The 72,089-nt window shown below is 45.1% G+C and overlaps 1 protein-coding gene across 1 annotated transcript; it reads left to right on the top strand.

The window, feature by feature from the left end:
- The first annotated feature begins 29,961 nt into the window (after positions 1-29,961).
- On the top strand, positions 29,962-50,039 carry LOC138287427 (coiled-coil domain-containing protein 86-like). Its single transcript, XM_069227848.1, has 4 exons — positions 29,962-30,521; positions 32,285-32,414; positions 34,410-34,484; positions 49,674-50,039. The coding sequence occupies exons 1-4, from the start codon at positions 30,082-30,084 to the stop codon at positions 49,848-49,850; spliced, it is 822 nt and encodes a 273-aa protein (XP_069083949.1). The 5' UTR covers positions 29,962-30,081; the 3' UTR covers positions 49,851-50,039.
- Positions 50,040-72,089: the final 22,050 nt, after the last annotated feature.

Below are 72,089 nucleotides of genomic sequence, written 5' to 3'. Positions count from 1 at the left end.
ACCGTCGGAACAGACATCTCTAATCGCCCTTTGGGGCGCGCATGCCCAACTCGAGCTTGGTCGGGCCGACCGCGTGGAAGCCTCATGGATTGGACTCCATTCCGATTCTGTCCTCGGTGCCACGCCAAATTCCCTTATACAGACCAACACCTCGTCTGTAATCTTTGCCTTTCCCCAGATCATCGGGAAGAAAATTGCAAGGCCTGCCGATCCTTCCTATAAAAAAAGACACTTCGGGACAGAAGAGCACGAAGGCTCGAGATGGCGTCAAAAAGCTCTGAACATCTCGACGTCGAGGAGGAAGAGGAGGAAGAGATCATGCAGACCGCAGTCTCCGTTCGAGGGTCCAACTCCGACCAGGAATCCGAGGAAGACAGACCGGTCACGGCACGACAGCACGTGAGTACGCCTGTCCCTGTACCATCTAAACCGAAATATAAGGCCTTGGGAACGCCACTGCCGCAAATCCATGGCTCGACCCGAAAGAAAACACCCGGTGACCAAACCCCCGGTTCGGCACCGAAGAAGGCCACTCCTCCGAAGCCATCGGAGTCGACCAAAAGCTCTGTCTCCAACTCGAGCGAACACCACTCTTCTGAGTCGAAATTTTTGAAATCCCTTTCGGAGCCGAGACCATCCACAACGCCATCTTTTTCGATACCGAAAAAGCCAGCTTTGGAGCCGAAAAGAGCAGGTTACACCGAGGAGCATGGACATTCTAAAAAACACTCAAAGAAAGCCATAAGACTTCTGAGGAGGACTCCCAAATACAGCCAATAGTGGAAGTAAAGTACAAAAGGAAAGCCAGGATTCATATCCATAAAGAAACTGGCAGAATCTTAACAGCACCTCCTCTAAAACCTAAGACGAAATTAGCCTTTCAGGAGGAATTGGACACTGCACAGCCTCCAGCTAAAGTGCCAAAGACAATGGAGAGACCACCACCTCCTTAATTTTCTCCTCCTCATTCTCCTCCTCACTCTCCACACCTGCATATCTCTCCTCCTACCAGTCCTACACCAATGCAGTCACCATCACATTCCTTTGACTTGCAACAAGATAATGTGGACCCATGGGATCTTTATGATCCAGATCTCATTCCAGATAGCGACCCAGACTGCTATCCCTCTAAGCCTTCACCACCTGAGGATAGTACAGGGTACAATCAAGTACTAGCTAGGGCTGCAGCATACCATTGTGTCACCATGCACACTGAACCATTGGAGGACGATTTTTTGTTTAATACACTCTCCTCCACGCACACAACATACCAGTCGCTCCCTATGCTCCCGGGCATGCTAAAACATGCTGATCAAATATTTAGCTAGCCTGTCAAAGCAAGAATAATAACTCCCAGGGTAGAGAAAAAATACAAGCCAGCTCCCTCTGATCCTGTCTATATAACTCTGCAACTCCCTCCAGACTCAGTAGTGGTAAGCGCTGCCAGGAAGAGGGCAAACTCACAGTCGTCAGGTGATGCACCCCCACCAGACAAAGACAGTAGAAAATTTGATGCTGCAGGGAAGAGAGTGACATCCCAGGCTGCTAACCAATGGAAAATAGCCAACTCACAGGCGTTGTTGGCTAGATACGACAGGGCACATTGGGATGAGATGAAAGAAATAATTCAGCATCTCCCCAAGGAAAACCAAAAGAGGGCACAGCAGATAGTGGAGGAAGGGCAAGCCATCACCAATAACCAAATTAGGTCTGCCCTAGACTCAGCAGACACAGCTGCCAGGAGCGTCAACACTGCTGTAACAATCGGGAGGCATGCATGGCTCAGGTCCTCCGGGTTCAAACCCAAAATCCAACAAGCGGTGTTGAATATGCCGTTCAACAAAAAACAGCTTTTCGGCCCAGAGGTGGACACTGCAATTGAAAAATTGCGTAAGGATTCAGACACCGCAAAGGCGATGGGCGCACTATACACCACACAATACAGGGGATCCTTTCGGAAACCCCATTTTAGAGGTGGATTTAGGGTGCAAACTGCAGAGGCATCCACGTCACAGCCAAAACCGGCCTACCAACCTCAATACCAATGAGGTGGTTTTAAGAGCACATATAGAGGCCAGTACCCCAGAGGTAGAGGGAAATATCAAACACCTAAACAAGCCTCACAACACAGTAAACAGTGACTTGTTTCATTCCCTTCCACTCCACACCTCCCCTGTGGGAGGGAGGGAGACTGCAAAGGTTCCACACCAATTGGCAAAACATTACCACAGACAATTGGGTATTATCAATTATCCACAATGGCTATTGCCTAGAATTGATACAAACTCCACCAAAACCACACAAACTATCCACAAACAAGCAATAGAACCCGTGCCACAAAATCAAGTAGGGACAGGAGTTGGCTCACTGTATTTCCTCATTCCCAGAAAGGATGGCACCCTAAGGCCAATATTAGATCTCAGGACCCTCAATCTTTACATCCTGTCAGAACACTTTCACATGGTAACTCTCCAGGATGTTATCCCACTACCACAAAAACACGATTTCATGGCAACATTAGACCTCAAGGATGCGTATTTTCATATACCCGGCTCACAGAAAATATCTCAGGTTTGTCATTCAAGGAAAGCACTATCAGTTCACAGTGTTACCCTTTGGAATAACAACAGCTCCAAGGGTATTCACAAAGTGCCTAGCGGTAGTCGCAGCCTACTTAAGAAGACAACATATACATGTCTTTCCATATCTAGACGATGGGCTGATAAAATCAAACAGTCATACGCAGTGTCAAAACCACGCGCATTACGTAATACAAACCCTGCACATGCTAGGGTTCTCAATAAATTACCAAAAGTCACAACTACAACCTGCGCAAATACAACAGTATTTAGGGGCAATACTAAATACTCAAAAAGTGCTAGCAAGTCCAAATACGCACAGAATACAAGCATTCCAAAATATAATTGCACAGATACAGACAGGTCAACAGTACACTGTCAGATTTGTCATGAAAATGTTAGGAATGATGGCATCATGTATTGCAATTGTTCCACATGCAAGACTAAACATGCAGCCCTTACAACAGTGCCTTGCACAACAATGGTCACAGGCACAGGGCAACTTCAAAATTTAGTGTTGATAGACCGCCAAACATCTGCTTATGAATACACGGGACTAAAGGGGTGTATATCAAAATCTCCTAAGGTGACCTACCGTAGAGGCATGACATTAAGGGACCAGCTGTGCCCAAGTTATATTACTGTGACTAACAATGAAATGTGGCTTCCCATTAAACCAAGAGAGTTCTATGTTTGTCATGAATGTAATATTTGTATGTTGGGCCTAGACAAATCAAAAGATTTTTGCTATAATACTACAAGCAAATATACAGTCAGACATTTTATGAACTGCAAGACAAAATATGTGATTTACATTTTGGGCTGTACGTGTAATAAGATCTATGTGGGGAGCACTGTAAGGCCCCTGAAATTAAGAATACAGGAACATGTACGTGCCATAAAAAATAAAGATACCAGCTATCCATTAACACTTCACATGATGCTATCTCACTCTAAGGATGCGCGCATCTGGTTTCAGGGGGTGGATAATGTACCCCCTCACCAGAGAGGAGGAAACAGAGAGTTAACTTTACGCCAGAAAGAGGTGGCATGGATTTGTCGCCTGCGAGCGGTTGAAATGGGCCACAATACAGATAATTAATTTCATTATTTCTTATAATTTGTGTATTCTTGAAGCAATAAGTGATAGAAGCTTTAATGAATCGGATGAATATTATGCCCTTTGGCCCGTGTAATTATCTGCCAGGTGGTTTCAATATAGTTGAATGTTCAATTTTGTTAAAAATTTACACAATTAATTTGATATATATTGTTTTAACATTACAGTCATATTTATATTGGACTTTCTAAATAATTTGATATGAATTTCCCATTCTAGCTGGATTGACATTTAGGATTGAACATGGGCAGTTTTCTGCAGTGACTTATTCTGGATAACTTCAATGCATTGGAACTTCGGGTTATTAACCTTGCTAGTACGTTGTGGTGCTTATGGGTTAATTTGATTTGTATAAATGTTACTAGTTCATTCTGACACCAATCTTTTATTGTGAATGGGACTAAAGGCTGGGTACACCAATATTAATATGTTTGATATTATAGGCTATTAGTGCTTAATATCTTAAATAATAAAAGCTTAGGACTGTCTGTCGGTGGGAAAATATTATAAAACAATACAATTCTGGATGGCTGCCTTGACCAGTGTTGCCGTGGAGGAACGATACTTTAGAAAATAGGTACTCTCTGTTCCTTGATTTAATGTACAAAGTTATAAATACTCAGTGGGAACATGTGTGTATTTATTGTAAGGAACATGTGGACTTTTGGGAATCATCATATTGTACGACCTTGGCGATGAATGATTTTTAATTTGTCCGTACATTGAGTAATACTCATTTTCCTATACACTCTAAGATGGCCGCCGTGATTACAATCGATCCCTTGGTTTAGTGTACAAAGTTACTAATATTCAGTGGGCACACTTATGTATTTATTGTAAGGAACATGTGGACTTGTGGGAATCATCATATGGTATGACCTTGGCGATAAACGATTTTTAATTCGTCCGTATATTGAGTGATACTCATTTTTTTATACACTCTAAGATGGCCGCCGCGATTATTACCACTCCCGATGCGGCACATCCTTCGACCTACAAGGCTTTGTTTCCGGGTCGAGATGGCTTGCGTAGTTATTGCTTGCACCTGAATACGACAAAACTGGCAGTATATTTAAATTCTGGCTGCCCCTGTGGGATTTGGTTTGTTTGATCACTGTGCCAATCCACAAATGGGGGCAACCACGAGACTTCGTCCATGACGGTACACAACTTTGGGAAATTACAGGAGGTACTCTTGTAACCTCTATGTGTGAGTGCCATGTAGTGTAGTGTATGGACTTAAGAAAAATTGTTTTGCAATAGGGTTTAAAGTTGGTATAGGTTGATGTTGATGATTAAGTCAGGTTTGCATAATCAAGACTTTCTATTAATATGGAGAACGAGAGTGTAATTTTGACTAAGCGTTTTTAAATTGGATGAACTCAAATAGTTCAAACTATAGATACAGTATATACTTTCTTTCATAGATGAAATGAAGAATCAGTTTAATTTGGTGATTTCATCGTGGAATATTGTCTACTGTTGAGATATAATATGGAGGATGTGGTACTTACTGAGTTTACTAAAAGAAATTTTGTGATTTCAGCACTTTTTCCAAGCAAATATTCTAAAAGTCGTTAAGTGGTGCTGTTTTCTTTTTACACTAGATGTGCTACTGGTGACTCCAAGGGTATGAGAGATGACAAACCAGTCAGAAATTGATTAGGTATGTCTAAAATGGCATATATGGGATTTAAACAAATTGTTTTTATATAGGTCACTTTCTATGTAGATGAGGTAACTTATTAGCTGGTCAAGCTGGGTAACCTTTTGTGATTATATAATATTGGTTATAATATTGGTTATTATTTTAGAGATTATCTGATGAATTCCCTTGCCAGTCTTTCTTCTTGTTATGTTTTTATCTGACCGTTTGTATAAATGTATATAGCTATCTATATTCATGTTTGTCCATATGTGTAGATAAGTTATACTTTTTGAATGTGTAATATGTGGGTACTTGTCTATTGTTGTTTGTGCTTTTAATGTGCACTATATGTGTTATGTTACAGCCCTGAAGAAGTCCTATGTTGGAGGACGAAACGCGCTGGCTGTTGTTACCATAATTTTATACATTATTGAGAAAAAGAGGAAGAAAATAAAGAGAAGACTTATCACAATCTCACTTCAAAAGGATTGGACTTTCTAATACAGAATTTGTTTACATGGAAAGTGGTGCACTACCATAATTCTTTATGAGACCGCCAAACATACATGTCCCTTCAGTGGTGGGATTCCACAAATCTAAAAAAAGGGCGGCCATTTCAAGACCCTGTGCCTCAGACCATAATTACAACAGGTGCATCAATGATTGGCTGGGGAGCTCACCTCAACACTCACAACATCCAAGGACAATGGGATGCCCAACACAAACAGCTACGGAGAACCACCCCGCAAACGGTCCCTGAGATCCAGGAACAAGACAGAGCACAATGCCAAGACCCCCGCCAAGAAATGAGACCACCCTGATTGTCATCCCACTGTCCCACTTTGTCACCCTGTCCATATTTAAACTGCCCCAGCTCCACTTCCTATGCCCATATGGGCAATGCATCTGTGAGACTAATAGACTGTACTCTGCCATGGACACTCCTCCGTCATCACCCCTCACCATTTAACTTCCCCCTCCAATATTTTGTATTTAAATAAACACACCTAAAGCACCAAAAGATCTGGAGTCTGTCTGTGATTTCGAAATAGTGTATTTGCAATTACAGTGACCAAATGTTCTTGAAATAGTAATGTCAACATACCTATGTCACACAGCTCTAGTCCATGAGGAATCTAAGCAGATGACACACGTTGGGACCCACACCTGTGAAACCGTAAGGGAAGGTGACAACTCAGTGACCATACACTGGGTGAAAACGACAGACAGGATAGAGGTAGTAGTGTAACAGTACATGTAGTAGGCAGAAATGTATTCTCACCTGTGTTTCACTGGAAATATTGCTGGATCACTGAGTCCCTGTTCTGCATGTCTTCTTCCTCTGCTTCATCCTCATCACTGTCCACAGGCTCCACAGCTGCCACAACACCGCCATCTGGACCATCCTACTGCAGAAAAGGCACCTGGCATCGCAAAGCCAAGTTGTGAAGCATACAGCAGGCCACAATGATCTGGCACACCTTCTTTGGTGAGTAGAATAGGGATCCACCTGTCATATGCAGACACCTGAACCTGGCCTTCAGGAGGCCGAAGGTCCGCTCGATCACCCTCCTAGTTCACCCATGGCCTCATTGTAGCGTTCATCTGCCCTGGTCCTGGGATTCCTCACTGGGGTCAGTAGCCATGACAGGTTGGGGTACCCAGAGTCACCTGCAAATGGCGAGGGACAACTGTTAGACACACACTAACCTGGGGGGATATCCGCAGACCCAGACAACCATTCCCACTGACTTGCTTCCAGGGGCTCACCTAATAGCCACACACGGTGCCTCTGGAGTTGACCCATCACATAAGGGATGCTGCTATTCCACAGGATGTAGGCGTCATGCACTGAGCCAGGGAACATGGCATTCACATGGGAGATGTACTGGTCGGCCAAACATACCATCTGTACATTCATGGAATGATAACTCTTCCGGTTTCTGTACACCTGTTCACTCCTGTGGGCGGGGACCAAAGCCACATGGGTCCCATCAATGGCACCTATGATGTTGGGGATATGTCCAAGGGCATAGAAGTCACCTTTCACTGTAGGCAAATCCTCCACCTGAGGGAAAACAGTGAAGCTCTGCATGTGTTTCAGCAGGGCAGACAACACTCTGGACAATACGTTGGAAAACATAGGCTGGGACATCCCTGATGCCATGGCCACAGTTGTTTGAAAAGACCTACTTGCTAGGAAATGGAGCACTGATAGCACCTGCACTTGAGGGGGGATTCCTGTGGGATGGCGGATTGCTGACATCAGGTCAGGCTCCAACTGGGTACACAGTTCCTGGATTGTGGCACGGTCAAACCTGTAGGTGATTATCAAATTTCTTTCCTCCATTGTCGACAGGCCCCCCGCGGTCGGTACACTGGAGGATTCCGCCATCTCCTCACATGTCCCAGCGGACGGTGCCTATGAAGGACAACAGCGAGCACAGAGTCAAGCAACTCAGAGGTATGTACCCACAGTCTACACAGAACACCAATCATAGAAAAAATGTGGCCTGTATGTGTGTTGAGACTAGGCCTAGGTATGTGTGACGCATTTGGAAATTAGGCCATGTGGGCCCCTGAAATGGCGGCTGCCTGACCTCTAAAGTGGGACAATGGGATGTGAGGTAACTGCACTGGCGTTGTACACCGTTGCGGTTGAAGACCGCGGCGCAATGCTGCATTGGTTAACATTGGACCCTATGGGTCCCAGGAGCCAATGACGATGTACGCCGGCAGTGATGGTACGCACCGCCGCGGATGTGACCGCCATTTTCTATCTGTATAATCACTCGATACCTGATCTTCTACAGGAGCGGACCTACTCTGCAAGTGCTGCTGTGACCTCGGTCTGGAAGAGACAATGGCTCGTGCGTCTGGGGAAAGGGCCCCTGCCTTCACATCGGAGGAGTTGGAGAAGCTCGTCGATGGGGTCCTCCCCCAGTACACGCTACTCTACGGTCCTCCAGACCAACAGGTAAGTACACAGGGAGCATGTTGTATGGGCTATGACTGTGTGGAGAGGGCTGGTTGTAAGAAGGAAGGGGGCAGAGTTCTGCGTGCATGAAAGACGGTGGGTGCATGTGCCACATGGCAAGGGTAGGGATAGGGGCCACTCACTTTGACGGCGCAGTTGGTAATGACTTCTCTTCTTCCCCTGTACATTTCATGTAGGTCAGCGCCCACCAGAAGAAAGATATTTGGCGTGCCATCGCCAAGGACGTCCGGACCCTGGGGGTCTACCACAGACGGAGCACCAACTGCCGGAAAAGATTGGAGGACATTCGCCGCTGAAGCAAGAAGACGGCGGAAGCTCAGGTGGGGATGGCCTCCCAACGTGGGAGGGGTGCCCATCGAACCATGACCCTCCTTATGTTCAGGATCCTGGCAGTGGCCTACCCGGAGTTGGATGGGCGCTTGAGGGCATCACAGCAGACACAAGGGGGTGAGTACACTCTCATTCAGCTGACTTTGCGCGCAGTGGAGGTGTCTGGGTGGGGGAGGAGGGCTGTGGGTTTCCCTAGGCCAGGGCGAGTTCCGTAGGCTAGGCCCCTCCGTAAGGCATGGCCATGTGGCCCCCCACCCTACCTCTGTAGAGTGGCAAGTACAGCTATTCATGTACCTGTGTCATCTATGTGTGCAGATGTCGTCCATAGCCTTGTAGGCCATTTCCCATGAATTGCACTGTAGAGCCCAAGAGCGCGGTGTAGTGCAGGGGGCTTCTGTGTCTGTCTTGTCCGCCAACGGTAGCGGTAATCCATGCACTCAACATGTTTTTCTTCTGTAACCCCCCCCCCCTTTTGTTGTGGTCTCCTTGTTCTTGTGTGCATTAGCATCGTCAGGCGGAGGAGCAGTGGGACCGGAGCACGAGGGAGCTGCATCCCACATGGCCATGGAGGGCCACACTACGGACTCAGAATTCACCAGTGGGAAGGAGGGCCCAGCCAGCCACAGCCCAGCTGCCCAGGAGGCCACCGCCAGCCCCATCCTCGCTGCCCAGGAGGCCACCGCCAGCCCCATCCTCGCTGCCCAGGAGGCCACAGCCAGCCCCATCCTCGCTGCCCAGGAGGGCCCCACCAGCCACAGCCCAGCTGCCCAGGAGGGCCCCGCCAGCCACAGCCCAGCTGCCCAGGAGGGCCCCGCCAGCCCCATCCTCGCTGCCCAGGAGGCCACCGCCAGCCCCATCCTCGCTGCCCAGGAGGCCACCGCCAGCCCCATCCTCGCTGCCCAGGAGGGCCCCGCCAGCCCCATCCTCGCTGCCCAGGAGGGCCCCGCCAGCCCCATCCTCGCTGCCCAGGAGGGCCCCGCCAGCCACAGCCCAGCTGCCCAGGAGGGCCCGCCAGCCACAGCCCAACTGCCCAATGAAGGACCGCCAGCCCTAGCCCAGCTGGGCAATGAAGGACCGCCAACTCAAGCACAGCTGAACAGGGCACCGCCAACTCAAGCACCGCTGAACAGGCACCGCCAACTCAAGCACCGCTGAACAGGGCACCGCCAACTCAAGCACCGCTGAACAGGGCACCGCCAAATCAAGCACCGCTGAACAGGGCACCGCCAAATCAAGCACCGCTGAACAGGGCACCGCCAACTCAAGCACCGCTGAACAGGCACCGCCAACTCAAGCACCGCTGAACAGGGCACCGCCAACTCAAGCACCGCTGAACAGGGCACCGCCAAATCAAGCACCGCTGAACAGGGCACCGCCAAATCAAGCACCGCTGAACAGGGCACCGCCAACTCAAGCACCGCTGAACAGGGCACCGCCAAATCAAGCACCGCTAGCCCATGAGCGGCAGGGGCACTGATGCAACTGGGACCGTCACGGGGTGCGTGATGCACTCTGGGCACCAGTCCCCCTCCAGAACCAGTGGAGAGTTACATCCACTACCTCTGTCCTTCACAGGATGAAGCACTCTGGGCACCAGTCCCCCTCCAGAACCAGTGGAGACATGCATCCACTCCGTCTGTCCTTCACAGGATGAAGCACTCTGGGCACCAGTCCCCCTCCAGAACCAGTGGAGACATGCATCCACTCCGTCTGCCCTTCACAGGATGAAGCACTCTGGGCACCAGTCCCCCTCCAGAACCACTGGAGACATGCATCCACTCCGTCTGGTCTATCCTTCACAGGATGAAGCACTCTGGGCACCAGTCCCCCTCCAGAACCATTGGAGACTGTTATCCACTTGAGAGACTGTGGCTTTGCACTCCCCAGGATAATCCAGTGGGCAAACCACCCACTGGAGGGACTTGAGAGACTGTGGCTTTGCACTCCCCAGGATTGAACAGTGGGCAAACCACCCACTGTATAGACTTGAGAGACTGTGGCTTTGCTCTCCCCAGGATAATGCAGTGGGCAAACCACCCACTGGAGGGACTTGAGAGGCTGTGACTTTGCACTCCCCAGGATAATGCAGTGGGCAAACCACCCACTGTATAGACTTGAGAGACTGTGACTTTGCACTCCCCAGGATTGAACAGTGGGCAAACCACCCACTGTATAGACTTGAGAGACTGTGGCTTTGCACTCCCCAGGATACATCAATGGGCATGGAGCCCCCTCGTGGATCTGGCGTCGTGCACTCATCCGGCTGAGGTGCCCCCCTTCCCTTCCCCCTGAGGTGCCTGTTGTATTTCTATCTGATGCCCCTGCAGTGTTCTCTCTGTTTTGATCTGGTATCGAGAGTGGGCCTCGCCCATGCATTTTGGGCCCAGTGGTCCTGGACCTGGACTACTATTCTTGGTGTATATTTTGTTAATAGTGTATATATGTATATTTTTGCGTACTGCATTTTTATATATTACAATGGTTACACTAATTTCCTTTTGTCTTTGCATTCTTCCGGGGGGGTGTTACTATAATGTATAGATATGTATTAGTGTGTGTGTTGTAGTGGGTGAGGGTGGGGGTGTTGCGTGTGTGTGTCCCTGTTTTTTGCCTCCCCCCTCCCCTGTGTCGTAGGTGCAGTACTCACCGTGGTCTTCGCCGCCGGCGTTGGTGCTCCTGGTACAGGAGCAGGAAGACTATTGCAGGTAGGATTTGGAGTTCCGGGTCCATGGTGTCCTCGTTGAGTGTGTAGAGGTGAGCGTTTTCCCTTTGAAATTCCTGCTTCCGCCGTGTTTTTATCCGCGGTGAATCCGCCCCGGAAAAGGTGGCGGATTGGCCTGTCATAATAGTGTGGGCGGTATATTGTCCTCCGCCTGTCTGTTGGCGGTGACCGCTGCGCTGTTTGTTTGTACCGCCCTGGCGGTCGGAGTGTTAAAGTGGCTGTCTTTGTTGGCGGTTTCCGCCACGGTCGTAATTCCAATTTTTTTACCGCCGGCCTGTTGGCGGTCTTACCGCCGCTTTAACACCGTCCGCCAGGGTTGTAATGACCACCTATATCTGAAACCTCGGTACCGAAGCGGCTTTGGAGCTGAAAAGAAGCTCTTATACAGAAGAGCAAGGACTTTCCAGCCAAATGGAGGAAAGACATAGATTTGAGCAGGAATTAAGTATGGAAGAACCGGACCATACACAAAGGAGGTTACATATCCAGAAAGAGACTGGAAAAATACAAACTTTACCTCCACTCAAATATAAAAGGAAACTTGCATTTCAGGAGACAGAAATGCAACCTAAGGCAAAGGTGGTTAGAGACAAATCCCCACCACCAAGGGTATCACCACAACCGTCCCCACCGCACTCACCACAACTGTCACCAGTGGGAACACCTACAATGCAGTCACCCACACATACTGGGATGACACAAGATGATGCTGATGCATGGGACTTATATGATGCACCAGTATCCGATAACAGTCCGGATTGTTATCCAACAAAGCCATCACCTCCTGAAGACAGTACTGCATATACGCAGGTACTATCCAGAGCAGCTACGTTCCACACCGTAGCAATGCACACGGAGCCAGTGGAGGATGATTTCCTGTTTAACACCTTGGCATCCACCCACGCTTCCTATCAGAGTCTGCCAATGCTCCCGGGCATGCTCAAACACGAAAAACAGGTCTTCCAGGAGCCTGGGAAGGGCTATCACGCCGAGAGTTGAGAAGAAATACAAACCTCCCTCAACAGATCCGGTGTTCATAACACAACAACTTACACCGGACTCAGTGGTTGTAGGAGCAGCAAGAAAGAGAGCAAACGCTCAATCGTCAGGAGGCACTCCACCGCCTGACAAAGAAAGCAAAAAGTTTGACGCAGCGGGCAAACGAGTGGCAGCCAATCAATGGCGGATTGCAAACTTGCAAGCCCTACTTGCTCGCTACGACAGGGCACACTGGGACGAGATGCAACACATCATACAGCACTTGCCAAGGAACACTAGAAACGTGCCCAACAGGTTGTGGAGGAAGGAAAGGCCATATCTAACAACCAGATAAGGTCCGCACTAGACTCGGCAGACACAGCAACACGAACAGTCAACACGGCGGTAACCATTCGCAGGCATGCATGGTTAAGAAATTCTGGATTCAAGCCAGAGATTCAACAAGCGGTGTTGAACATGCCGTTTAATCAAGAACAGTTGTTTGGGCCGGAAGTTGACACAGCAATTGAGAAGTTTAAAAAAGACACGGACACGGCCAAAGCCATGGGCGCGCTCTATTACCCACAAGTCAGAGGCACCTTTAGGAAACCACAATTCAGAGGGGGTTTTCGGCAACAAACATCAGAGCCTTCCACCTCTCAAACCAGACCCACCTATCAGGCACAATACCAAAGGGGAGGGTTTTGTGGTTCCTATAGAGGACAATTCCCAAGAGGAAAGGGAAAGTTCCAAGCAACCAAGCCAGACCAGTGACTTCAATGTCACAAAACCCCAACACTTGTCACCAGTGGGGGGGAGGTTAACCGCATATTATCAGGACTGGACACATATTACCACAGACGCATGGGTCCTATCAATTATCCAACATGGTTATTGCATAGAATTGACAACATTCCCACCAGATGTGCCACCAAGAACGCACAATCTGTCCCAAAAACACTTAGACCTATTACAAATAGAGGTCCAAGCACTACTACAAAAACAAGCAATAGAGCTCGTACCCAAACATCAGAAAGGAACAGGAGTATACTCACTATATTTCGTAATTCCAAAAAAGGACAAAACGTTAAGACCTATCTTAGATCTCAGAACACTGAATCTCTTCATCAAATCAGACCACTTCCACATGGTAACACTTCAAGACGTGGTTCAATTATTAAAAAAGGAAGAATACATTACAACACTGGATCTCAAGGATGCGTATTTCCACATACCCATCCATCCTTCTCAGAGAAGATACTTAAGGTTTGTAATGCACGGCGTACACTATCAATTCAAAGTGCTACAGTTCGGAATAACAACAGCACCAAGGGTATTTACGAAATGCCTAGCAGTAGTAGCCGCTCACATAAGGAGACAGCACATGCACGTATTCCCATATTTAGACGACTGTCTAATAAAAACCAACACTCAACAACAGTGTCTTCTTCACACACAGTACGTCATAGAAACTCTACAAAAGCTGGGGCTCTCTATCAATTACCAGAAATCACACCTGCAACCATCCCAAATACAACAGTATTTGGGAGCAACACTCAACACACAAAAGGCAATTGCCACTCCAAGTCCACAAAGGGTCCAAGCGTTCCAAAATGTTACATCAAGCATACAGCCAAACCAACACTACCCAGTAAGGTTTGTAATGAAACTTCTAGGCATGATGTCTTCATGCATAGCCATTGTCCCAAATGCAAGATTACACATGTGGCCCTTACAACAGTGCCTAGCAAAACAATGGACACAAGCACAGGGTCAACTTCAAGATCTAGTGTTGATAGACCGCCAAACACACTCCTCGTTTCAAAGGTGGAACACAATAAATTTAAACAAAGGGCGGCCATTCCAAGCCCCTGTGCCTCAAGCTGTTATCACAACAGATGCTTCCATGATGGGGTGGGGAGCACACCTCAACAAGCACAGCATACAGGGTCAATGGGACAATCAACAAAAATAACTTCACATAAATCATTTGGAACTGCTAGCGTTTTTTCTAGCATTAAAAGCATTTCAACCACTGGTAGCCCACAAACACATCCTTGTCAAAACCGACAACATGACAGCAATGTATTATCTCAACAAACAAGGGGGACACACTCGTCACAACTGTCTCTTAGCACAAAAGATTTGGCATTGGGCAAATTCACAATCGCATTCGCCTAATAGAACAATACATACCAGGCATTCAGAATCAGTTAGCCGACAATCTCAGTCGGGATCACCAGCAAACTCACGAATGGGAAATACATCCCCAGATCCTACAGGATCACTTCCTCTGCTGGGGAACACCGAACATAGACCTATTTGCAACAAAAGAAAACGCAAAATGCCAAAACTTCGCGTCCAGGTACCCGCACCCTCAATCCAAGGGCAATGCACTATGGATCAGTTGGTCAGGGATATTTGCTTACGCTTTTCCCCCTCTCCCACTCATTTCTTATCTGGTCAACAAACTAAGTCAAAACAAACTCAAACTAATACTCATAGCACCAATCTGGGCTCGCCAACTATGGTACACAACACTGTTGGACTTATCAGTAGTACCCCACATCAAATTACCAAACATACCAGATCTGTTAACACAACACAAACAACAGATCAGACACCCGAATCCAGCATCGCTCAATCTAGCAATCTGGCTCCTGAAGTCTTAGAATTCGGACATTTAAATCTTACACAAGATTGTATGGAAGTCATTAAGCAAGCAAGAAAACCTACAAGACATTGTTACGCAAACAAATGGAAAAGATTTGTTTGCTATTGCCACACTAATCAAATTCAACCACTACATGCCTCCACAAAGGACATTGTAAGCTTCTTATTACACTTACAAAAGTCTAATCTAGCATTCTCTTCCATTAAAATCCATCTCACTGCAATATCTGCCTATCTGCAGATTACACATACAGCATCACTTTTTAGAATCCCAGTCATCAAAACATTTATGCAGGGACTAAAAAGAATCATACCCCCAAGGACACCACCAGTACCTTCGTGGAACCTTAATATTGTATTAACACGACTCATGGGCCCCCCATTCGAACCCATGCATTCTTGTGAAATGCAGTATCTAACTTGGAAAGTAACCTTTCTAATACCTATCACATCACTTAGAAGAGTAAGTGAAATACAAGCATTTACTATTCAAGAACCCTTTATACAAATACATAAACATAAAGTGGTTCTCCGTACAAATCCAAAATTCTTACCAAAGGTCATATCACCATTCCACCGAAACCAAACTGTGGAACTCCCAGTCTTCTTTCCGCAACCAGACTCAGTAGCCGAAAGAGTCTTGCATACATTAGACATAAAAAGAGCACTAATGTATTACATTGACAGAACGAAGCAATTTCGGAAAACAAAACAATTGTTTGTAGCCTTCCAAAAACCTCATGCAGGTAATCCTATATCCAAACAAGGCATCGCCAGATGGATAGTTAAATGTATTCAAACTTGCTATATTAAGGCAAAAAGAGAATTACCTATTACACCAAGAGCACATTCCAGTAGGAAAAAAGGCGCCACAATGGCTTTTCTTGGGAATATACCTATGACAGAAATTTGTAAGGCAGCCACCTGGTCTACGCCTCATACGTTTACTAAGCACTACTGTGTAGATGTGTTAGCAACGCAACAAGCCACAGTAGGACAGGCTGTATTAAGAACATTATCTCAGACACCTTCAACTTCTACAGGCTGAACCACCGCTTTTTGGGGAGATTACTGCTTGATAGTCTATGCCCAGCAAGTGTATCTGCAGCTACACATGCCACCGAACGGATAATGTCACTTACCCAGTGTACATCTGTTCGTGGCATGAGACGCTGCAGATTCACATGCGCCCTCCCACCTCCCCGGTAGCCTGTAGCCGTTTTTTAGTTGAATGAAAATTGTAAATATGTAAATAAATATTCTTTTAATACAAATTAAGTACATACCTAACTACTCCATTGCATGGGCACATCTACTATACTCACAACTCCTACCTCACCCTCTGCGGGGAAAACAATCTAAGATGGAGTCGACGCCCATGCACAATGGAGCCGAAAGGGAGGAGTCACTCGGTCTCGTCTAGTGTTACAAGTTGTTTTTCTTCAAAGAAGTGTTTTCGAGTCACGGGATCAAGTGACTCCTCCTCTTCGGCTCCATTGCGCATGGGCATCGACTCCATGTTAGATTGTTTTCTTTCCGCCATCGGGTTCGGACTTGTTTCCTTTCGATCCGATAGTTCGATTCGGAAAACTTGTATTGATCGCGTTACATCTTCTATCGACACTTCGGTACCGTCGGAACAGACATCTCTAATCGCCCTTTGGGGCGCGCATGCCCAACTCGAGCTTGGTCGGGCCGACCGCGTGGAAGCCTCATGGATTGGACTCCATTCCGATTCTGTCCTCGGTGCCACGCCAAATTCCCTTATACAGACCAACACCTCGTCTGTAATCTTTGCCTTTCCCCAGATCATCGGGAAGAAAATTGCAAGGCCTGCCGATCCTTCCTATAAAAAAAGACACTTCGGGACAGAAGAGCACGAAGGCTCGAGATGGCGTCAAAAAGCTCTGAACATCTCGACGTCGAGGAGGAAGAGGAGGAAGAGATCATGCAGACCGCAGTCTCCGTTCGAGGGTCCAACTCCGACCAGGAATCCGAGGAAGACAGACCGGTCACGGCACGACAGCACGTGAGTACGCCTGTCCCTGTACCATCTAAACCGAAATATAAGGCCTTGGGAACGCCACTGCCGCAAATCCATGGCTCGACCCGAAAGAAAACACCCGGTGACCAAACCCCCGGTTCGGCACCGAAGAAGGCCACTCCTCCGAAGCCATCGGAGTCGACCAAAAGCTCTGTCTCCAACTCGAGCGAACACCACTCTTCTGAGTCGAAATTTTTGAAATCCCTTTCGGAGCCGAGACCATCCACAACGCCATCTTTTTCGATACCGAAAAAGCCAGCTTTGGAGCCGAAAAGAGCAGGTTACACCGAGGAGCATGGACATTCTAAAAAACACTCAAAGAAAGCCATAAGACTTCTGAGGAGGACTCCCAAATACAGCCAATAGTGGAAGTAAAGTACAAAAGGAAAGCCAGGATTCATATCCATAAAGAAACTGGCAGAATCTTAACAGCACCTCCTCTAAAACCTAAGACGAAATTAGCCTTTCAGGAGGAATTGGACACTGCACAGCCTCCAGCTAAAGTGCCAAAGACAATGGAGAGACCACCACCTCCTTAATTTTCTCCTCCTCATTCTCCTCCTCACTCTCCACACCTGCATATCTCTCCTCCTACCAGTCCTACACCAATGCAGTCACCATCACATTCCTTTGACTTGCAACAAGATAATGTGGACCCATGGGATCTTTATGATCCAGATCTCATTCCAGATAGCGACCCAGACTGCTATCCCTCTAAGCCTTCACCACCTGAGGATAGTACAGGGTACAATCAAGTACTAGCTAGGGCTGCAGCATACCATTGTGTCACCATGCACACTGAACCATTGGAGGACGATTTTTTGTTTAATACACTCTCCTCCACGCACACAACATACCAGTCGCTCCCTATGCTCCCGGGCATGCTAAAACATGCTGATCAAATATTTAGCTAGCCTGTCAAAGCAAGAATAATAACTCCCAGGGTAGAGAAAAAATACAAGCCAGCTCCCTCTGATCCTGTCTATATAACTCTGCAACTCCCTCCAGACTCAGTAGTGGTAAGCGCTGCCAGGAAGAGGGCAAACTCACAGTCGTCAGGTGATGCACCCCCACCAGACAAAGACAGTAGAAAATTTGATGCTGCAGGGAAGAGAGTGACATCCCAGGCTGCTAACCAATGGAAAATAGCCAACTCACAGGCGTTGTTGGCTAGATACGACAGGGCACATTGGGATGAGATGAAAGAAATAATTCAGCATCTCCCCAAGGAAAACCAAAAGAGGGCACAGCAGATAGTGGAGGAAGGGCAAGCCATCACCAATAACCAAATTAGGTCTGCCCTAGACTCAGCAGACACAGCTGCCAGGAGCGTCAACACTGCTGTAACAATCGGGAGGCATGCATGGCTCAGGTCCTCCGGGTTCAAACCCAAAATCCAACAAGCGGTGTTGAATATGCCGTTCAACAAAAAACAGCTTTTCGGCCCAGAGGTGGACACTGCAATTGAAAAATTGCGTAAGGATTCAGACACCGCAAAGGCGATGGGCGCACTATACACCACACAATACAGGGGATCCTTTCGGAAACCCCATTTTAGAGGTGGATTTAGGGTGCAAACTGCAGAGGCATCCACGTCACAGCCAAAACCGGCCTACCAACCTCAATACCAATGAGGTGGTTTTAAGAGCACATATAGAGGCCAGTACCCCAGAGGTAGAGGGAAATATCAAACACCTAAACAAGCCTCACAACACAGTAAACAGTGACTTGTTTCATTCCCTTCCACTCCACACCTCCCCTGTGGGAGGGAGGGAGACTGCAAAGGTTCCACACCAATTGGCAAAACATTACCACAGACAATTGGGTATTATCAATTATCCACAATGGCTATTGCCTAGAATTGATACAAACTCCACCAAAACCACACAAACTATCCACAAACAAGCAATAGAACCCGTGCCACAAAATCAAGTAGGGACAGGAGTTGGCTCACTGTATTTCCTCATTCCCAGAAAGGATGGCACCCTAAGGCCAATATTAGATCTCAGGACCCTCAATCTTTACATCCTGTCAGAACACTTTCGCATGGTAACTCTCCAGGATGTTATCCCACTACCACAAAAACACGATTTCATGGCAACATTAGACCTCAAGGATGCGTATTTTCATATACCCGGCTCACAGAAAATATCTCAGGTTTGTCATTCAAGGAAAGCACTATCAGTTCACAGTGTTACCCTTTGGAATAACAACAGCTCCAAGGGTATTCACAAAGTGCCTAGCGGTAGTCGCAGCCTACTTAAGAAGACAACATATACATGTCTTTCCATATCTAGACGATGGGCTGATAAAATCAAACAGTCATACGCAGTGTCAAAACCACGCGCATTACGTAATACAAACCCTGCACATGCTAGGGTTCTCAATAAATTACCAAAAGTCACAACTACAACCTGCGCAAATACAACAGTATTTAGGGGCAATACTAAATACTCAAAAAGTGCTAGCAAGTCCAAATACGCACAGAATACAAGCATTCCAAAATATAATTGCACAGATACAGACAGGTCAACAGTACACTGTCAGATTTGTCATGAAAATGTTAGGAATGATGGCATCATGTATTGCAATTGTTCCACATGCAAGACTAAACATGCAGCCCTTACAACAGTGCCTTGCACAACAATGGTCACAGGCACAGGGCAACTTCAAAATTTAGTGTTGATAGACCGCCAAACATCTGCTTATGAATACACGGGACTAAAGGGGTGTATATCAAAATCTCCTAAGGTGACCTACCGTAGAGGCATGACATTAAGGGACCAGCTGTGCCCAAGTTATATTACTGTGACTAACAATGAAATGTGGCTTCCCATTAAACCAAGAGAGTTCTATGTTTGTCATGAATGTAATATTTGTATGTTGGGCCTAGACAAATCAAAAGATTTTTGCTATAATACTACAAGCAAATATACAGTCAGACATTTTATGAACTGCAAGACAAAATATGTGATTTACATTTTGGGCTGTACGTGTAATAAGATCTATGTGGGGAGCACTGTAAGGCCCCTGAAATTAAGAATACAGGAACATGTACGTGCCATAAAAAATAAAGATACCAGCTATCCATTAACACTTCACATGATGCTATCTCACTCTAAGGATGCGCGCATCTGGTTTCAGGGGGTGGATAATGTACCCCCTCACCAGAGAGGAGGAAACAGAGAGTTAACTTTACGCCAGAAAGAGGTGGCATGGATTTGTCGCCTGCGAGCGGTTGAAATGGGCCACAATACAGATAATTAATTTCATTATTTCTTATAATTTGTGTATTCTTGAAGCAATAAGTGATAGAAGCTTTAATGAATCGGATGAATATTATGCCCTTTGGCCCGTGTAATTATCTGCCAGGTGGTTTCAATATAGTTGAATGTTCAATTTTGTTAAAAATTTACACAATTAATTTGATATATATTGTTTTAACATTACAGTCATATTTATATTGGACTTTCTAAATAATTTGATATGAATTTCCCATTCTAGCTGGATTGACATTTAGGATTGAACATGGGCAGTTTTCTGCAGTGACTTATTCTGGATAACTTCAATGCATTGGAACTTCGGGTTATTAACCTTGCTAGTACGTTGTGGTGCTTATGGGTTAATTTGATTTGTATAAATGTTACTAGTTCATTCTGACACCAATCTTTTATTGTGAATGGGACTAAAGGCTGGGTACACCAATATTAATATGTTTGATATTATAGGCTATTAGTGCTTAATATCTTAAATAATAAAAGCTTAGGACTGTCTGTCGGTGGGAAAATATTATAAAACAATACAATTCTGGATGGCTGCCTTGACCAGTGTTGCCGTGGAGGAACGATACTTTAGAAAATAGGTACTCTCTGTTCCTTGATTTAATGTACAAAGTTATAAATACTCAGTGGGAACATGTGTGTATTTATTGTAAGGAACATGTGGACTTTTGGGAATCATCATATTGTACGACCTTGGCGATGAATGATTTTTAATTTGTCCGTACATTGAGTAATACTCATTTTCCTATACACTCTAAGATGGCCGCCGTGATTACAATCGATCCCTTGGTTTAGTGTACAAAGTTACTAATATTCAGTGGGCACACTTATGTATTTATTGTAAGGAACATGTGGACTTGTGGGAATCATCATATGGTATGACCTTGGCGATAAACGATTTTTAATTCGTCCGTATATTGAGTGATACTAATTTTTTTATACACTCTAAGATGGCCGCCGTGATTATTACCACTCCCGATGCGGCACATCCTTCGACCTACAAGGCTTTGTTTCCGGGTCGAGATGGCTTGCGTAGTTATTGCTTGCACCTGAATACGACAAAACTGGCAGTATATTTAAATTCTGGCTGCCCCTGTGGGATTTGGTTTGTTTGATCACTGTGCCAATCCACAAATGGGGGCAACCACGAGACTTCGTCCATGACGGTACACAACTTTGGGAAATTACAGGAGGTACTCTTGTAACCTCTATGTGTGAGTGCCATGTAGTGTAGTGTATGGACTTAAGAAAAATTGTTTTGCAATAGGGTTTAAAGTTGGTATAGGTTGATGTTGATGATTAAGTCAGGTTTGCATAATCAAGACTTTCTATTAATATGGAGAACGAGAGTGTAATTTTGACTAAGCGTTTTTAAATTGGATGAACTCAAATAGTTCAAACTATAGATACAGTATATACTTTCTTTCATAGATGAAATGAAGAATCAGTTTAATTTGGTGATTTCATCGTGGAATATTGTCTACTGTTGAGATATAATATGGAGGATGTGGTACTTACTGAGTTTACTAAAAGAAATTTTGTGATTTCAGCACTTTTTCCAAGCAAATATTCTAAAAGTCGTTAAGTGGTGCTGTTTTCTTTTTACACTAGATGTGCTACTGGTGACTCCAAGGGTATGAGGGAAAAATAAGAGATGACAAACCAGTCAGAAATTGATTAGGTATGTCTAAAATGGCATATATGGGATTTAAACAAATTGTTTTTATATAGGTCACTTTCTATGTAGATGAGGTAACTTATTAGCTGGTCAAGCTGGGTAACCTTTTGTGATTATATAATATTGGTTATTATTTTAGAGATTATCTGATGAATTCCCTTGCCAGTCTTTCTTCTTGTTATGTTTTTATCTGACCGTTTGTATAAATGTATATAGCTATCTATATTCATGTTTGTCCATATGTGTAGATAAGTTATACTTTTTGAATGTGTAATATGTGGGTACTTGTCTATTGTTGTTTGTGCTTTTAATGTGCACTATATGTGTTATGTTACAGCCCTGAAGAAGTCCTATGTTGGAGGACGAAACGCGCTGGCTGTTGTTACCATAATTTTATACATTATTGAGAAAAAGAGGAAGAAAATAAAGAGAAGACTTATCACAATCTCACTTCAAAAGGATTGGACTTTCTAATACAGAATTTGTTTACATGGAAAGTGGTGCACTACCATAATTCTTTATGAGACCGCCAAACATACATGTCCCTTCAGTGGTGGGATTCCACAAATCTAAAAAAAGGGCGGCCATTTCAAGACCCTGTGCCTCAGACCATAATTACAACAGGTGCATCAATGATTGGCTGGGGAGCTCACCTCAACACTCACAACATCCAAGGACAATGGGATGCCCAACACAAACAGCTACACATAAATCACTTAGAGTTGTTAGCTGTTTTCCTACTTTTAAGCCTCTTCTTACTCACAAGAATGTCCTGATCAGAACAGACAACATGACCACCATGTATTACTTAAACAAGCAGGGAGGGACACATTAGTCCCAAGTCTCCCTCGTAGCTCAGAAAATTTAGAAATGGGCAATACACAACCAAATTCACCTGGTAGAACAATACATTCCAGGGATACACAACCAATTTGCAGATGTTCTCACCAGAAATCATCAACAAACACACGAGTGGGAGATTCACCCTCAAGTACTTCAAAAATACTTTCAACAATGGGGAACACCAAACATAGATCTGTTCGCCACAAGCGAAAACGGAAAATGCCAAAACTTCACATCGAGACACCCACATCCCCTATCCAAGGGCAATGCTCTATGGATCAATTGGTCAGGGATATTTGCTTACGCTTTTCCCCCTCGCCCACTCATTCCATTTTTAGTCAACAAATTGTGTCAAAACACACTCAATATGATACTCATAGCGCCAACGTGGGCACGTCAACGGTGATACACAACATTGTTAGACCTGTCAGTAGTACCACACTCCAAGCTCCCAAACAGACCAGACCTGTTGACACAAAAACAAAGGGCAGATCAGGCACCCAAGTCCCAACACACTCAATCTGGCGATTTGGCTCCTGAAGTCATAGAATTTGGGTATTTACAACTCCCATCAGAATGTATGGAAGTGATTAAGCAAGCAAGAAAACCCACTACTAGACAGTGCTATGCTAACAAATGGAAATTATTTGTATCTTACTGTCAATCTAAACAGATTGCCCTTCTTACAGCATCAATACTGTATGCTATTTACTTAATTTACAAAAATCAAATTTAGCATTCTCGTCCATAAAAATACATCTTACTGCAATTTCAGTATATTTGCAAAATGTACAGCACAGCTCTTTATTTAGAGTTCCTGTTATCAAAGCCTTCATGGAAGGCTTAAAACGAATCATTCCACCCAGGACACCTCCAGTTCCTTCTTGGAATTTAAACATAGTGCTTACGCGACTTATGGGCCCACCATTTGAACCTATGCACTCATGTCAAATGCAATTCTTAACATGGAAGGTTGCCTTCCTAGTCGCAATTACATCATTGCCAAGAGTCGGTGAAATTCAAGCTTTCACTATTGAAGAACCGTTCATACAAGTACACAAACATAAAGTTGTACTACGAACTAACCCTAAATTTCTACCAAAAGTGGTATCACCTTTTCATATTAATCAAACAGTGGAACTACCAGTTATCTTCCCACAGCCAGATTCTGTGGCAGAAAGAGCTCTACATACATTAGACATTAAAAGAACACTAATTTACTATATATATAAAACGAAACCATTCAGGAAAACTAAACAGCTGTATGTAGCCTTTCAAAAACCTCATACTGGTAACCCCATTTCAAAACAAGGATTAGCAAGATGGATAGTAAGATGCATCCAAACATGCTACGTTAAAGCCAAAAGACAACTCTTAGTTACTCCTAAAGCACATTCCACAAGGAAAAAAGGGGCTACAAATGGCTTTTTGGGGAAACATACCAATGGCTGAAATATGTAAAGCAGCTACTTGGTCAACACCACTTACATTTACTAAACACTATTGTATAGATGTTTTAGCAACACAGCAAGCCACAGTAGGTCAAGCTGTACTCAGAACATTATTTCAAACAACTTCAACTCCTACACGTTAACCACCGCTTTTATGGGAGGACAAACTGCTTTGTAGTCTATGCACAGCATGTGTATCTGCAGCTACACATGCCATTGAACTGAAAATGTCACTTACCCAGTGTACATCTGTTTGTGGCATGTTCCGCTGCAGATTCACATGCACCCTCCCACCTCCCCGGCAGCCTGTAGTCATCTAAGTTAACAACATTTGTACATATGTACATATATATATATATATGTTCGATGGCATGTGTAGCTGCAGATACACATGCTGTGCACTGTTCCTGCCATCTAGTGTTGGGCTCGGAGTGTTACAAGTTGTTTTTCTTCGAAGAAGTCTTTTCCAGTCACGGGACCGAGTGACTCCTCCCTTTCGGCTCCATTGCGCATGGGCATCGACTCCATCTTACATTGTTTTCTTTCCACCATCGGGTTCGGACGTGTTCCTCTTCGCTCCATGATTCGAATCAGGAAAGTATTAAAATCATCGAAAATCTGTCAGTATTGTTGTGTTCGGGAACGATCTATCGATACATTGGCACCGACGAGACAACCGCTTCGGCGGCCCTTCGGGGCTTCCGCGCCAAGCCGAGGCCTGGTCGGCCCGACCACACCCGTCGTCGAAGCCTCATGGACCAGGCCCCCTTCCGTTTCTGCCCGATGTGCCTGCCAAGTATCCTTATACAGACCAGCATCGGGTCTGTAATCTGTGTCTGTCACCGGAGCACAGGGAGGATACCTGCGAGGCCTGCAAGGCCTTTCGGTCGAAAAAGACCTTGAGACATCGGAGGGCGAGGCGTTTACAGATGGCGTCGAAATCGTTGCAACACCTCGACGTCGAAGAGGAGGAGATGGCTATCTCCATCCAGGGATCCGAATCGGACGACTCCGACGGAGACCGACCGCCGACAGTGGGCCAAAAAGTGAGTACGCCTGCCCTGACCCAACCCCAAATTCAGCCAAAAAAGCAAAAGGCCACGGGGACGCCACTGCCTGAGGGCCATGGCTCGACCCACAAAAAAAGCGGTGACCAAGTAACATCTTCGGCACCGAAGAAGGCCAAAATCGTGCCGAAGTCTTCCGACTCGAGTCGAGAAACCGGCATCGAAAAAAGTCGACATCGACTGGTCGAAACCGCTAAGCCTCTGAGCCGAGGCCAACCATTACCATGGGTATTTTGGTACCGGGAAAGCCGGTTTCGGAGCCGAAAAAGAATTCTTACACAGAAGAACATGGGCTCTCCAAACAACTTAAAGAGAGGCACAGGTTTGAAGAGGAGTTGGATGTTGAGGAGTTTCGATCAAAGTCAACCAAGATTACAGACCAGAAGGATACTGGAAAAATTCAAACTATCCCTCCTCTCAAATTTAAGAGAAAATTGGCTTTTCAAACACAAGCAGAGTCTGAAACTGATCAGCCAAGAGCAAAAGTGGCTAGAGAAAAGTCACCAACTCCACATTTCTCACCAGAAATATCGGCACCACATTCACCACAAAGGACAAGGTCGCCATTTGGCACAACAACTGCACAGTCACCCACACAACGATGCAGATCACTGGGACCTCTACCACCCACCAGTTTCAGACAACAGCCCTGAGTGCTACCCCTCAAAGCCATCTCCTTCAGAGGATAGCACCTCCTATACACAAGTACTGGCCAGGGCTGCAACATTCCATAATGTCACTATGCACACGGAACCAGTAGAGGATGACTTTCTTTTCAATACCCTGGCATCCACGCATGCGTCATACCAAAGCCTACCTTTGCTACCAGGCATGCTTAAGCATGCACAACAAGACTTTCAGGAGCCAGTAAAAGGAAGAGCCATCACAGTGCAGGTGGAAAAAAAATACAAACCACCCCCGTTTGACCCTGTGTTCTTTACACAGCAGCTCCCTCCGGACTCTGTAGTGGTAAGGGCTGCAAGGAAATGTGCAAACTAGCAGTCATCAGGGGATACACCACCTCCTGATAAAGAAAGCCGCAAGTTTGATGCAGCAGGGAAGAGAGTGGCGTTGCAAGCTGCCAACCAGTGGCATATTGCGAATTCACAGTCCCTCCTCGCCCGTTACGACTTAGCCCACTGGGACGAAATGAATGATATCATTCAGCATCTACCAAAAAAATATCAAAAACGGGCTCAACAGGTGGTTGAGGAAGGTCAAGCCATCTCCAACAACCAGATCCGTTCGACACTGGACTCTGCTGACACTGCCGCAAGAACTGTAAACACGGCAGTCACAATCAGGAGACATGCTTGGCTACGAAATTCAGGATTCAAACCTGAAATACAGCAGGCAGTATTAAACCTGCCGTTTAATGAGCAGCAACTATTTGGGCCGGAGGTGGACACCGCCATTGAAAAAATGAAGAAGGACACGGCCAAAGCCATGGGCGCGCTCTACTCTTCCCAGTATAGGGGGACATTTAGGAAGTAACAATTTAGGGGAGGTTTTAGACAGCAACCCTCAGAGGCATCCACCTCTCAAGCAAAACCCACCTACCAGTCACAATACCAGAGAGAGGGGTTTTGTTGTTCATTCAGGGGACAATTCCCAAGAGCAAGGGGAAAGTTTCAGCCTACCAAACAGACCCCTGGTAACAAACAGTGACTTCAATGTCACACTTCCCCAACACACATCACCAGTAGGGGGAAGATTAACACACTACCACAAACATTGGTCAGACATAACCACGGACACATGGGTTCTATCAATTATCCAACATGGTTACTGCATAGAATTCACACATTTCCTTCCAGATGTTCCCCCAAGAGCGCACAAACTGTTGGCACAACATCTAGAACTGCTACAAATAGAGGTACAAGCACTATTAACAAAACAAGCCATAGAACTAGAACCTCACCACCAAAAAGGAACAGGGGTTTACTCCCTATATTTCCTTATTCCCAAAAAAGACAAAACACTAAGACCAATTTTAGATCTCAGGACATTAAACCTCTTCATCAAATCAGAACATTTCCACATGCTTTACGCATTGCCCCTGGGATAAGACTGACTGCTCGTGCCAAGCTACCAAGGGGTGAGCTGGGGGTTAGCTTGGATGTGTAACTCTCTTGTCCTGACTAGAGTGGCGGTCCCTTCTTGAGATGCCTACCCTAGCCAACCAAGAATCCCATTTCTAACATTCCTAGTTTCTGTATGAAAACGAACTAACTTGGAAACTGCTGCACAGTTTACTAAGAGGAATCAACTGCAAAGCATATCTTTGTGTGAAATCCCTGAAGACAAAAAGGAGGAGTAACCTTAGGAGCACTATGGACATTATTATTAAAGACAAACTCGGCAAAGAGAAGTAATGACAACCAGTTGTCCCCAGTAACACTAGAAGAACGCGCCTAGCATATTGTTCAATTGGTATTCTCTGTAAGTTTATTAGTTTGAGGATGAAAACCTGAAGACAAAGCTCTGATTATACGCATAGCAGAACAAAAAGATTTCCAAAAAAGGGAAATAAATTGAGGCCCTCTGTCCGTAACAGTTTTGTCCAAGGAGTCAAGAAAACGGTTATATCTAGAATAAAACATGCTACTGTTTATTTAGAACCCTGCATGCCGCAAAGAGGAGAACATGCTGAAACGGCAAACATGAGGTGTGGAGCTGCCAACACTATGAGCTCGATTTCATTAACCCTTGACATGGTTTGGGCATAAAGACTGGGCACTTTGAACCTTAATGTCCCTTTAAGAGTATGTCTGTGTGAGTTATCTGATTTACCACTGCCTCATATAAAGACAACCTCATCACTGGTAGAGGTCCTTTGCGAGATAACACTGGTGATTTAACTGTCTATGTACCAGGATATAGAAATATGTTAACAGACTTGACAGTGGAATAAATTCCACAAAGGGCTACTGCCTAAAGATGGACATTATATATTGGGCACGTAACATAGATTAATACCACAGAAAAGTAGGCAGCAGGCTGTTGAAATGTAAGTGTACAACCACATATAAGAACTGTCAACATTCCTGAACTACTTGCGCATTTGTGTTACCATCCAGGCGTACAGGTGTTTTATTTATTTATATAGATATATATATTTATATATCTATATCTATATATATATACATATATATATATAGATATAGTCAACTAATGTAATAAAACAATGAGCCAGAGTAGAACTATGAGGTGGTAGTTTATCTAATGAGAGTGTCTTTTTTTAAAGTAGGTAATTATAGGGGAAGTGTCCCTCCATCCGGCCCTAATTGTATGGCTTGAATGCACATTAAGTCGGGGTAACTTTAGGAAAAAGTGTCAGTGATCTATCCACTGGCATGCTACGATAACTTGATAATTAATTTTGATCTACTTGGCGTGAGTAGACTGAATGTGTGCTGTTTGGATTGCAGTGTCCACGAGTGTGTGGTCTTTACCACATACAGTCATAAAACGGAGGGGGCTATGTGTTTCCTGTAAAAAAAATGAAACCATGTCACAAGTTTACTTAATAACATTTTCTGACTTTTTGTCCTTCTAATGTCTTCAAGCAGACATTTCCAAGGAATCAAATAGATATAACAGCATTGGACGTCATGGTTTGTGTGGCACGTATATTTGAACAAGTTAGAGCGTAGTAGCTCTGAAAAGGCTGTCGACCTGTTTGGGCATCTTAAATTGTCGGAAACCTGTGGCTGTGAATTACCTGGCTAGATAAACCATTGTACAACTAAATCCCAAATCTATTGTGTTTTTAGCTATATCTTGGGTACACAATAAAGATAATCCCTATGGGTTTACTCAAGATATATTTATTTCTACCCTGTAGCCCTGTTTTAATCCAGTACTAATTTACCTTAACACTTGCATCAGTGTTTTGAGTCTACAGGGGTGGTATTTACCCAAACATGCCAACTTTTTGGAAGAGCAAAATGGGAGATTTTAAGAAAATAATTGAGAATGTATTTCCCCCCACTGACTTCTGTAAAAGCAGAGGCAATTTCAAACGGGAAACAGCTAAAATAAAGCCATTTTTGGCTTCAAAAATCGGGAGCCACCCACCTAAATTGGGTATATTGGTAGAAATGTTTTCCATACCCTGGTGTACGTAGGCTGCCTATAACGAAGCATGTCACGAAAAGCTGTGGGTGAGGCGACCTATCCAAAAATCTTAAGATCTGTTGGAAAAATACTTGAACAGGACTCTATAGGACAACTAAAAAACCCTTTTGGACCTAGGGTTTTGGTGTGCGACGGGGATATGAGTGGGAAGATCGGCGTACGTTTCTCTTCTGTCTCCATATGAGAATCAGTATTTTAGAAAGTAGCCAGTTTGTTCCCAATTACGACAGTGTTTTCATCACTTGAGCACAGAAAGCACGGTAACCCACCGCTCTTCTCGAGCCCAGTACGCATCCCTCCCCGTGCCTCACAGACTAGGGCCTTGTAAGCAGACTGGACCCCAATCACGAGCGGCGCCGCGCCCGGCTAACGATGTCACCAGGACGCGCCGCACGTCGTGACGCACTTCTGCGCGCGCCAGGGGTGCGTCATAGCTGAGCGCGCCCGTGCGCTCCACGTGAACGTCAGGAAGTTGGTGGTGTCGGAAACAGACCTCCGAGGGTGCGCGGAAACCGCGGGTTCAGTGAGCATGGCCGAACACCCCGAGGGAGCGGGGACTCTCCTCCGCAGGAGCCGACGCCTGGGCGGCCGAGCCCCGCGGGACGTTACAGCGGAAGACGGCTCTGTGGCCGACGCGCACAGCGAGGGTGGAGATGGGGCAATTCGGGTTCTGGCTACCGTGGAGGAAGCGGCGGACGCCCAGGGCGGAGGGGATGCGAGGGGCCCTACGGGGGAGACTCCTTTAGTCTCCGAGTCTCCGATGCCACAGGCGCCCAGCAACGAGGGAGGCGGACACCCGGCCGGGGAGAAGAGGGCACCGCCGGAGACAGCCCCGCTCCCCAGCCAGAGACCGCGGCCTGAGAGGAAGGTGCTCCAGGATCCGACGAACATCCCCTCCCACAAGGTGGATGCGACAGTCCCAAAGGGGAAGCCCAAGTCTGGGAGGGTCTGGAAAGATCCAAAGAAAAGGTAACCGCACGGGTTGGCTGCTCTATGTTGTTTTGGGGTAATGTGACGTTTTACTGTTCCTCGTAGGACATCAGAGACATCCGTAGCTCTTCGTCGGTTCAGCCCGGGTCCCAAATTGCACACAGTGCTTAAATTGTTTTGTAAAAAAACAAAAAAATCGCCAGGCCTCTGGCCACGAGACCACTCCAGTAATAGTAACAGCACAGGTGTCACAGTTCGTGCTATTTAAATCCCGTAGAGCTAAACGAATGACTTTAGCGGTAGATAATTCATTTTTATTGCATATATAATTACTCAATTTGCCAGACAGTGCTGCCTTCTGCCAGGCTGTCACGAGCGTCGTCGTTGACAATTAACAGGAGCAGTGGAAAGTGTGCGCTTTCTGATGGCTTGTACCGGGGAGAGTTGGCCTGCTTGTGCTAGAGACCGTAGAATTAATACCCCCTTCCCCGTCTGTAGTTATTTTTAAAACTTAATTTTGCAACATTGGCGCTTCCGTGTAAACTTGTTTTTTCATGAATTGTGCGTAAATCGTAGCTTTTGTGTTCCTGCATAATAACTCAGACTTGAAGTTCTCAATTGACACTTCTTTCGGATTGCATATTTATTTAAATAGAATATGCGACATGGATGACTAAATTGTGTGCCAAGAAAACACAAGTTATGTGGAGTAATGCAGGTGTAATGCACCACATTTTGTGATAGTGTTTCTTCATTAGCTTGTCATTTTGTCACGTTTTAACACTGGGCAAAGTTGCACCTCGTTAGTACTTAGTTAAGCGCTCAAATACAGCAATACAGGTGACCAGTTACCCTTTTATGAAGGGCCTTCCATTGCACGGCATACACGTAGTTGGGTTTTAATAACCTCACCCGTTTTTGGGTTAAAATTGTCAGTTTGTTATGCAGCCGCTAGATGACTTCCTTCTATCGCTTAAAAAAAAAAAGTGATACCTCACCAGCAAAGTGTCTTAGCCCAGAGCGTGACACTGAGTAAAAACACATATTACACCTGCCCGGTGTTCCTCCGCCCCTCCTTCCTACTCTTCAAGCAGTCCCAATCGGTCAGTGCTTATGATGGGCAGAGGATATATTGCCCATGTGTAATATTAGGATTGGCTTCTTCAGGAGTTTTTTTCCTAGGGAGGCCCTCCCACCACTTAAGAAGGCTCATCTATCCTAAAGTCCACTCTTTACTCGCTCTAGTGACTCCTATTGACCTGGCATATTTCTTGTAGATCTAGGGAGTACACTGTTAAAAGACCTACTTTTACACCTCCTTCACTCAGTTTTTAATATTTTTCCCAGGTCAGCTCACGGACACTTCCCTTCAGACACTACGTACATTTGCATTCCAAATTCCGCATTCTATTCCATTTAGGTGAATTGGTTCCTGCAGGGGGTGTTAGTTTGTTCGACAAACATGTTCATTCCTATTTCCAGACTTAATGTCTTTTAACAGAGCCGTGTCCTTGGACCCCCTGGTGAAGAACGCGGGTCCAACTCCAAAAGATCTCCACTTTGCATACTGGCTCCTCGACATAAAATTTGCATTAATATTCACACCTACGTTAAGTACTCATAGTGAGGGACTAGTACGTGTATACTGCTATAAAGGAATCAACATGGTTAAAGTACGCTTTAATGTTCTGATGCTCCTATGATGCACACTAATCAGACTCGCCTAGTGTCAGTTTCCTGTTTCCCCATATGTGTGTCATACCCGTATTTGATTTCCATCCTTGAATGCTTCTTATTCTTAGGTTTTCGGTCATGGTCAAGGACCGCCCTCTCCACACATCATGGGACAAGAAGATGAAGGCCCGTCAGGAGATGCGCCTGGTCAAGGACTTTGCCCGGCAACTTCGGGACGACAAACAGAAAGCTAAAGAGGTTAGCCCATATGTGGTTAGGGGCTGGACACCAGCAGCAGGAATGTCTTGTAAAGATAAAAATATCCAGTTGGATTGTGCATTTGTATCCTGTAATCGTTCCACTTAAGGACTCTATCCCATCAGTTGACCACGAATATAAAGACAGGTACATTTCCTAGGAGACTTAGTGAGCCTGCTACATCCTTCTCTGCTCCCATTAAACAAAGTGTATTTAAATGCAAAATTCCGACTAAAATACATGTGTGTGCTTATCACACAGGAGGAACATGCTAAAATTGTCCTCCTGTGGAGTTACTATTTTGACCTGATTCTTCAAGTGCAAAACGCCGACATGTGGGATGCATTTTTTTTTTTCACAAGGTGTGAATGAACTATGGTTGGGTTTATGCCATTGGCCACAAGTTGCAGAGGTTCCAATCGCATAAACTTGAAGGAATGATATATTTTTTTGTTTGTTTGTTTTGTTGTAACCCATTATTTACAATTTTCTGGGTATTCTGAGTAACAAACAATGATGGAAACCACACCAGTTACACCTCTGTCATTATCATCGTTACATCTAATTGGCAGAAATGCTAGGGTAGAACGGGGTTCCTTGGATGCTGGATAATGCTGGGGTGCACGTACCTCATGGAAATGCCAGTGAAATTGTGTGTGTTTTTTTTTTTTTTTTTTTTACATTGTTTGGGGCATTACGGGCATTTTGGACAACAAAGACTAGAGGCATCAACGTAAGCCACATATCTATAGATTCACATTGTTGCCTGGTTTAAAAAAAAAAAAGTCTGGGTTTCAGTAGGTCTGTGGCAGCTACAGACCCAAACGCTGTAGCCAACCCACCTGGGTTTTGACCCCATTTTGAGTCATGGAAATCCCAGTATGATTTGGGTTTTACCATGCTTTTAACCCGTTCGGGTCTGGTTTGATAGACTTGCAGACATTCAAGGGCCCAGTTTCCTCAGAGGAAGTGAGGGACAGCTAGACGGTAGGGCATCTGCCGTTTTCGACATATTCCAGACTTTTTAGCCCCATAACTTGTGTTTTTTTTTTCCCCCATCCCAAAAAAGTTTGTCATTTGCAGGGTGTACTGTGTAAGAGAATGTAGCTGGGTCCAAAAGCTACACTTATTTTTATACTGGGTCTCTAGTTGTCAGAGATATCAGTGGTTGGTAGTGGTCTCCATGTACTGCAGCAACAGTCCTATAAACTGTGACAATTTTGTTTTTTAGGGATGGTGTGGTTTGTAGTCCTCCTATTATACAGTAACCTCATACTATTCCTGAAAGCGTGCTGCAAAGAGCTGTATTGAACTTGTCCTCTGCAGAAACATGGACTGATGGCATGATTGTGAAACGATAAAACAAACCGTAAAGAAAATCAGACGGATGAAGCCTAATCAGCTGTAAATGAAAGAGAGCACCTAGAGTGAAGTGGAGACATAAGGTTTCCAGTCAGCAGGAACTGGTGATGGAAGGTAGCAGTAGTGCCATGGGGAGGGGGAACTTAGCAATGCTCCGGGTGGTCATCGGTCACCACTGTGAATATATAGAACACCAGGTAGGCTTTACATGGCTGCTGTATGGATCGGTGTGAAACGGAACCATTGCAGTGATATTGGGGCACCACTGTGTAGGGCGAATAGTAAGCCTTCATTTGGGTGTGTTGTGGGATGATGGGCAGTAGGATCCAGACAATACTCTTTAGTCATTGAAGAGTTATAATGACCGATGATTGTTGCTGTTGCAGCTTCTTCAGACTGCCTTTTAAAATAGTTTAATTGGTTTCCTACAACAGCACTGTTTCAAAATCTCCATTTTAACAAGGCACCATTGACACTGTACTTATATATGCGCATTCTGAAACACTTTGAATTATAGTAGCCGCAGTTGTATGGAGACCCAGTATAAAGAAAGTCTGAACTAGCACAGCCACTACTAAGAAAGCAGGCATTTTTTTATTTGATATATTTTTTATGTGCTTTCTGTGTGTTTAGGAGAAGAAGCAGCGGCGAGCTGAGAACTTGAAGAGACGCCTGGAGAACGAAAGAAAAGCAGAAATAGTTCAAGTAGTAAGTGCTTCCTGCCTTTCCACATGTCTGTTACCTCGATCAGTTGTTCAGCAGAAGGTTTTTCATTCTTACTATTCCAAGGTTATAAGACAGCTAAGTAGCATGGCCTCTGTCTGTGGAATGATGAATTCAATGTAAAGATTCCTTTTGGACACTTATTTTTAGGCGTCGCTTCCTTCAAAGCGCATATGGTGTCTAGGAAGCTTACTGTCAGCTTGCACTGGGTTTGGAGCCTGCACATGCTTCACATTCGTTGGCTTCATTGTCACTGTCATTACTTGCTTGCTTATCCATTAGCTTGTGTGGGCTTTACATCCCCTTCTTGCAAATTTGTCCCTTCTCTGGAGCATGGTCGCTCTACATGTCCTTCCGCTACTCAGTTTTTCTTCCTTTTTAGGTTTTGCCTGCACAGCACTTGCAAAATCTCCTGTAATGAAAAGAAAAACTCTACAAGAGCTTGGAGCCAGTCCTTTATTGGATAACTCCCACATCCCGTCTTCCTATTGGGCACCTGCTGCTCCTGGCCTCTAACTTCCTCCTGTGCTTCTAACTTACTCCAAGGAGCTTGATCCAAGTACTGCTTCCTGTAGGGTTTTTCTTTTTTTCTTTTTTCTTTCTCCACATGCACTCTTGGAGTGCCCGTCTCTGGGACTGTGTCCACTCCTTATCCCTTGCCTGCTCCAGTGCTTTCGCCAAAACTCCCCCCCCCCCCCCCCCCCCCCCCCCCCCCCCCACCCACACACACACACTCACACTCACCCTGAAGGTATTGGATCTCTTTATATGAGCACCAGCTACATTAAACAGACATTTTTTTTTTGTGTGTGTGACTTTACTTTTAGATAGAGCACACGAGTGCTTTGACCTGTTGTAAGTATTGTGGGCTTTTTTTTAACAACGCCCATCATGAACAAGTGGCTCGTTGGCTCAACTTTGAAAAATCCTTATCATTGGTAAATTCTTAACGTTTGCCCATCCTTGGGGCAATTTTGTTACTGCCTTGCAGACTGCCCCTGTTACATGGATAATTGCATGATTGCCGATACGTTTGACTGCAAGCAAACTTTTTTGTGTTTTTTGTGTCTCTCCTTCAGGTTCATGCTTATAGGGTCCATGGCTCTTTGAATCGGCTTGCTTACGTCAATTGTTTTACTTTACTTTTTCATTTTTATTTGGCAAGAGAAGTCCAGTTAGGAATTTACAATGCTAATAGCTTTAACTCTAGAAAATGCGAACCCCATTGCATCGCACATGCTTGTTTTAAGCACTGGGGGAGATCACATGATTTGCTTAGGATCATAGAATGTGGAGCCAACGCTGAGACTAACCTTGTTCCCCGAGTCCACAGCTCTTTGCTTTTGATGCAGTATCTGAGTCTTGAGCTGTCTATCCTCTTACAGCATGGCGGGGTCAGGGGGATGCTGCCCCCGTGCACAGGGCCCTGGTTGGCCACTAGCCTTTGAGTAATTTCTGCAGTAATGCAGTCTGCCTCGCTGTCTTGGTGGCACTGCGCCCTACTCGAGGACCAGTGTTAATTTCTCTTGAGCAGAACAGCATCTTGTATCCATGATTACCATTTTCTTTCTCTTCCTGAGTAAACGCTGTTTGTTCTCGGGGTTAAATGATGAATATTTGAGCAGAGCGTGGTGCTCTGGCACAAGGTACAACTGATAGGAGCTTTTAAAATGCAAGGCATGCTAATCCAGATTCGAAATAATTAATTAATTTTACAAACTTTGACTGCTTGAAAATGGTGGGCCACTGGCTGCAATCTGTAGTTTTCTACTTCTTCTTTTGTTTCCCTAGTCCCATCCCACCTCAGTAACATCACATGGTTTCTCACACTGTGGCCACCTCTAACATCCCCCTCCCCCACAATACTGGGCCTGAATGTATGGGGGCACGTTACAAGAGCTCCAGTTACATTAACAATGACACGTTTTAGTTTAAGGCACTGGGGAGATTACATAATTTGGGCAGGATCACGGGATGTTGAGCCGAGACTTTAACCCCGTTCCCTAAATCAGCAGCTCTTTCCGTTATGCCACACCTTTTTATAGTGATCTGCAACATGTAACAAAGCCGATAGATTTTGCTTTGACTTTGCCAATGCTGTTTGTTTAAGCACTCCACAAGAGTGCATTTGTTTTCAAGCTGTCTCCTCGTGTACTTTTCTTCCCCTCCTCCACACTTGCTCTATGACCCAAGTACTTTCCCCCACCCCAGTTTGTGAGGCGCACACCGTTATTTGTTTCTTCCTTGCATTGCTTTGTCTCCTTTGTGTCTCTCCCCCCCCGCCCCCGCTTCATTTTGATCTCACTCGCATGCCTTTCTGTGTTGCTTCCCGCCACCTTAAGCAGTGTTGCTGTTTTTTTTTTTTTGTTTTTTTTTAAATTTGCTGTTCGAAATTGGATTTAAAAAAAAAAAAGTGCCTGGGATATTTTGCAGGCACACATGCCTCATATTCCTACAAAATGACCTGCTTCTCCAACTCCGCTTCAGAGTCTAGGACAGTTTTCCATTCCACAGCTGATAACAGACCCCAACCCTCTTTAGCACGTTGAGGAAGACCTTTAGACTCCGCTATTTACCATTCTGCAACTACAGTAACTTGTGAGAAAATATGAAGAAACAGATAAGCTCAATGAAACGATTCATACTGCGGCGCACTGTGCTGCAAACTACTCAAACCTACCTAAATAAATAAACCCATGTGGGACGTTGGTTAATCTGTGTGAGATTCCACAGAAAGGAATGCGTCGTGGCTCAAAGGGACAGATGCTCATACGGTGATGTGCATCATAAGACTATAAATTCACACCCCACCCCAATCCAATCAGCGGAAACCCAAATGTCTTTAATGGGGCTGTCCGGTCTACTCCTGCAGGTACTTGCGTGTCTTATCTGATTGTGACTGTCGGGTTACCCAAGCAGGCTACAGCTGTTATGGAGACAGCAGCACAAAGCATGTCCATACTGAGACTGAAGTTAGAAAAGATGCTAGGCCTGCCTGCGTCTTATAACCAGACTCCTCTGACTTGTAGGCAGACCCAGACTAAGGGAGCGTGTTGTCCTACTCTATATCAAATCTTTATTGCATGTGGTTCGTCAAAACATTAGTTTTTATCAGAAAGCAAAAAAGTAAATCCAGCAGCGTTTCTGCACATAAATAGCTCATTAATTAAAACTACACTTGACGAGGGAATCTCATAGAAGCCCATTCGAAAAATGTAGCCGCTAATTGGTCATAGGAACATGTGCTGCCAAAATTGTTTCACAAAACAATCGCAAGCTAGTGGTTTATAGACCGTATAAAGAAAAATAAGTTCTTAAAGTGCTGGTTCAAAGAATCAGACAGCAGATTGGTCATTAAGAGATATCCTAAGAAGGGATAGTAACAACTAGGACTGCTTGGGGAATACCAGGGGTGTGTACCGAGTCCCTCCAGGTGGCATGCACTGCAGCCTGTACCATCAATGGAAACGGTGTACCCTTGCCGTCGATTTTGTCCTAGTATAAGACCCATGTTTTGGAAAGAGTCCTGGCCAAAAATACCTGGCTCAAAAGCCATATGGTGCAATTACAAGGACACGTCGTACAGTCGATGGAATCATAGGCCCTGCAGGTGTTGATACAGGGTATGTAGCAGCACGTTATACATCAATCATCACCTGGATCAGATCACTAACCCATATTCAGAGTGCACACCACTAACTTCAGTGCCCACATTGCTTCCAGTGAAGTGAATAACCCACACATTGCCAATGTCGTAAATGAACAAAGATTACTCATTTGATAGACGTCCTGGTGGCAAGGGTAGTTTGGCTAAACCTGTGCTCGGAGTGAGAGCAGAACCCCTGACTGGACTCTAGGCCCATTAAACCTGTTAAGTGCAGAAAAAACAAATTTTATCAGCCGAATATTGTAAACGGTATTATCTGGGTTGAAGCTATAGTTGCCTGCCAAGTGCGGACCCCCAGAATGTTCCACTCCTGCTGTAACCTGGCTTTGTGCTCTTTCAACAGTGCTGGACCGAGGCACACAACATGCTTGAGTAATTCTTCACGCTGGCCGCAGCCCCTGCAGTTGGCCTGATGCTTCAAGGGTGGCCATTCTCCCAACCATGGGGACTCGAATCTTGCCTTCGGATAGAGTATGTACAGGCCAAATAGGGCGAGGGAGATGCTGGCTCGTACGTACCGATGACTGTCCAAGCGCGCTTGCGCATGGATAGTGGATCTACCGGTATGATATAACCAGAGACGGGCACGTTTGTTATTTAATTCCCAGCTTGAATACTGAGTGACTGGTGACTGGTTGCTGGTTCAAAGTTGTTCATGTGCAGGAGGTGCTGACAGTCCTTAAGAAACGTGTAATACATTTGGCTTGAGCCGATTTCGGACAATAGTAGTGCCTCTACGCACCCAGGCCATGCCTCATGCAGCTTGTGACACTGCCCCGACTTCCAGCTGGTTGGGGAGACTCTGTTCCAGCCTAATCTGAGCAGAAGATGAAGATTTTGGTTGCTGGAGGACGCAATTGTATATCCTTATAAGTTAGTTTAGTACACTGCTGTCCTTGCCCGGTAGGATCTCGGTGCCATGGGACATGAAAGGAGGGGGGGGGGGTTATTTTAGCCCTCATTACTTCATGCAGAGAGGGGGCAGGCTGGGGCCCAATGGTAATTTTGATAATTACATGGGGGTGGGGGGGGGAAAAGGGGCCAGAGCCTTTGCTTTGGCTTCCTTTCGTTGTCTTGTGAAGGGTACCCTGACATCAATATATACCCCCAGATACTTACATGATTATGTCACAATCTTGTTGCCATTGTAGTGCCTACCGCCCCTGACGATTTTTCCGTCCCAAATTGTCACTGTGTTCTTCAGGTTGCCCTCCAGGTTGCTTATAACTGTGTATGCGTAGAACTGGTTAAGCAGGTGTGAAAGCCCTACCCCTGTGGAACTAAATAAAGCCAGGTCATCAGCGTTCAGCAGATTACTGATCTTTGAGAGGGTTGGAGGGGGGGTTGACTGTTGATAGAATGAAAATATTGTGATAGGTCAGCAACAAATAAGTTGAAAAGCAGGGGGCTAACATACCTACATACATAGGTGTGTATGTAGCTGGATTATAGGCTTCAGGAGTTTTCAGTGGATTCCCTACTTTAGGTTGGACCAGAGGACCCCCGTGGGATTTGGTCAAATGCCACTTTAAAGTCGACAAAACAGTGCGGCAAAGAGTGTGAAGTTGTTGCCTTGTCGGATTTCGCTATAAAACCTGTTTGATTTCTTAGAATGAGCCCCTCCGACTCCACCCACAGTGATAGATCCTCCAGAAGCAAACTGCCATAGTATTTTGCTTCATTGTCCAGGAGCGCTATTAGCCTGTAGTTACTCAGTTCAGATTGTGAAACCACTTTGAAGATTGGGTGAATTATAAAATCCCACCAAGACCTGGAATTTTTATTCAGTGGTATTAGCACAGCCCTTCCAACTCCAATCCCTGGCTAAGGCATTTAGGATTAGTATTAAACGGTTTAGTTTTGGCTCTTCATTTCTCAAGGTCTGATACAAACATTGATCAGGGAAGAGCACTGCGGTCTCCAATTCCTGATTATTTGTTTTTATTTTTATTCCGAACAGCCTGCTGTCTTGTAACATTGATGTCCCCCTGTAGCTTGGTTGAAGTGTATATAGAAAAGCTGCGCTTTGATTTGCCATACTTGTGCTCTCTGATTGCCGGCTTACAGTGCTCAATGAAACCCATTATCGGGCAGCCAGATTCAGCATGTGTTTCTTGGAGAGCTTATTTGTTCTGGCCATTAAAGAAAGTAATTAAATCAGGAAGCTGTAATTTCTGCGGCAGAGCATTCATGTTCCAGGAGTGCCAGGATAGTGATAGAGGTTTGGGGCATGAGGGTGCCCAAGAAACAATTGTCAGAGCATCTGCACGCCAGCCCCAGACATCCTTTGCCGCTCTGTTACAGACTGTGATGGCGTAGCCCTGAATGTTTTTAGGGTCGAGCCTGCGTTGCATGCGTATCGCAGCAAGACGCTTTAGTTATTAGAAAAGGGCTCGGAGCCCTGTCGACGTCACGCCAGTGTGTTTCATTGGTTCATCGGCTTGCCTAGTAAAATCTGTTTGCTTTCATTAGTGGAAGGCATGCACACGTCATGCCTTTTCCAGTGGTTATCCCTCCTCGAGCGCAGTGACCAAGTACAGAAAACATACTGTTTTCTGTCGGATCGTGGACTACTTTTTCTCCATTTTCCTAGCGCGATTTCGCTTGGCAGAAGTCGCGCGCTTTACACAGTTAATTTCACTTTTTTCGGGTTACATACTTAAAAGCACTTTTGCCGATAGATGAAAAGTTGGGTTAGGAGTTTACAACGCGATCAGCTCTAACATGAGCAAACGCAAGACCTTTTGCATTGCAAATGCTTGTTTAAGATTGAAAATGGTTTCTCCCTGCAGGTTTCTGCTGAAGGGTCTAGTTTGATTAGCAAAAAGGGGGAACCCTTTAACTCAACCCAGCCTAGGGTAAATAAAGCATCAACAAAACAAGCATTGGCGGGTAGAGACAGATTTAACCTAAGTTATAAGCACAGTCTTGAATTCTGTTACTATTGAGTTTATTTCTTACTCAGAATTATTTCAAAACCAATTATAATAGTCAAAAAACGATAAGGAAATTAGAAAAATGAAAAGGCTTGTATACAATACAGTGACTGAAAACACATAACAAATTGTACTTTACTAGGTATAACAATCGACCTACACAAACACAGGACTTATACAATCACGATTAATGATATTACAGGAGGACAGAAACACAAACATGAGCCCTATACATTTAAATAGTGGTCACCATTAACATTTCACATGTAATCCACTTCTGCATGCTAAGGTACTGGGCTTCTGCGTACACTTACTAATCTAGTGTTAAATATTGCTTTCACACTAGTGTATTCTAGTGTACCTACACTCTTTATATTCTCATCAAGTATTTAATAAACCCAGTGCTCTTGCACTCTATAAAGTCAACGCGTTTCGGCCTTTCCATTTAAGGCCTCATCAGGACTGGAAAAGGGCAGAAGGAATTCTAAAAAAAGAAAACCAAAAAGAATTCTTACAAATGTGCCTACCACATGTCATTTATAACCCAATCACCAAAAGTGTATCATACATATATACATCACATCTACAAAATGTTTTTATTTTGTGTTAAAAACTTATTTAAGATCTATCTAAATTCGATAGTGCCCAGGTATTTGTAGTGTGTCCTACTACACCCAGAGAGTCAATTAAATGGCTTAACTGCAGAAAAACATTTTTTTTGAAAAACATTCTAGAGCCCTAATTATTAACATTATCTCTGCTGGATAATTTCTATATTTCTAATATATCTCTACTTAGTTTGCACAATGAAATATAACACATATTTACCTTAGTTCTTGTTGCCCACATCTGGGGAACCGAACTTGTTTAAAATCAATTCCTGTTAAGAGCCGACTGAAGATGCTTCTAGTCGCCTTTCTCTAGTGAAAAAACGAGTGGTCTAATCAGTATATATTTTCTATGGCTATATTTCAAAACTGTCACCGAAATCAGAGCCACTTCATTTGTAAGACTTTCGGCTTACCGTGACCGGCGTCTAAATTGGGAACGCTCGCATTTAGGAACACGTGCAATTTTGAAGCCGTGTTCCGTGCAGCACTCGCTACTCGGCGGCCGGCTGCTCGTGTCCTTAACTGGCGTCTTTCCGTTTACTGTCTGGTTGCCTTGGCGACCCCATAGAATTGTGGGAACTCTAACCCTTCTTAACAAACAACTGAATCCCGGCGGCCATCTTAACACTATTAAACACGTAAATCTTCTGATGATTATAACTACCAGAAGGTAACTAAAATGCATCTTTTAGTGATATGAGGTGGAAAAACTGCTTTACTATCTATATGGCTATTCTAATGTTTCATTTTGTCATAATTGACTGAATTTGCCAAGTTGTCTGAGCTGGTCTATTATTGGGGACTTATATGATTAACACTGCTCTTTTTATGTTCTAGTCGAACACGAGCATTTCATCCTTCTTCACCCTAGCTGCCTAGCATAAATTTAAACCAATTGTCTCGGCAAACACTAAACTGTATGCCCATTGATCTGCTTATATCTCTGATATCACATATCTCAATTTGCGCATTCTTTAATAAAGCAGTAACCCCAACATAATTTATGAATTTCTGGCAATAGTTACCATTTTTACTTAATTAGAGCCCATATTTCATCAGCATTGGCTAATCGTGTTAGTTTTGAAATCTGTTATGATTTTATTAACTGTATCCAACAGTTGCTGGACATTTTGTATCGACTCATCTGTTGATATTTCTTGTTCAAGGGTGGCAATTTCTTTTAGTTCACATTCACTGATCCTTAACGCTGTTTCAACTGATAGTGCTAGCCAATCACGGGAACACTTAGTGCCCACCCCGCTGGCTGGGTTGAGTTAAAGGGTTCCCCCTTTTTGCTAATTGTTCTATGGTACACCTAGTTAGGTGTGAGGGAAAACAGTGAGTAATTCACACAACTCCATGATTTGGAGGAGAAGTTAGTTATAATTGTTGGTCAAAAAAGGACGAAATTAGTGAGGTGATATGACCTAGAGAATAAATCAAACATTGAAGTGTGTCCTCTATATTCTAGATATAGATAATGTCAGACCATCAAACAGTCAGCTACACAGACGAACAAATATCGAAACTTTTGGAATTACCTTCTCTCTTAAGTGGGGAATCGCCACCGAGTGAGACCCCCAAATTGGATAAAATAGAGAGATTGAAGCAGCTTAAAAAGAAAAACACTAGAACCCAATTACATGCACAGGTACTACTTGAACATCTAAAAAATAACACAATCCCATATGGATTACAAGTAAAAAATATTCCTGTAATCTTCACAAGCGACCCTAAATATTTGACACAATTCAGCGGGGTGGGCACTAAGTGTTCCCGTGATTGGCTAGCACTATCAGTTGAAACAGCGTTAAGGATCAGTGAATGTGAACTAAAAGAAATTGCCACCCTTGAACAAGAAATATCAACAGATGAGTCGATACAAAATGTCCAGCAACTGTTGGATACAGTTAATAAAATCATAACAGATTTCAAAACTAACACGATTAGCCAATGCTGATGAAATATGGGCTCTAATTAAGTAAAAATGGTAACTATTGCCAGAAATTCATAAATTATGTTGGGGTTACTGCTTTATTAAAGAATGCGCAAATTGAGATATGTGATATCAGAGATATAAGCAGATCAATGGGCATACAGTTTAGTGTTTGCCGAGACAATTGGTTTAAATTTATGCTAGGCAGCTAGGGTGAAGAAGGATGAAATGCTCGTGTTCGACTAGAACATAAAAAGAGCAGTGTTAATCATATAAGTCCCCAATAATAGACCAGCTCAGACAACTTGGCAAATTCAGTCAATTATGACAAAATGAAACATTAGAATAGCCATATAGATAGTAAAGCAGTTTTTCCACCTCATATCACTAAAAGATGCATTTTAGTTACCTTCTGGTAGTTATAATCATCAGAAGATTTACGTGTTTAATAGTGTTAAGATGGCCGCCGGGATTCAGTTGTTTGTTAAGAAGGGTTAGAGTTCCCACAATTCTATGGGGTCGCCAAGGCAACCAGACAGTAAACGGAAAGACGCCAGTTAAGGACACGAGCAGCCGGCCGCCGAGTAGCGAGTGCTGCACGGAACACGGCTTCAAAATTGCACGTGTTCCTAAATGCGAGCGTTCCCAATTTAGACGCCGGTCACGGTAAGCCGAAAGTCTTACAAATGAAGTGGCTCTGATTTCGGTGACAGTTTTGAAATACAGCCATAGAAAATATATACTGATTAGACCACTCGTTTTTTCACTAGAGAAAGGCGACTAGAAGCATCTTCAGTCGGCTCTTAACAGGAATTGATTTTAAACAAGTTCGGTTCCCCAGATGTGGGCAACAAGAACTAAGGTAAATATGTGTTATATTTCATTGTGCAAACTAAGTAGAGATATATTAGAAATATAGAAATTATCCAGCAGAGATAATGTTAATAATTAGGGCTCTAGAATGTTTTTCAAAAAAAATGTTTTTCTGCAGTTAAGCCATTTAATTGACTCTCTGGGTGTAGTAGGACACACTACAAATACCTGGGCACTATCGAATTTAGATAGATCTTAAATAAGTTTTTAACACAAAATAAAAACATTTTGTAGATGTGATGTATATATGTATGATACACTTTTGGTGATTGGGTTATAAATGACATGTGGTAGGCACATTTGTAAGAATTCTTTTTGGTTTTCTTTTTTTAGAATTCCTTCTGCCCTTTTCCAGTCCTGATGAGGCCTTAAATGGAAAGGCCGAAACGCGTTGACTTTATAGAGTGCAAGAGCACTGGGTTTATTAAATACTTGATGAGAATATAAAGAGTGTAGGTACACTAGAATACACTAGTGTGAAAGCAATATTTAACACTAGATTAGTAAGTGTACGCAGAAGCCCAGTACCTTAGCATGCAGAAGTGGATTACATGTGAAATGTTAATGGTGACCACTATTTAAATGTATAGGGCTCATGTTTGTGTTTCTGTCCTCCTGTAATATCATTAATCGTGATTGTATAAGTCCTGTGTTTGTGTAGGTCGATTGTTATACCTAGTAAAGTACAATTTGTTATGTGTTTTCAGTCACTGTATTGTATACAAGCCTTTTCATTTTTCTAATTTCCTTATCGTTTTTTGACTATTATAATTGGTTTTGAAATAATTCTGAGTAAGAAATAAACTCAATAGTAACAGAATTCAAGACTGTGCTTATAACTTAGGTTAAATCTGTCTCTACCCGCCAATGCTTGTTTTGTTGAAGGGTCTAGTTTGGCCAGGACGACTGGATAACCAGTCACCTTGAAAGGGCTGATCTTAATACCCCACACATTAATTAATTACCTCCAATCCGGACAGTACAGACTGAGCCACAGTGGACGAAACCAATGTTACTAATGTAACTTTGGAGGTTTGGAAGGCAGGGTGGTCTGGGGGGGACATTCCATTGAAGCGATGTCACAGGATTCCAAGCCACTTAATCCAGGGATAGATTTCAGTAACATTAGGACATTCACACCCCCCCCCCCCCCCCCCCCCCCACTCCTCTATTTAAAAGGTTGTGGGGGCCTTGTGAGTGGTGTTCTGGAATGAACAACCTTTTAGTGTTAAGAGATGGTTATGAGCCTTCCTGCTGTTGGCCACATGGTCTGGATTGATCTTGAGCTACCTGAGATGAAACAGGTGATATTCCCTGTTTATGCTCCTTCAGTAAGGTAAAAGAGGGGAACCGGTTGTTGTAAGCTAATTCTGGTTGGGGATTCATAGGTCCCGAACTCATTATGACAAGATTGATATTGGCCAGGGAGGAGGTCCTAAGTTAATCTGCAGGCGCAGGGAGCTCTTGATTTCTATTGACCAGAGTGGCGGGCTTAGATTGATCAACAAGAGTCTTGATTGGGCAACTGCCCTTGATCACTTTGGCCCACACAAATGGTGTTTTGGTGTTACAGTTCCTGGATCTGCGTCCTGGTGTCTCATAGTTGTCTGCTTGTTACCATGGGTGTCTGGAGATGTTGGTACTGGCAGATGCTAAACCGTTGGGGTGAATCTGTAGCAAATTGTGCCATGACTGAGGGGAGACCACGTTAGTCCTCTTTGGATCGGCCATTGACTGTTCTTTTGTTCACGGGGAGCGGATTGTGCACGGTAGCAGAAGTCCTGTTGCTTGTCTTGCTTTGCTGTTTCCAGAGTCTGTTTTTTCCTCTTTCTGAGGGAGTGTAATGGTTGGGGCTCATCTGCTACTGATTCTCTGGGAACTGACTTTACCACAGAGGTATGAGCTTCCGCTGTTAGCGATGCCTCTGCTGGCTCATGATTTACAATTACTAAGTGTTTGTATTACTGGGTAGGTGAGACAGTAATAAGTCATCTGAGTCATTTTTCCCCAATAGATCTATCTGCGCCAGCACATGTCCGAGGGGTGGCCACATTGGTGGTTACTGGAAAACTAGGGGATTTCAAATCCCAGACCAGAACTAGTAAACACATTAGAAGGAGCCCTATTGTGGGCCATGCTCATTTGTTGTAAAGTCGCACGTTTAGGTGCTGACTAGAGGTGCCAGAGAGACTCTTGATTTCAGACAAGACAGTGTTGAGAAACCGAGAAGAAAACAGGCTGTCTATGATAGAACAACAGCAAACCAATTGTGCATTCAACTGAGCACTAAGGATCAGTTGGTTTCGATTGTCAATTTTGTTATCTATTCCTACTGTGAAAAACAGCTAGCGAATTCAGAAGGTCAACTTGTACATCCAGCTTGTCCGAATGATAATTTAAGGTGGACAGTGGATTGAAATCTTGAAGCCAGATTGTGCTGGGGGAAGCAGTCATACCTGAGGCAGTATTATCTTGCGGACCAGAGGTTTGAAGATTCTTCAAGGAAAAAGGACAGTTCCAGGAGAGATTGACCATTTTGGTCTGTACCTCCTGGCCTATGGACGAGATTTCCTGAGTCCTTGCAGGTGACAGCGGGATTATATTTCCTGCTGGAGCCCGTGTCCTTTGGGATGGTGGCACTATAGGTCCTTACTTCCTGCATTGGGCCAGGATGGGAAGGAGCTACTAAATTTGGATGATCTCTGATTAGAGGGCCTTGCATGCCCTGGTGAGAGGACTCCTCAGCAGGAGGAGCAACCTCAGGGGAAACAGGTGGGAGATCTCTTGGTGTGGCTGTTAGTTTTAGGTTATGAGAGGGTGTATCTATGGCCCTTTGGGGAGAGGGCTGTTGATCAAACTGCTGGGTTATGGTTGTTAAAGCCTGCTCAACTAATTCTTTCTTGAATGCTACTGGCTGTGTATCAGAATCCCTGTCAATCAAGCTATTGAGCCAGGGGCAAGTGTATTGTAGTCTGGAATTTGAGCAATGAGGGGCTTCGTTTGGCTGTGCTGGGCAAGAAGTCCCAGAGGGTTGTCACACCCGGGACCTGAGGTGCCTTCTATTCTACTGGTGCGCAGAGAAGAAACCAGCAGAACAGGCTCAGTCTTTGGGTGGTTCAGAGTATTTGGAGTTTATAGTGGCAGTCTCCAATGCAGGTGTTTTGGACAGTGTAGGTGGCTACATACATTTTCGGCTGGGCTCCAAAGCTAGCGGCCTTCTGCGATTTGACATGCCTTGTCATATGGGGCTGAGGGGAGTGTTTGGTGGGTAGGGTTGAAGTGGGGTAGCTCAGTCCTGAAGCATTTAACGGGGGGGGGGAATGCTCACACCCAGTTACTTGCTTGTTTGGCACTGCAGGCTCTTACAGCCCCACCTCTCCTCCCCGCTGGCATGACTTCCACTGGATGGAAGGGCAGGGGCACGAGCATGCCGGCATCTAATGGCTAATTAGGTAGTGATAAGGTTCTTTATCTTAAAAGTAGGTTCGATGCTGCCTGGTTACATATAGTGCAGCCTAACATTTCACTGAGATGGAAGGCTGGTTGATAGTGGAGACCACCCAGCATGCAACCTGCACCAGCCTGAGCAATGGAGAAGCACTGTCTGCTTCCGTGCTGCAGAGTCCAAATATTCACCAATCATATGATCCCGTACCAACTTTAACAAAACTGAAGCCACACTTGTCTAAGTGACTCGTGCTGCAGGAGCTGTCGGACTAACCTGTTCATAAAGCAACAGCACTTCCAATTCAAACCTCGTCCAGTCCCAGGGAAGGGCAAGGTACTGTGCCGAAGGAAGGGTCAAGTGCTTATGAGGCCACCAATGCTCATCATCCACATTGGTCCCCCTCCCCAAGGGGAAAAAGATTTTACATGTTATTTACCAATCTATCTTCAGTTGGTAAATAAAAAGGAAAAAAGCATCTGTATGCCTACGCCTACAGAATGACTTTAGTGGCTCAGTCAGAGTTTTTTGTTTTATATTCGACTTCAGCTATGCTGTACAGCATTGGGGTGCTGTACAACATCACTAGAAACCGTTAGAGCCAACGGGCTCAAAAGACGAGACCTGTTGGTTTTGCCAATGCTTGTCATGTTGTCTTTTCGTCGGCTCCTGTCTACCTCATATTCTAATTTCCACGTCCTTGATATGCTCTCTTCCATTCATATTTTTACTTCTGCCTATTTTGCATCTTTTTTACTTTCTTTCTCTGTTTCGCCTGAGCACCATGACTTATTCTTCTCTGGGTCTGTATGCCTAGTGTCTTTCTCATTTGCCCGTTTCCACATCTCTTCCTTTTGTTTGTTCTCCCTTGTGGCCAATCTCCATTCCCTCTTTCATAGGCATGCCCTCTGTGCTGTCTTCATCCTTCCTCAGCTGTTTGCTGTAAAACAGCAGTTTACCTCACCATATACTATTCCAAGTGCTACAGGATAAAGCTACACTTTTTCAGTATCGCCAGAAAAATTTATAAGAGTCTATGAGGTGAAATTGTCAGTCGGGCTTCTGTGAGGGGGGCCTACATCATAACTGCAAGCTACTGGGAGTGTTTTGTCTTCCTCCTTGGAGCCCTTTTTATTGAAGATTGGTAACTAAGTTCTTTGCCTGTCTTGTTTTGCAATGAATTGGCCAGCAGGCCGTTACCTTCAGGCAGCTGGGTGAGTGGATGGTGAGACTTAGAATTTATATTTAAATCGCCAGGCTGTATGGTAGTTTTTTTTGGAAGTGTTTTTTTTGTTTTTGTTTTTAGAAGTTCCAGTTGATGTTGGTGTTGTGGATTATCTCCGTTTGTAAAAACAAAGTGCCTGATTCCAGTGCAAAATCACAGATTGTCACTTTGAGGCATTACATTTCATTAGTGCTAAGCTTGCCCTTGCCTGTTCATGGCAGCATTACATTTGAGCTCTAGTCCACAAGAATGTGTATTGTGAATAATACTCTTCCACCCGGTTACCTTGTCGCTAGCTCTCTTGCAGTCTTGTGTTTGAGCTGCTGATTCATCTACGTTGATCTTGTTGGTTTGTAGGCCCTCTTGTATCAAACACACTCTTCATGCCTCTTTCCCACTCCTGTGTTGGTATCCCATCTCCATGAAACATTTTGCAGCATCAGTTATTCATACATATCCCTGTTTCCTCTGCCCTTTTTAGATCACAAATCCTGCGAAGCTCAAACGAGCTAAGAAGAAGCAGCTCCGACGTATCGAGAAGCGAGACACATTGGCTTTGCTTCAGAGTCGTGACGGCGCACACAAGAAGGGTGCAAGCAAAAAGAAACCCAAAGACATGGAAAAGCCTGTGGGAGAGGCAGAGCCATGCACAAGCTGACTGCTGTGACTTCGGAGGGGACATTCACACTTTCCTTGCCCACGCCCCCGATGGTGCATATATTGTGTGTGATTCAGATTGATGTCCTTCAGGAGTAGTTTTAACCCTCTTATAGAGGTGTGAAAATTTTGCCAGTATTAACTGGTGATATGCAGAAAGATTTCAATATTAAATGTTATATTAATTCTACACTGTTCATTTTGTTATTTGTAGATGGTTTACACCAGTGCATTGCCCAGTAGCAGTAGATGCATTGTATCGAAAGAGCAACATTAAAACGGCCGAGACTGAGGGGGTGTTATAGGTCAAACATGATGTACCATGTTAGAAGTAGGATTTGCTGGGCCTGGTGCTATCTGCAGTATTGGATAGCTGATTTGCTTTCAGGTGCATTCACAGATAGAGATATATATATATATATATATATATATATATATATATATATATATATATATATATATATATATATATATATATATATATATATATATAATGTTTGATGGCTTGTGTAGCTGCAGATACACATGCTGTGCATTATCCTGCCATCTAGTGTTGGGCTCGGAGTGTTACAAGTTGTTTTTCCTCGAAGAAGTCTTTTCGAGTCATGGGACCGAGGGACTTCTCCCTTTCGGCTCCATTGCGCATTGGTGCGTCGACTCCATCTTAGATTGTTTTCTTTCCGCCATCGGGTTCGGACGTGTTCCTCTTCGCTCCGTATTTCGAATAGGGAAAGTTAGCTAATCGAATTCAACTGTATTGTTTGCGCTCGGTACCGGTTCAGTGTTAGTACATTGACACCGATTATAGAAGCACTCCGGCGGCCCTTCGGGGCTTCCACTCTTCAGCGGGGCCTGGTCGGCCCGACCGCGTCCATCGTTGAAACTCATGGACCGGACCCCCTTCCACTTTTGCCGGAATTGCCACGCCTAGTATCCTTACACAGACCAACACTTGGTCTGTAATCTGTGTCTATCACCGGAACACAGGGAGGATACTTGCGAGGCCTGTCGGGCATTTCGATTGAAGAAGGCCCTACGCGATCGAAGAGCCAGAAGACTTCAGATGCCGTCGACACTGGCCGAACAGATCGACATTGAGGAAGAGGAGAGAATCTCCATTCAAGAATTGGACTCGGACGACTCCGAAAGTGAGCAACCGAAGGCACCGCAAAAAACTGTGAGTAAACCTGCCCCGGCCAACACTCACTCCAAGATTATAAAGGCCAAGGGGATGCCACCGCCAACAGGCCATGGCTTAACCCGAAAACACAGTGACCAACCATCAGCACCGAAAAAGGCCTCCCAACAGCCGAAGACACCTGACTCCGGTCGAGATACCGGCTCCGAACCATCTCGGCACCGAGAGTTCGACACACCCAATGTAAAAAAAAAAAAAAAAAAGGGTTTCCTCTGAGCCGAAAAAGACTGTTTCGAAACCTTCGGTGTCGACAAAGGCAGCCTCGGAGCCAAAAATAGGCTCCTACACAGAAGAGCACGGACTTTCCAGCCAAATGCAAGAGCACATATTTGAGCAGGAATTAAGTATGGGAGAGCCAGACCATATTCAAAGGAGGCTGCACATCCAGAAAGAGGCTGGTAAAATTCAAACTCTTCCTCCAATAAAAAGAAAGCTAGCATTTCAGGAGTCGGAAATGCAGCCAAAGGCAAAGGTGGCAAGAGACCAAACACCACTACCAAGGTTTTTGCCACAGCCCTCTCCACTGCACTCACCACAGCTGTCCCCGGTAACAACACCCCCAAAGCAGTCACCAACTCACACGGGGATGACACAGGATGACCCGGATGCATGGGACTTATATGATGCACCGGTCTCCGACAACAGTCCCGATTGTTACCCGGCAAGGCCGTCACCTCCAGAGGACAGCAGGTGTTGTCATGGGCAGCTACTTTCCACAATGTAGCAATGCATGCGGAGCCAATAGAAGATGACTTCTTATTTAACACCTTGGCATCCACCCACAGCTCTTATCAAAGCTTGACAATGCTCCCAAGCATGCTCAAGCATGCCAAACAGGTGTTCCAGGACCCAGTGAAAGGCAGAGCTATCACGCCTAGGGTGGAGGAAAAAATATAAACCTCCCCCCAACGGACCCTGTGTTTATAACACAGCAACTAACACCAGATTCGGTGGTCGTTGGAGCGGCCAGAAAGAGGGCAAATTCCCAATCATCAGGAGACGCACCACCGCCTGACAAGGAAAGTCGGTAGTTCGATGCTGCGGGCAAACTGGTGGCAGCACAGGCAGCCAATCAATGGCGGATTGCCAACTCGCTGGCTTGCTACGACAGGGCACACTGGGACGAGATGCAACATATAATACAGCACTTGCCCAAGGAATACCAGAAACGTGCCCAACAGGTTGTTGAGGAAGGACAGGCATTTTCCAACAACCAGATATGGTCTTCACTGGACTCGGCAGACACAGCAGCATGGACAGTGAACACTGCGGTAACCATTCGCAGGCATGCATGGTTACGGAGCTCAGGATTTAAACCAGAAATCCAGCAAGCTGTGCTAAATATGCTGTTTAACCAAGAACAATTGTTTGGGCGAGAGGTGGACACGGCAATCGAAAAACTAAAGAAAGACACAGACACGGCCAAAGCCATGGGCGCGCTCTACTCCCCACAAAGCAGAGGCACTTTTAGAAGACCACAGTTTAGAGGGGGGTTTTGTACCCAAACCCCAGAGCCATCCACATCACAAGCCAGACCCACCTATCGGGGGCAGTACCAAAGAGGATTGTTTCGAGGATCATACATGGGTGGACAATTCCCAAAAGCAAGGGGGAAATTCCAAAGCCCTAAAACACCTCAAGCCAAACAGTGACTTCAATGTCACAAACACTCAACACCAGTGGGGGGGAGACTTACTGCATACTACCAAAACTTGACAAACCTAAATACGGACGCATGGGTCCTAGCCATTCTCCAACATGGTTATTGCATAGAATTCATAAATTTCCCACCAGATGTGCCCCCAAGAGCACACAATATGTCCAAACAACACTTAGACCTGTTACAGCTAGAAGTCCAAGCATTTACAAAAACAAGCAATAGAACTAGTACCCAACCATCAAAAAGGAACAGGTGTCTACTCCCTGTATTTCCTAATTCCAAAGAAAGACAAAACGTTGAGACCCATATTAGACCTCAGAACACTGAATCTCTACATCAAATCAGATCACTTCCACATGGTAACACTTCAAGACGTGATTCCCTTGCTCAAAAAACAGGACTAGATGTCAACGTTAGATCTCAAGGATGCATATTTCCACATACCCATACATCCTTCTCACAGGAAATACTTAAGGTTTGAAATACAGGGTGTGCATTACCAATTCAAGGTGTTACCATTCGGGATAACAGCCCCAAGGGTATTCACAAAATGCCTTGCAGTAGTAGCCGCTTATATAAGGAGACAGCACATGCATGTATTCCCATACTTACACGATTGGTTACTAAAAACCAGCACTCCACAACAGTGTCTTCACACACAATACGTTATAGAAACTCTACACAAACTAGGGTTCTCGATAAATTACCAAAAATCACATCTACAACCATCCCAAATACAATTCTTGGGAGCAACACTCGACACACAAAAGGCGATTGCCACTCCAAGTCCACAAAGAGTTCAAGCCTTCCAGAATATAATATTAAACATGCAGCCAAACCAACATTACCAGGTGAGGTTTGTAATGAAACTTCTAGGCATGATGTCTTCATGCCTAGCCATTGTCCCAAACGCAAGACTACACATGCGGCCCTTACAACAGTGCCTAGCAACACAATGGACACAAGCACAGGGTCCACTCCAGGATCTAGTGTTGATAGACCGCCAGACACACTTCTCGCTTCAATGGTGGAACCCTATAAATTTAAACCAAGGGCGGACATTCCAAGACCCAGTGCCTCAATACGTGATCACAGCAGATGCTTCCATGATAGGGTGGGGAGCACACCTCAACCTGCACAGTATACAGGGACAATGGGACATTCAACAAAAACAACTGCACATAAATCGTTTAGAACTGTTGGCAGTGTTTCTAGCATTGAAAGCATTTCAACCACTGATAACCCACAAACACATTCTTGTCAAAACAGACAACATGACGACAATGTATTACCTCAACAAGCAAGGAGGGACACACTTGTCACAACTGTCTATTAGCACAAAAAAATTGGCGTTGGGCAATTCACAATCACATTCGCCTAATAGCACAATACATCCGAGGGATTCAGAACCAGTTAGCAGACAATCTGTCGAGATCATCAACAAACACACGAATGGGAGATTCACCCCCAGATCCTACAAGATTACTTTCTTCGCTGGGGAACACCAAAAATAGACCTATTCGCAACAAAAGAAAATGCAAAATGCCAAAACTTTGCGTCCAGGTACCCACACCCTCTGTCCAAGGGCAATGCGTTATGGATGAGTTGGTCAGGGATATTTGCTTACGCTTTTCCCCCTCTCCCACTCATTCCTTATCTGGTAAACAAACGGAGTCAAAACAGACTCAAACGAATACTCATAGCACCAACCTGGGCTCACCAACCGTGGTACACAACACTGCTGGATCTATCAGTGGTACCTCATGTCAAATTACCAAACAGACCAGATCTGTTAACCCAACACAAACAGATCAGACACCCGACTCCAGCATCGCTCAATCTGGCTCCTAAAGTCTTAGAATTTGGACACTTAGACCGTACACAAGAATGTATGGAGGTCATTAAACAAGCTAGGAAACCTACTACAAGATATTGTTATGCAAACAAATGGAAAAGATTTGTTTACTACTGCCACAATAATCAAATTCAACCACTATATGCTTCCGCAAAAAAATTGTAAGTTATTTATTACACTTACAAAAATCTAACCTAGCATTCTCTTCTATTAAAATACATCTCACAGTAATATCTGCCTATCTGCAGATTAAACATTCAACATCGCTTTTTCGAATCCCAGTCATCAAAGCATTTATGGAAGGATTAAAAAGAATCATACCCCCGAGAACACCACCAGTCCCTTCTTGGAACCTCAATATTGTATTAACACGACTCATGGGACCACCATTTGAACCCATGCACTCTTCTGAAATGCAATACTTAACTTGGAAAGTAGCCTTCCTAATAGCTATCACGTCTCTTAGAAGAGTAAGCGAAATACAAGCATTTACTATACAAGAACCCTTTATACAAATACATAAACATAAAGTGGTTATCCGTACAAATCCCAAATTTTTACCAAAAGTTATATCACCATTCCACCTAAACCAAACAGTGGAACTCCCAGTCTATTTTCCACAACCAGACTCAGTAGCAGAAAGAGCCTTACATACGTTAGACATCAAAAGAGCACCAATGAATTACATTGACAGAACAAAACAGTTTCACAAAACAATTATTTGTAGCCTTCCAAAAGCCTCATGCAGGGAATCCTATATCCAAGCAAGGCATTGCCAGATGGATAGTGAAATATATTCAAACCTGCTATATTAAAGCAAAAAGGGATCTACCTATTACACCAAAGGCGCATTCCACTAGGTAAAAAGGTGCCACAATGGCTTTTTTAGGGAATATACCTATGACCGAAATTTGTAAGGCAGCCACATGGTCTACGCCTCATACATTCACAAAACATTACTGTGTAGATGTATTAACAACACAATAAGCCACAGTAGGACAGTCTGTATTGCGAACATTATTTCAGACAACTTCAACTCCTACAGGCTAAGCCACCGCTTTTGGGGAGATTACTGCTGGCTAGTCTATGCACAGCATGTGTATCTGCAGCTACACATGCCATTGAACGGAAAATGTCACTTACCCAGTGTACATCTGTTCGTGGCATGAGACGCTGCAGATTCACATGCCCCCTCCCACCGTGCCTGTAGCCGTTATAAGTTGAATGAAACTTGTAAATAAAAACTATTCTTATACACATTATGTACATACATACTTACTCCATTGCATGGGCACATTTACTATATTCACAACTCCTACCTCACCCTCTGCGGGGAAAACAATCTAAGATGGAGTCGACGCCCATGTGCAATGGAGCCTAAAGGGAGGAGTCCCTTGGTCCCGTGACTTGAAAAGACTTCTTCAAGGAAAAACAACTTGTAACACTCCGAGCCCAACACTAGATGGCAGGATAATGCACAGCATGTGAATCTGCAGCGTTTCATGCCACGAACAGATGTACACTGCGTAAGTGACATTTTCCATATGTATTGTAGAAGAATGTTAACAAAAAACTTTCCCCCTTGCTACGTCAGTGGGATTATCCACATTTTTGAACACTGCTACAGTCTGAACCGCTGAATGGACTTACACCAAATTTGGCAGAAAGGTAGCTCTTGGTCCAGAAAGCCCACTTTCTGTTATTTGGTGTAAATCCGTTTAGTAATTTTGGAGTAATTAGAGTTAAAAAAATATATATATATCTAGGAAAGCGGATAATCCGCGGACCCAACTGTCCCCATGTTATCTGCTTGGCTGCCTACACTCCAACAAGGAAGTGTCAGCAGCCATCTTGGGTCTCTGCTTCAGCCAGGTCCCACAAAAAAGAAAAGGGGCCTTGGTCTGGAGGTACCCCACGGATCCAACCTCCACCCAAGCATTTTTTTGTTTAATAAAATTTCAGAAAAATGCGTGGATGGTTTTTTTTTTGTTTGTTTTTTTTTTTATTAATTTTTTTTTTATTATTTTTTTTTATTTTTTATTGCGGTCTCCCACCCTTTCCTTTTGCCCCTGGGTGGCCCACAAATAATGCACCACGTTATTTTCATCCATTTGAGCTAGAGACACCAGGTAAAATTACACTTTTGTGTAAGGCGTTCAATTCACAAACTACAGGTTAAATTTTACAAAGGGGAGACTCCACGGTTGGGGCGGAGAACTATTCAATAAAAATAGGCCTGTCCTGTCTTTTTAAATAGACATTTACTTTTGTGAATCTGGCCCGTAATTATTTGTAGTAAATGTGGTAAATCTGTAACTGCAGTAAACACTGGAGCCCCACAATCACAAAAATTCACCGGTCTGCAATTTTTATTTGATTCATTCTGGTTCAATTTGTTGTCCGTTGTTTATTGCTGTTTGAAGAAAACAGCCTTTTCGAATTTTCTGTTTCAAAATGGTCAACTTGTGATATGGTCCTTGGTTCTGCCTTAGTTCTCATTGTTTATAAAGTCACAGGAACCTCTCATTGGCATTACTGGACCATATTACATAATTGGTCTGTAGAAGACTACTGTTTTCTATGGTTGAGGCAGGATGGGTATCTTCCCCTCTTTCCACCAATATGGAAGAAAATCACAACAGATGATTCTGTTATTTTGCAATGGCTAGGCCTTCCTCTCTGTTCACTAGAATGTGATCTCCAGATCACCTCTTGATGTTAGACAGAAGTGCTCGTCTGAGCAGAGGGGTACTGGAGGTTAAGCCTCTGGAAAAATCACTGTATTTCTAGTTGCCACGAAGGATGTTTGCCTCTTGAACCTAATCATTCACTAGCACGAGTACAGAATGGGGTTCCTGGCCCAGTTTCTGCTGGCTCTAAATGCAGAGGTTTTGGTTCCATCCCAGGCCTCCCAAGCTGCCTGTTTCTTTCTACCAATCCTGCCTAACCATAGGTGTAGTTTGAGATTCAAAAGGGGGTCTCGGCTCTATCAGCTCATAGTCCTTGAAGTGATAACTGCATTAACAATCTTTACATAAGTGTTGCCGTTTGTGGCGTTTCACTATAAAGATCAGTTCGTGCATTGAGGGTAAAAGCGGAGTCTGTAGTGGTGATTGGAAAGCTTGAGCACATAGCGACTTCTGCACGAGAAGACATTCCGTCCTCAGAGGATCGAAGGTATTCGGCACAGGTTCAGATCTTTTGCATCAGACACGGATCCCTCTTCTGCCCTTAATGTCTGCTGGGGCTCATGGACTTTAGTATTCCAATGGTCCACTTGGTGGCGCTGCACAGCTATTAGAAGGGGGTGTTGAAAAGCTTCTAGATGTCATTCTGGCACCCGAAAGATATTCATAGGATGAGATCTGTTTAAAGATGTTGTCTCTGCTAGAAATATTGTCACCAAAGGTGTTTACATTTTTCTTCAGGCTCAGTGTTGGGCTCTCTTGCTAGGTCTGTGTGTGGTCCTGGAGTAGTGTGCAATGTTGGCACTGGGTTGCACTAGCAGAGATTTTTAGGGGGTTGTTGTCAGTTAAAAGATGTGCACTGGCAGACGTGCAGTAATATCTGTGCACTCTGGTTCGGGACAGCCCTACATGGCAAGAGGCGAGGCCCGGTTAATCCATGGACGCGCGGAGACTGGTGTCCAAGGGTGAGCTCGCTCCAAGCCCATCACTGCTGGAGACAAACAATGGAGCTTTTCTCAGCTTTAGTGTAATTGGTATCGCTGAGCTTTCTGGAGGGAGGACACTACGCTCTGCATGGGAAAACTGCATAAAAACAGCTATTGCCCAGGAGACACTTTTCTGGTATTTTGTTGTGGAATGAGTGCATGGATTACCAACAAGATGCCCCCTGCCATGCTCACCATCACCCCCGTTAGTCGCAAGAATTAATAACGTTGGGGAGCTGATGCTGTAAACGGTGGTGAGGAAACGTGAGCACATACATTTCAAACTCCCATGTGATAATATTCCCTCTTGCATTTCACACGATTAAAGTACAATGCAAGAGGCTGTTTATGTAAAACCAAGTTAAGGGAACTGGATCTAAGTTACGCACTGTTCCCAACAAAGCCCTAAATGACTAGATCAGTGTGTGCATTTATTCATGGAGCCATCTGCGCTGAGTGATGCAACGAGTGGCGGTGGGCAACCCTTCAACAGGGATCCGCTGCACCCCTGAGGGCGCAAAGGGCCCATCTGTATCTCAAACCCACCAAAAGTGCCCGGGTGCAGTCTCGGGGTAAAATAACTTAACCTTCACCCCTCCTTTGCTTATTATTGGGGTGCCTGGCACCAGGGATGCTCTGCTGATGAAGAGCAACCGATGTGCCCTAGTACCCATTGATAGTGCCGCAAACCGCTGACGGCCTCTTCTGACGGAGCCAGCATACTGTGTTTGCAGAGCTATCGAACTGCATTAAAAGCGCGCACACTGATCTGTCGGACCAGGCAGCACATTTGCAATGCAAATGTCGAGGGCGGGTGTATGTCGGCAAATGCTACATGCAAGTGGCATTAATATGGATTAGACCTCTCACCACAGTGATTGAGCTACAAGGGTGCTATGCATTACTTACGGGTAAAGTAGGTGGCATACAGCTGGTTATAGTCAGTCTATATGCTTCCGTCTTAGGCTTCCCTCTGTATTGGGCTAGTATCCGAGCGCACCTAATGGACCGGATGTGGGTCCCGTCGATTATTGAGGGTGATTTTAAGTCCTTTTCTTGCCACAGTCAGTCATCACATACAATGCAAAGCTGGTGCAGACCTGGCAACTTGTTATCTGGCGATCTTGTAATCCCCAGCAGCGCGAGTCCTGTCACTAGTCGCCGGCACGTAGCATGCTTTTGTGTCGTGATGGGTTTGTCTGTGCAGTTGAACTCCTAACCCGTGTACATCGGGTGCATACCACCCAGTCCTCTCCTAATGCTCATTTCATGGGGGTAAATTAATGACCCCCCCCCCCCCCTATACCGACGCGGTGAATGTCAGTAGTGACAATGGATAATGCGGTGCTTTGACACACTATAGAAGAACATATTGACACATATTAAGGAGAAGCGGAACACGGCGTCCTCCGTTCTAGATGAGTGGGACGTGTTCGAGATGCTCACAAGAGTTGTGCATTTAATCTACAGTTGGGGGTTCGACAAGCAACTAACAGAGAAAAGGCACAAAGTGAAACGTGGTTGTTAGACACAAATACCTACATCCCCTGACCTGCATGAGCATGTAAAAGTATTGAAAGATATATATTCTAACAGACTAGAAGTTCCCCGCTGTCATGATTATACATAGAATCAGCTAAGATCCGCCATGAGGCCAACAGGCCACGCCAATTTCTTGCGCACCTGACTACACCGGTTTTACCACTGGCAATTACTACGACTAACCGTGGTTCAGAATACACCCAGGCTGAAACCAGCACTGCCTTCTATGGATTTTGTTGTGCTTCCCATGGAGACACCAATACTACAAAGCTTGGAGCCTTTCTACAAAACCTTTGCTTCCCCAGGCTTGCAGTAGACATCTGTGACTCCTCGACTCCATCACTCCAAGAGATCAGAAGCATCCTTCTGAAGCCACTTAGAGGGAAATCCCCCAGGAACAGATGGTATCCCAGCAGAACACTATACTACCTTCTCCACTCACCCCAAATATTGAAAGTGTATAGGACAGCCTACTTCACGGGGTCCCTTTCTCTTACGCTGCGCGAAGCACTGATCACTGCAATGCCACAGTCGGGGAGGGAGCCTACAGGTATTTGGCACACAGACTACTTTCAGTTTTAAACGTGAACTATAAAATACCAAGGAAAATGCTTGTGTGTCGACTACTCCTTGGATGCTCTCTCTCTAATCCAGCAACCAGACTGGCTTCAGCCCCGGTCGCAGCACCAGGGAGGTGCGGCCACTCCCAGCCTGCATGCCCCTGGGTCGGAGAAAGCATCTGACTCCTTGAGTTGGACTTACGTGCATGAAACACTAAATATATTTGTTCTCTGTGATGTGTGTGTAGGTGGATATGTACCTTATATACTGATAACACTGCTAGAGTGGGGATAGACTGCCACTTCAGACCCTTACACCATAGAGAGGAGCACACATCAGTGGGGGTCACCTGTCCCCTTGGCTTTTTGTCAGGCCAGTGGAACACTTGGCTGGCTGGCTTTGCCCATTGGAGGCACACAAATAAATCCATCTATGGCTCCCGGGGCTTCGACTCAAATGTGCAAAGTCCTTTATTTTTTCCCTTAACATAACCTACTCGCCCACAACTGATGACAATCAACTGGAATGGGAAGCAACAACATCCGGCTAATTAGACACACACAACACCCTGCTGACGAGGTGGAAGAGGGTAACATTGGGAGAGCCCTCTGTGGTATTAAATCGCGAATGGCATTTTGGACTACAACATTCGTATTGGTGATGGGAGGAACTGTCATTGTTAAAATGCCTATACTGCCTCAGCTCTTATAATATTTTGTAAACCTTCCTATAACACTGCCCCAATCTTTCCTTAATAGATTGAGGGATAACTAGTCTGATTTAGGATGAAAGATGACACTGAGTATCTCTTGCGATGTTACAGCTCCGTGCTGTGGTGATGATGGGGGTAGTGTTTGGGGGGGAAGGGGGTTTGGACTACCCAATCTAGAAAAATAGTATGTGGGAGTCCAACTCTAAAGGCTATGGAAGGGGCTAGCTGGCTATTCCATGACAGAAACTGGTCTGTAAAGAGTAAACCTCGCTGACAGGACACCTCCTAATGCACCTGAATAAACACCATTTATCTCAACTACCTATTCTGTTGTGTACAGGATTAACATGTCTGTAGGAAGCCTATTTGCTTTCTCTACACAGTAGAGCCTGTTTGCATACCAAATACACTCTCCCTAATCTTATACACCTTCTGTGTTGCTGCTGAGGCTCCCAACTCGCAAGAGGTGATTTACGCCCGATGCTCCTCATGGCGCAAAACAGGGTCTTGAAACTAGGAACTTTTCCCCAGAAGGTGAGCTACTAGATTTTGACACATGTATGATGGAATGCGATATCCCAGTGGTCTGTTTTATGAAACCACTACACGTGCAGTATTAGTGACGTTGCATACAGTGGGTTACTCAAGGCACTTGATGAAATGGATTTATAGTTCCTTTAAGCAACATATATATGAAGCGACCCAAACTCCAAATGCAGTGTGGAACAGATTTACAAAGACCCCTACACGACACAGAATGGAACCGGATACTGGCATATTCTCACAAAGTACTGCACATTTTAAATTGATTCCATTTAATATACTAAATGGAGCTTATCTTACACCATATAAACTTAACAAAATCTACTGTGGAGCTGCGTCCACCTGGCCTAGTATCCCTGCTGCTGCTCTCCCCCATGTGCTAGGATTCTTCTGGGCCCTGATGCTCTACTGGGAATGGATTACTGCTGCACTAACACAGGGAACAAGCCACCCTGTCCACCACACGCTGGAAGTGTTAGTGTTTGGCCCTTGTCCCCACCCTAAACATGATAAATCAGGGTGGGGGAAAGATGAAGCGTGGTAGGAGGCACCAAAACACAATAGGGGCAGATCCCCAGAAGACAAACAAGTTCGAGGAGCCAGAGGTGTGTGCCCCCAGAGAACAAAAGCAGGGACAAGGAGGGAGTCAAAGCACCAGGGGTCAAGGATTCGACAAGTATTTCACACCACTGGGGAAAAACGTCTGCAGCAAACCTCCCTCAGGAGGACCATTCCCAAAACCACAGCCATGTTACCTTGATAGAGAGGCCTGCTGCTTGCAGGGCCTTCAAAACCTTCTTCAGGTGGACTAGGTGATCCTGCCAGCTGGAGCTAAAGACCGCAATATCGTCAAGATAAGCTGCACTAAAGGACTCCAAGCCAGCAAGGACTTGATTCACCAACCTTTGAAAGGTGGCAGGGGCATTCTTTAAACCAAAAGGCATAACAGTGAACTGATAGTGCCCATCAGGTGTGGAGAATGCTGTCTTTTCTTTTGCTCCTGGTGCCATTTTGATTTGCCAGTACCCTGCTGTCAAGTCAAAGGTACTTAAGTATTTAGCAGCACCTAGTTTGTCTATCAGTTCATCTGCCCTTGGAATGGGATGGACATCTGTCTTGGTGACAGAATTAAGTCCTCTGTAGTCCACACAAAACCTCAGCTCTCTCTTCCAATCTTTGGTGTGAGGTTTGGGGATTAAGACCACTGGGCTAGCCCAGGGGCTGTCAGAGTGCTCAATGACTCCCAATTCCAGTATCTTGTGGACTTCCACCTTGATGCTTTCCTTAACTTGGTCAGACTGTCTGAAAATTCTGTTTTTGACAGGCATGCTGTCTCCTGTGTCCACATCATGGGTACACAGGTGTGTCTGACCAGGGGTGAGGGAAAAGAGCTCAGCAAACTGTTGCAGGACTTTCCTACAGTCAGATTGCTGTTGGCCAGAGAGGGTGTCTGAATAGATCACTCCATCAACTGAGCCATCTTTAGGGTCTGTCTCTCAGCTCAGCTCTCAGTTCACTCTCAGCTTCCTGGTCCTCATCTGTTACCATCAACAGATTCACATCTGCCCTGTCATGAAAGAGTTTGAGGCGGTTCACATGGATCACCCTTTTGGGGGTCCTGCTAGTGCCTAGGTCTACCAGGTAGGTGACCTGACTCTTTCTTTCTAGCACTGGGTAAGGGCCACTCCATCTGTCCTGAAGTGCCCTAGGAGCCACAGGCTCCAGAACCCAGACTTTCTGCCCTGGCTGAAACTCAGCCATAGCAGCCTTTTGGTCATACCACATCTTCTGGAGTTGTTGGCTGGCCTCAAGGTTTTTGTTTGCCTTTTCCATGTACTCTGCCATCCTTAAACGTAGGCCTAGTACATAGTCCACTATATCTTATTTAGGCTCATGAAGAGGTCTCTCCCGGCCTTCTTTTACAAGAGCTATTGGTCCCCTGACAGGATGGCCAAACAGAAGTTCAAAGGGGGAAAACCCTACTCCCTTCTGAGGCACTACCTGTAGGCGAAAAGCAGACATGGCAAGAGGACATCCCATCTCCTTTTGAGTTTTTCAAGGAACCCCATGATCATGCCTTTCAATGTCTTGTTAAACCTTTCTACAAGACCATTGGTTTGTGGATGGTATGGTGTGGTGAATTTGTAAGTCACCCCACACTCATTCCACATATGCTTCAGGTATGCTGACATGAAGTTGGTACCCCCGTCAGACACCACCTCCTTAGGAAATCCCACTTTGGTAAAAATACCAATGAGTGCTTTAGCTACTGCAGGGGCAGTAGTGGACGTAAGGGGAATTGCTTCAGGGTATCTAGTAGCATGATCCACTACTACTAGTATGTATTGGTTCCCTGAGGATGTGGGAGATTTAAGTGGACCCACTATGTCCACACCCACTCTTTCAAAGGGGACCCCCACCACTGGAAGTGGAATGAGGGGGCCCTTTGGGTGTCCACCTGTCTTACCACTGGCTTGACAGGTGGCACAGGAGACACAAAACTCCTTTACCTTCTGGGACATGTTGGGCCAATAGAAATGGTTAACTAACCTTTCCCAAGTCTTGGTTTGTCCCAAATGCCCAGCAAGTGGAATATAATGAGCTAAGGTCAGAATGAACTTCCTAAACTCCTGAGGCACTACCACTCTCCTAGCGGCACCAGGTTTGGGATCTCTTGCCTCAGTGTAGAGGAGTCCATCTTCCCAATAGACTCTATGTGTTCCAGTGATGTTTCCTTTGGACTCTTCAGCAGCTTGCTGCCTAAGGCCTTCAAGAGAGGGACAGGTTTCTTGCCCCTTACACAACTGTTCCCTTGTGGGTCCCCCTGGGCCTAGGAGCTCAACCTGATAAGGTTCTAACTCCATGGGCTCAGTTCCCTCAGAGGGCAGAACTTCTTCCTGGGATGAGAGGTTCTCTTTCTCTTGTTGTATTGAAGCTGGTTCCCCAGTCTTCTTTCCTTTTCTCTTGGAGGGTTGGGCCCTTTTTCCAGTCTCCAACACCACTTTTTCACCCTGAGCCTTGCACTGTGCCCTTGTCTTGACACACACCAGTTCAGGGATACCCTGCATGGGTTTTGAGTTCTACCTCAGCCCATGATGAGGACTCCAGGTCATTTCCAAGCAAACAGTCTACTGGGATATCTGAGGAGACCACCACCTGTTTCAGGCCATTGACCCCTCCCCACTCTAAAGTTACCATAGCCATGGGATGTACTTTAGTCTGATTGTCAGCGTTGGTGACTGGATAAGTTTGTCCAGCCAGGTATTGACCAGGGGAAACCAGTTTCTCTGTCACCATGGTGACACTGGCACCTGTATCCCTCAGGCCTTCTACACTTGTCCCATTAATTAAGAGTTTCTGTCTGTATTTTTGCATATTAGGAGGCCAGGCAGCCAGTGTGGCTAAGTCCACCCCACCCTCAGAGACTAATGAAGCTTCAGTGTGAACCCTGATTTGCTCTGGGCACACTGTTGATCCCACCTGGAGACTGGCTATTCCAGTGTTAGCTGGAGTAGAGTTAGAAGTGGAACCTTTCTTGGGACAGGCCTTGTCTCCAGTTTGGTGTCCCTGCTGGTTAAAGCTACAAACCCAGGCCTTTTGGGATCAACGTTTTTACCCTTGTACCCAGAATTGGATTGTGAAGAGGCTTTGGACCCTCCCTCCTGAGCATGTTTTTGGGGCCCTATAGAAGACTCTTTACTTTTTCCCTTGGATGTCTCAACACTCGTCCCCTGGGGAGTCTTTGTGACCTCTTTCTTTTGGTTACCCCCTGTGGAAGTCTTGGTCACCCTAGTCTTGACCCAATGGTCCGCCTTCTTTCCCAATTCTTGGGGAGAAATTGGTCCTAGGTCCACCAGATGCTGATGCAGTTTATCATTGAAACAATTACTTAACAGGTGTTCTTTCACAAATAAACTGTACAGCCCATCATAATCATTTACACCACTGCCATGAATCCAACCATCCAGTGTTTTTACTGAGTAGTCCACAAAATCAACCCAGGTCTGGCTCGAGGATTTTTGAGCCCCCCTGAACCTAATCCTGTACTCCTCAGTTGAGAATCCAAAGCCCTTAATCAGGGTAGCCTTTATGAGGTCATAGGATTCTGCATCTTTTGCAGAGAGTGTGAGGAGTCTATCCCTACACTTTCCAGTGAACATTTCCCAAAGGAGAGCACCCAGTGAGATTTGTTTACTTTTCTTGTTGCATAAGCCCTCTCAAAAGCTGTGAACCATTTGGTGATGTCATCACCATCTTCATATTTAGTTACAATCCATTTAGGGATTTTCAACATGACAGGAGAATCTCTGACCCTATTTATGTTGCTGCCACCATTGATGGGACCTAGGCCCATCTCTTGTCTTTCCCTTTCTATGGCTAGGATCTGTCTTTCCAAAGCCAATCTTTTGACCATCCTGGCTAACAGGAGGTCATCTTCATTGAGGCTGCCCTCAATGCTTCCAGAGTTGCTGGCCTCTCCTGTGAGAGAAGCAGCATCTCGGACTATCACTTGTGGAGACAGGGTTGTGGGACCCTGAGCTCCCTATCTAGGACTGGAGGTGGGAAATCCTCCACATCACTAGCTTCCCCCTCTGGGAAGGTATCATCAGAGGGGTTGTTTTTAGCAAACTGTTCCAAAAGCTCCTGGAGCTGTACTTTGGTAGGGTTTGAACCAGTCTTTATCTTTTTTATTTTGCAGAGTGACCTTAACTCTGACATCCTAAGATGCTGGTAAGTAGTGAGGATCGTTCCATCACTATCTCTTCTGCAGTAGAAATCATGTTTCTAAAAGTTGGAATACTTTTTAAGAATCTAAAACTATCTCTAGAACGTAATTCAAACTTTTACAAAACTTTTAAATTCTAAAAGAAATTCTAACAGGGACTATCACAAGGCCCTAGCAGGACTTTTAAAAATTTAGAAAAATAGCTCAAATTTCAAAAATCTGTTTCTAATGACAATTTTTTGGAATTTAGTTGTGTGATCAGATATTGGCTGAGTAGTCCAGCAAATGCAAAGTCTTGTACCCCACCGCTGATCCACCAATGTAGGAAGTTGGCTCTGTATGTACTATTTCAAAGTAAGACATAGCATGCACAGAGTCCAGGGGTTCCCCTTAGAGGTAAGATAGTGGCAAAAAGAGATAATTCTAATGTTCTATTTTGTGGTAGTGTGGTCGAGCAGTAGGCTTATCAGAGGGTAGTGTTAAGCATTTGTTGTACACACACAGGCAATAAATGAGGAACACACACTCAAAGACAATTCCAGGCCAATAGGTTTTTGTATAGAAAAATATATTTTCTTAGTTTATTTTAAGAACCACAGGTTCAAGATTTACAAGTAATACTTCAAATGAAAGGTATTTCACTTAGGTACTTTAGGAACTTTGAATTAGCAAAATAGCATGTACAGTTTTCACAAAAATGGCAATAAGCTATTTTAAAACTAGACAGTGCAATTTTCAACAGTTCCTGGGGGAGGTAAGTGTTTGTTAGTTTTGCAGGTAAGTAAACCACCTCCAGGGTTCAAACTTGGGACCAAGGTAGCCCACCGTTGGGGGTTCAGGGCAACCCCACAGTCACCACACCAGCAGCTCAGGGCCGGTCAGGTGCAGAGGTCAAAGTGGTGCCCAAAACGCATAGGATTCAATGGAGAAGGGGGTGCCCCGGTTCCAGTCTGCCAGCAGGTAAGTACCCGTGACTTCGGAGGGCAGACCAGGGGGGTTTTGTAGGGCACCGGGGGGGACACAAGTCAGCAGAAAAAGTACACCCTCAGCGGCACGGGGGCGGCCGGGTGCAGAGTGCAAACAGGAGTCGGGTTTGCAATAGGTTTCAATGGGAGACCCAGGGGTCTCTTCAGCGAAGCAGGCAGGCAAGGGGGGGGGAGGCTCCTCGGGGTAGCCACCACCTGGGCAAGGGAGAGGGCCACCTGGGGGTCACTTCTGCACTGGAGGTCGGATCCTTCAGGTCCTGGGGGCTGCGGGTGCAGTGTCTTTACCAGGCGTTGGGTTCTTTGAAGCAGGCAGTCCTGGTCAGGAGGAGCCTCTGGATTCCCTCTGCAGGCGTCGCTGGGGGGGCTCAGGGAGGTAAACTCTGGCTACTCACAGGGTCACAGTCGCCGGGGAGTCCTTCCTGTAGTGTTGTTTCTCCGCAAGTCGAGCCGGGGGCGTCGGGTGCAGAGTGCAAAGTCTCGCGCTTCCGGCGGGAAACGTGTGGTCTTTAAAAGTTGCTTCTTTGTTGCAAAGATGTTTCTTCTTTGGAGCAGAGCCACTGTCCTCAGGAGTTCTTGGTCCCTTTAGATGCAGGGTAGTCCTCTGAGGCTTCAGAGGTCGCTGGACCCTGTGGAACGCGTCGCTGTTGCAGTTTTTCTTAAAGTGGGGAGACAGGCCGGTAGAGCTGGAGCCAAAGCAGTTGGTGTCTCCGTCTTCTCTGCAGGGCTTTCAGGTCAGCAGTCCTTCTTCATCTTAGGTTGCAGGAATCTATCTTGCTAGGTTCCGGAGCACCTAAATACTCAATTTAGGGGAGTGTTTAGGTCTGGGGGTTAGTAGCCAATGTCTACTAGCCCTGAGGGTGGCTACACCCTCTTTGTGCCTCCTCCCTGAGGGGAGAGGGACACATCCCTAATCCTATTGGGGGAATCCTCCATCTGCAAGATGGAGGATTTCTAAAAGTCAGAGTCACCTCAGCTCAGGACACGTTAGGGGCTGTCCTGACTGGCCAGTGACTCCTCCTTGTTTTTCTCATTATCTCCTCCGGCCTTGCCGCCAAAAGTGGGGCCGTGGCCAGAGAGGGTGGGCATCTCCACTAGCTGGAGTGCCCTGGGGTGCTGTAACAAAGTGGGTGAGCCTTTGAGGCTCTCCGTCAGGTGTTACAGTTCCTGCAGGGGGAGGTGAGAAGCACCTCCACCCAGTACAGGCTTTGTTACTAGCCACAGAGTGACAAAGGCACTCTCCCCATATGGTCAGCAACATGTCTGGTGTGTGGCAGGCTGGCAAAACTAGTCAGCCCACACTGGAAGTCGGGTATGTTTTCATGGGGCATCTCTAAGATGCCCTCTGGGGTGTATTTCACAATAAAATGTACACTGGCATTAGTGTGCATTTATTGTGCTGAGAAGTTTGATACCAAACTTCGCAGTTTTCAGTGTAGCCATTATGGTGCTGTGGAGTTCGTGTATGACAGACTCCCAGACCATATAATCTTATGGCTACCCTGCACTTACAATGTCTAAGGTTTTGCTTAGACACTGTAGGGGCATAGTGCTCATGCACCTATGCCCTCACCTATGGTATAGTGCACCCTGCCTTAGGGCTGTAAGGCCTGCTAGAGGGGTGACTTGTCTATGCAATAGGCAGTGTGAGGTTGGCATGGCACCCTGAGGGGAGTGCCCTGTCGACTTAGTCATTTTCTCCCCACCAGCACACACAAGCTGGCAAGCAGTGTGTCTGTGCTGAGTCAGGGGTCTCCAGGGTGGCATAAGACATGCAGCAGCCCTTAGAGACCTTCCTTGGCATCAGGGCCCTTGGTACCAGTGGTACCAGTTACAAGGGACTTACCTGGATGCCAGGGTGTGCCAATTGTGGAAACAATGGTACAGGTTAGGGAAAGAACACTGGTGCTGGGGCCTGGTTAGCAGGCCTCGGTACACTTTCAAATCATAACTTGGCATCAGCAAAGGCAAAAAGTCAGGGGGTAACCATGCCAAGGAGGCATTTCCTTACAAAGAGGCACTAGGACTTAGGGCCCTAAATGGCAGATTCCTTAAAAACATCCCAATGAAGCAGAGCCACATCGCCAAGAAGTCGGCTACCACCCTAGACTACACCTTTGTCTTAAAGGACATCTTCAAGTACTTCTAGGATTTCTGCATAGAGGTGAGATACGAAAGTGACCACCACCCACAAACAATGAATATAGAGAATAATAACGCTCTCGCTGCTCCACTACAGAGGATTGGTGAACAAGACCCAGGAAGCCACCTTCATCACATAAGATGGTCCAACAAGTGCATGGAGAAATACAAAGTATGGAAAGCAAACTTAACGTCGGATCAAACAGAACAGGTGGACATAATTTCAAAACGGGAGGCCACATTAACTTTATTAAGGAATCAGCTGGAGCCCAATCAACAATCCAAGGCCGGCCCACTACTGAGCAGAAATGGCTGGTTCACGCAGACATTAAGGCAACAAAGGCAACAGCTGAATAAAATTGCCAGACACCTGAAGAACCAACCACCAGGCAGCAGCTACCAGAGTACCTTTCAGGAATTAAGAAAGGAATATAAGAAGGCAATATTGGAAGCAAAGCAAGCACATATTGATCAGGAATGGATCAGAATTGTAGAAGCCACTAAAGAAAAGAACAGCCGGTCGCTGTGGTCTATAGTCAATCAGCTGGAGCGCAAGACAACCAGTACCCAAAGTAACGTCCTGGAGAGAAAGTGGATAGAACACATCTCCAACCTCTACGGTAGCCCCAACATAGTGGAGCCATCTTCCACCACAAGCAGTGAGGCAAAGCCATTATCTATCGAAATACGAAACGTCGAGGAAAAACTACGGCGCTGCAGACACAGTGGGGCTCCTGGGCCAAATGGTCTCCCGGCAGGAATACTAAAACTTGACCCTGCCCTTTGGACCGGCCTGCTCTGCAACCTTTATAATGCCAGCAGCACGGAAAACAAAATTCCAGATTCCTGGAAAGGGGCAATTTTCCATCCGATCTACAAGAAGGGCAACTACGGGAACCCAGACAGCTATCGACTGATATCACTGCTTGACATCGATGCAAAAATATATGCGGGTCTCCTGCTGGAAGATCTCAAAGAATGGGCGAGCAAATTCAATCTAGTACCTCTGAATCAAACCGGCTTCCGGCCGTCGGCAAGCACTTCAGACAACCTGATAACGCTAGCCATGCTCGCTGAAAAATATACAAACAAAAAAATGCCCCTTTACACCTGCTTCGTGGACTTGTCCAAAGCCTTTGATTCAGTGGACCGGAACAAGCTGTGGGGGAAATAGCAAACCTTAATATCCCGCCAGAGCTATTCAAAGGAATACAGCTTCTGTGGGAAACAACGGAAGAGTGTCAGCCAGAATTCAGATAGACAGAGGAGTTAAGCATGGCTGTGTTCTGGCGCCAATGCTTTTCAACCTTTACCTGGCAGATCTGTGCTCACAGCTAAACAGCACTGGCTCTCATCCTCCCAAACTGAGCAACCATCCCCTAACAGCTTTACTATACACAGACAACATCGTCTTACTGAATCTCTCAGGTACAGGACTCCAAAAAGTGCTAAACCCCTTCAATCAATATTGCACGACTAATGAGTTAGTGGTAAAAACCAAGAAAACCAAGGTAATCATTTTTGGCAAACGTATAATCAAGAAAACTAAATGGTTCTGTGGGAATCAATCAGTGGAAAGAAGCAGAAGCTACAAATACCTCGGCGTCTGGCTACAGGCACGCTGGTCACATCACCTGCACCTAAACACTCTGAAAGCGAGGTTGGCATTACTGCTTGCATCAGTCCTAGCCCTGGCCTCAAAATTACAAACTCCAATTTGGTGTCCACTACTTACTGTGATAAAAGCTAAATTCCTGCCAGCCCTAACATACAGTTCGGAAATATATCCAAGCAAACTGAACGACTTCATGAACACTGCACAAAGCAAGGTGTTTCGCCTTCTCTTCCGCCTCCCACACAGCTCCTCGCCTGCACAGATTAGGTTGAAATTTGGATTAAAAGATCAAACATTAGTTCAAGACGGGGCATTACTCAAATATACATCCACGCTAAGACTGGCCCAACCAAATACTCTAAAGGCACTGATTTGGGAGGAAATCAACATAAACCACGAAGAATTCCCAAATCCCTGGCTAAAGAGAATCGCTCTCGCCATAAAGCATCTGCAGGCAGAGAAGTTATGACAAAAGTCCTTACCCCATAAAAATTTCAAACAACTTTTAAACAAACATCAAGATGCTCTCCTGGAGCATGGACAAAGATAAGTTCAGACTTCGATCTCACGCTTGGATGACAATTAACACATACAAGGCTCCAACAGCTCAACCTCATATGGCAGAAATATTAAAAACGTCACTAAAAATAAAGGTGCTACACGCCAGACTCGGACTACTACCTGCATTAATGAACAAACTAAAATGGCTTAGACCCACAAACAACAGTCGATGCAGACTTTGCGCACATCATCAGGAAGACTTCTCACACATTCTTTGTATTTGCCCCGCTCTATTGCCCTGGAGAAAGTTGTATCTGAAATTTTTTTTTGCTGTTTTGATGTTTTGCTCCTAGATTCCCTTCGAGTAACGTCTAATGTAACCGTCAGTAACTCAGTGTTGTCCATTAAGTAACACTATATATTTCAAGACGATCAACACGTGAACAATGCTTAACTGGACTAAAAACCGCAAGGAAAGCAAGAATGTATTAATTGTTTAATGGTTTCTTAACGTCTCCACTTGTACGGT

This window comes from Pleurodeles waltl, chromosome 4_1, assembly GCF_031143425.1.
Source record: "Pleurodeles waltl isolate 20211129_DDA chromosome 4_1, aPleWal1.hap1.20221129, whole genome shotgun sequence".
Taxonomy (NCBI): Eukaryota; Metazoa; Chordata; class Amphibia; order Caudata; family Salamandridae; genus Pleurodeles; species Pleurodeles waltl.
This window is presented reverse-complemented; position numbering and strand designations above follow the sequence as displayed.

Bases quoted from the DNA above. Each gene is read 5' to 3' on its own strand.
- LOC138287427 (XM_069227848.1), top strand. From the start codon at position 30,082: ATGGCCGAACACCCCGAGGGAGCGGGGACTCTCCTCCGCAGGAGCCGA. The intron at 30,522-32,284 runs GTAACCGCACGG...TCTTATTCTTAG, and splicing joins TGGAAAGATCCAAAGAAAAG to GTTTTCGGTCATGGTCAAGG. The intron at 32,415-34,409 runs GTTAGCCCATAT...CTGTGTGTTTAG, and splicing joins ACAAACAGAAAGCTAAAGAG to GAGAAGAAGCAGCGGCGAGC.